The 72,089-nt window shown below is 39.3% G+C and overlaps 3 protein-coding genes across 3 annotated transcripts; 2 read left to right on the top strand and 1 right to left on the bottom strand.

The window, feature by feature from the left end:
- Positions 1-482: 482 nt before the first annotated feature.
- Positions 483-2,207, bottom strand: ana2 (anastral spindle 2). Its single transcript, XM_073988354.1, has one exon. The coding sequence runs from the start codon at positions 2,205-2,207 to the stop codon at positions 549-551; it is 1,659 nt and encodes a 552-aa protein (XP_073844455.1). The 3' UTR covers positions 483-548.
- A 12,872-nt stretch (positions 2,208-15,079) lies between these two features.
- On the top strand, positions 15,080-18,972 carry Opbp (Optix-binding protein). The gene is made up of 6 exons (XM_073989896.1): positions 15,080-15,295; positions 15,379-16,340; positions 17,221-17,402; positions 17,554-17,673; positions 17,730-18,702; positions 18,771-18,972. The coding sequence occupies exons 1-6, from the start codon at positions 15,289-15,291 to the stop codon at positions 18,816-18,818; spliced, it is 2,292 nt and encodes a 763-aa protein (XP_073845997.1). The 5' UTR covers positions 15,080-15,288; the 3' UTR covers positions 18,819-18,972.
- A 5,719-nt stretch (positions 18,973-24,691) lies between these two features.
- Positions 24,692-35,683, top strand: LOC141405504 (uncharacterized). The gene is made up of 6 exons (XM_073989897.1): positions 24,692-24,734; positions 25,098-25,357; positions 31,740-31,811; positions 31,879-31,946; positions 34,687-35,294; positions 35,376-35,683. The coding sequence occupies exons 2-5, from the start codon at positions 25,114-25,116 to the stop codon at positions 35,125-35,127; spliced, it is 825 nt and encodes a 274-aa protein (XP_073845998.1). The 5' UTR covers positions 24,692-24,734; positions 25,098-25,113; the 3' UTR covers positions 35,128-35,294; positions 35,376-35,683.
- The last annotated feature ends 36,406 nt before the right edge of the window (positions 35,684-72,089 follow it).

Raw genomic sequence — 72,089 nt, forward strand, 5'->3', positions numbered from 1 at the left:
TTGCCCTGTTTTGTTTTTCTCAACAGCTACTTGGAGAATCTCAACTACATGTGGGCCGATGTCCTCTCGAATTAATTTGGATTGTCTACCTATGTCACCTGAAACTAAACTGCACACTAATTTGTCTGCAATCTAATCCTTAATGCGTGTTTGGAATCATCACACTTGGTAATCGTGTACTCAACCAGGTTTTCGTGAGTCGTTTTAATGTTTCTTGTCATTCAATTTATATTCAGAAGAATTATCAGTTAATATGATTTCGTTACTAAAGTACTGTTGTACTTCTCTTTTTGTTCTACTTTTGCTATTCGCAATAGCAGTCGAATTCATGCTGCGCAGCTTTGGACCTCAATGATCTAATGTTGGAATACAACCTGTTTTTGGAATATACCCTGGCCACTGAATCCTAGGATCGCCAACCTTTATGAGCTGTCTCTTCGTATAATTGGAGGAGGCTTTCGAGAACCCAAAAAAAAAAAAAAAATCGTCACTTTTATATTTCCGAATTTATTCTTTGTCTTACATTACTTTATATTCTTTACATTTTTTTACAAAAATTTAGGTTGATGTTTAATATTTTCTAAATCAAGCATATTATTTCTCATAACCGGTGTTCCATCATTCCGAGCCAAGGGTGATTGTGGCAAGCGATTTCCACCAATTTGTTGATGCTGATACGGTGAACATGCTTTCGGTGTCGCATATACTGCATTCTGTCTTTGTTGAACAGGTGATCTAATTGGAGTGCCATATTGTGGTTGTTGATTCATTGCTGCAGGACAATTAACTTCGCGGGGTTTCTCATTTTCAACATCTTCAATGTGATCCTCGGGTAGTAGTCGATATTTTTTAAGGTATTTATAAGAAGCATTAGAAATATCTGACGGACTACGTTCATAATTGTCTATGCCACGCAAAGGTATTGTATTAGCAGGAGGCTCTGGAAGAGGTTTTGGTGCATTCATATTAAGTTCTTTTAAAAGTTCAGCGAGTTTTTCATTGGGCAGATATCTTAAAGCCAATTCATTCATCATTAAACTTTTGTCGGTTGACGGCTTGGGTAATAGTGCAGCAACCAATTGTTGATTATTGTTAAACTCTGGATAATTTGTTGCAGTTTGGGCATTGGAAATTGGGACAGAGGAAGGAGTTGGCTCTGGCTGTTGATATTCTTGTAGGCGATTGGACTGTGGTGAGTTGGGCCGGTATGTGGTTGATTGAGCCATTGGTTTGCCCTTTGGAGTTTGTAATATATTTGGACTTTGTTTTAGTTGTTGTATAACACGATTTGTTGCTACTGGTGGAAGTGGCGTGTGACCATTGGTTGTGACTGGAGAACCTTCTTTTATTTCTGCATTCACCTGTATTCCAACATCTTTAGATTCTGTATTTTCAGTTTTATTAAATTGTGAACATAGCAACTTTTCCATTAGCTGTACTAGACAATGTTGTTCGCATCTAAGTTCCTGTATCATTTGTTTAAGATCTTCAACATCTTGTTTACTAGCCACACTGGTCGGTACCTCACGCGTAGGAGAAAATGATATGGCATCTGTTTGTGTTCCAGCACAAATTGTTAAAACATCTCGTGGACTGTTATAAGATGGAGTAACCTGTGGTACCATTTCCATTGATTTTCTGTACATTGGTTGTTGCTGCTGTTGAGGAGCGGCTTGATATATTCCACAGTTATCAATACTTTTACGATACGAGATAGGATTGCTGCCAGTCATAGCATTACTAACCATGTAAACATTTGGATTATCATTTGCCGTTGATGTTACAGAGTAAGGAACTGGAGTATTGGCCATATAACCATTGGATGATGTTGGTTGATTTGTCACTGATGATCTTAAAGGATATACTGAGTTAATGGAAGGAGCACTAGAGCCTAATTGGATTTGATTGTTATTGTTCATGGTTTCTCCACGGCTTGTTGCTACTTCTTGACCGCCACCTGGTGAGGGAGGAAACGTCACTTTTGGCAACATTTGTTTTTTCCATGCTGCGTACGAAGTAGTTTGCTGGGTCTGTTGCATTACTGATGCATGTGATTGTTGCTGTTGCGGCATATTGTTGGCCTGTTGTCCAAATAGTATTGAAACTTCTGGCACTTGCGGACGAACTATTGGTTCCATAGAAGAAGAAGAACCACTTGGTTTTGGGGCCATTCTTGGTAACATGTCCTCCGTCTCTGGTTGGAACATTGTTTAATTTCTTGCTTTTTAACCTATTGCACTACGAAGAGGGAAATTTATTAATTATGTAGCTATAAACGAACAAATTCCAAAATTTAAATCAAAATTGCGGGGCGAAGGAATATGTTAGGTTTGACATTTGCTTTGTTTGTTTTTCTTTGTTGCTGTATTCGTTCAGCACCGAGTTAGTGAGACGTAAAATGGTCATGATTACTGAACGTACTTATCTCCAATAAGACTATGTTTACATTTACGAAATACACTCGATTTCATCTGTCAATTCCTTTGTGTATACGTCAAATAGAAACTCATCTGAAATCGATTGGATTTCATTTGGCGTTTGAGCAATGGAATTGACAGTTGAAATCGAGTGGATTTCGTAAGTCCCAATTTACATTAGGCCATTTTACTTGCGGCAATTGTCAGTTTGTGGGTGAGAGAGGGTGTTGAGAGGCAAAGGGTTACCATATACCTCACCTCTCTCTCCATCAAACTGACAATTGCCGCAAGTAAACTCGCCTAATGTAAATTGGGACTAAATGTAAACATAGTATAAGAATGTCATTTCTGAATCATATTTTCTAACAAGATCAATTTTACAGCAGAAAAGTAGAATTTTACGACGTTTGCGATACTTCTTTGTAAAAAATGTAGCGCAATAATTTCCCAGCAAGAAGTTTGCATCCGCGGATGCAGTTAAATCACTAGAACAATTGCCGCTGGAGTACATCTTTTCCTATGAATTTTACAAGAGAGCGCGCAGCTAGGATGCACTCCATTTTGCTTCCACGGCACACAGCTAGGATGCACTCCATTTTCGATCCAGATCACAGCCTTTGATGTAGTGTTTTCGATTGAATTTAAATGCAGTATAAAGATGCTTTAAAATGCAATCCATTGCAAATATCCCAAAATAAATAAAATACATTGCTTATTGGCGTAAAACAAGAATATTAACTTTATTATGCCAAGTTTACACTTGCGCTCCAAAATCCATTGGATTTCACGAAATCCTGAAATACACCCCGGTGTTTACACTTATTTTTTGTTGATTTCAAACATATGACAATGATCAAGGTAGATGCATATGCGCAGCTGATTGAACATGAATTTTCAAGACAAGTTGTTGTAAATTGAATTAAAGATCAAAAATATTCGACAATACAGAACTTTACAACTTTATTTAAAAAATTATCGTAAAATTATCTATATATCATATCAATTGTGTATAGTACCAAAAAATAAAAAAATAAATAATGATTTTATAGTTGAGACATCATAATAATAAATTTTGATAGATAAAAGTTGTGCTCAGACCTACAAAATATTAGTACATGCAGTAGTTGTCCCGTTTAGTACTAAAAATGAGTTCCCGTATTCCGAAATCTAGCAAGACATGCACTTCTCTTTAAACAAAAATAGCGCCGAATAACACCCTCTTCTCCTGTTTTCTGCCATACAATTTTGGCCTATCAGAAACTAGCAGCAAGCATGTTCATATGTTCATTGGTATCTAATATTATAGCTGATACGTTGATTTTGACATTTTTGCTGGAGTTTTTGCAATTTCCGTCATTTCCCGTTTCCGTATTTTTAGGAAATTTGTATAGGGGAGACATTATTTTACAATTAGATCCATTTTCTAAAATTACTATTAAAAAAATAGCATTGTAAGAAAGTTTTTTAATATTTTTGACGTTGTTTACAAATTTTGATACTAAAATTTGTTGTTTCAGCAATTCGCACATCTACCTTGTTTATTGTGATACGTGAAAAGTGTTGCAACTTTTGGTACTTTTTTAGGCAAAAGCAAGGTTGTATATCATGTGTACTGTGATTTCGATGTTGATTTCGCTGAAATCACGAAATAAGATGATTTCATTTTTGTATGCGAAATCATGATAAATTTTGCATGATTCCGCGCGAAATCACGAAACGCCTTCGAAATCACGAAAAGACGCCGAATGTAAACCAAACATTACATTAACAACATTTACAAAAATTCTCCATTAAATATGATCGTAAAGGGCCCGGCACATACGGTCCGTTGTGAGTCGCGTCACGCATTGGAAACAACCACATGAAAAATGTGTAAGCGATGCCAAGTTTGTTCTTGAACTTTTCATGTAGTTGTTGTAACGCGACGCTCAACACGCCGTATGTGCCGAGGCCTTAACTGTGTTTACTTCCTCTGCTCTGCTTTATATTACACCGAAATTGATATTGCTTCATCATCCAAATGGTTTTTCATTTTTCCTCCTACTCCAGTTCAGATTTCAAAAAAAAAAAACTCCAACTCCACTTCAAAAATAATTTGCTTTTCGTGAATTACAGCAATGTTCGTAAATTTAGTTCAGAATAAAAAGGACTGCGACTTTAGGGATCAACAAATTGGCTTTCTTGGCTAGGGATCTTTAAGCGAGTGCTTCCAAAATGTATGGAGGGGAGTGCATTTTCATAACTCCGTGTGGATGGCATCGAAAGATGTATTGAAATCATAGCTCTGCAATGCAGAGTCTGCATTGCACTATGTACTTCCAAACTTTTTTGCTGGGTTACCATAAGACAGAAATAATACGTTTACAATACTTAAGCGGATTTAATAAACCCACTGGGTTTCAAATGTCATTTAAATATTCCAATTCCATAAACGTCAAATAAGTCCTTACAAGCTTTGTTCCTTTACTTTTTTAATGGTAATAGTGGTAAAAGAGAAAAGTGTCACAATTGTTCAAAATTGCTCTCTCATGAACATTTTTACCAGAAAAGTAAAGGAACGGAAAAATGGTAGATCCGGCAGCAATGTCAGAAAAAACATAAAAAAAACAATTTTCGTCTTTTATTTCACAGTTTTTAATTTAGTGTTGTCAGTGTTCGTCTTTTTCTTCGGTTTTTCGTCCATTTTGTGAAATAATCGTCAAACAAAAGTCGAAAAATCAGTTCTGCCATTTTCTACCTGCAGAAATTTTGCTGGTAGCCTGTGGTAGAAGAGAAGCCATTTTCGCTCTCTCTCTCCCTTCTCACTCTCTTAAAAATTGCTTCCAGTTTTGCCACTTTTCGGGGTTAAGGAACGCTTTGCAGGTTAAAAATGGTAACAAATGGTTAAAATGGTAACCTCAGGTAAGTAAAGGAACACAGCTATAATGAAGGTTACAGATAGAAACACAACCAGCTTGTTTCTTAAGGCCTGCGTACATAAGCTGTCTTGCCTGCTTACCTTGCTTACTTCTGATAAAAGAATAAAAAAGAAAAGGGCAACCCAGTTAGAAATTTGCTCGGCCTTCTTTATTCTTTTATTTTTATTATGTAAAAAATGAAGCAGGAAGGCAAGGCAATCAGGCAGAGCAGCTTATGTACGCAGGCCTTTACTTTGCTCTAGTAAGTCCCGGTCCACACTAGCATGAATTTCATTAAAAAATTTCATGAAATTAGGTGTTCTTAAATCGAATTCCCCACTACAGCAATTTTATGATTGTACTCTACTATGGACGTCGATCTAGAGACGCATAATTTCATATCAAAATTTCAGTGAAATTACTGTAGTGTGGCCCGGGACTAAAAGAATAAATGAAAAAGGAAACTAATTCGTATTAATTCATTAAGTTGCATGTTCTTCTGGCTTTAAGTCAAAAGTCAAAGCATACGAAAATAGTAGCTTCGTTCCAGAACTAGAAAGTTTTTACACATTTAACACATTTTGCACTTTTTTCCCCAAAATGCGTTCCCGTACAAAAAAAGTTGCAAAATGTTCACTTCTGTTTGAACATAAATCGCGCTGAAAATGGGAAACATGTTTGCCGGCTTCTGATTGGCTGACATATCGACTTTGACATTTGTTCCAGATTTGTTGACATTTCTGCAATTTTTTCGTTCCCGTACATTTTGGAAAAATGTGTATGTTGGGCTCATATTCGACAGTTCGCAACATGTTTGCCGGCTTCTGATTGGCTGACATGTCGACTTTGACATTTGTTCCAGATTTGTTGACATTTCTGCAATTTCTTCGTTCCCGTACATTTTGGAAAAATGTGTATGTTGGGCTCATATTCGACAGTTCGCTCTTTTGACACTTTTATCATTAAAAAAGTACTGGAACGGAGCTAGTGGTTCAGCAAATATTCAGCCGCGTAGAGTTGATGCATCTCTACGCGGCTGAATGTGTGCTGAAACACGATTTTCGTATGCTTTGAGTGTTGACTTATAGCCAGAAGAAAATGCAACTTATGGGTACTTTACACGATATATTTTTTACATATGAGTTGTCACTTCTCCCGTACAAAATGTATATGCAAAGTGACAACTCATATGTACAAAATATATCGTGTAAAGTACACATTAATGAATTAAACCAAAAATCCTCTTATGTGACGAGGCTTTTAGATGTAAATGCGGCTTATAGGCCATTTAGCCTGATTTAGGCCATTAGCCGGATTTAGCGCATTATCATGTTTTATTTGCTAAATCTGGCCAAAATCTACCAGATTTTCCATACAAAAATAAATCCTCGTATTGAGTAGATTTATTTTAAATCCGGCATAAATCCTCGTATACAACTCTGTTTTTGCAACATGTAGCTAGAAAATACAAAAAATTGCAAGCTGGCACAAGAAAAACAAAAATAATTTAAAATGTCAAAATTTGTAAACAACGCGAAAAAATTTAAATTTGCTTTGATATACAAAGCTGATTTTAATCCACCAAGACTACCCAGCAAAAAGTTTGCATCCGCGGATGCAGTTGAATCACTACTAGAGTACGGTACATTTGCCGTTGGAGTCTATCTTTTCCTATGAATTCACTGTTGCGTGGGCCTTATGGCGTTTAGCCAATTTATTTGTGTTTAATAATAGGCAGCATTTGAAATACGTGGTGAAGGTGAAGACCTGTAAAAGAATACAACACTGTGGGGGCTTAAAGTGTTCTGTAGGTGCGAACATAATGGAAACTGGTAAACGTCGGAAAATGCGCGAAAATACGAGAAAAATGAAAAATCACGCTGATGGCGGCCCTATAAAAGGCATAACGGAGGGAAAATATCCCTTGTATTAACCTTTGGATTGTAACAAAGAAACCAATTGTCTTTGTCCATAAGAATAAAAATAGCATCATTGCAAAAAAGTGGATTTTCTTTTTAAATTAAATATTTTATTGAACAGAAAAAAAAGTTTCTTGTTTTTATTGTGTTTTGGTTGTGTATTAAATTTATACTTTTGTGCGTACAAACAAATGTAAGTTAATATACATAGTGCTTAAACAGTCACTAAAAACATACCTGAAATTAAGAATAAATAAGTATCTGGATACGAGGTAAAGATAATTATTTGGGTCTACATACCTTTTGAAAGTTGATCCATCGGCTCGATACATAACCAGTGTTTGCCAAGGATTGCGCATACGCGCTTTATAATACCTGGAATGAAGAAAAATAAGACATACATGATTAATTTTTAACGAAAAAAGTCAAACCAAGACGAAGAAAAGTTTAAAATATTTGTTTGTTAGAATAAGTTGTGATCGTCAGTAGTTAGTTCATTAGAAACTAAGACAAATTTTTGTGTGCTAATGTGAGGATTTTTAACTCCTAGTAAGTCCCTGTTTATACAGGGAAAGTTGATAAGAAAGAAAATTGAGTTTATGGACGAGGGAGTAGAGAGGAATAAGAGGGGTACACACACCTCTGTACTGGCGAATTCTGTTTTGTTCGTTTTTCTTCGTATACAACCTGAAGTTGGCTGCAGATTTGTTTTTGCATTTTCTTTCATTTTATTTTCTCCGCCGAGGAACAAACAACAGCGGAGGCAATTGAAAAAAACCATTTGGAGGAAAAACTAGTTTTTTAAGCAAAAACAATTCGAAATATGTGGAAATAACAAAATTAAAATGCAATTCAAGAGTTATTGTAATAATTAATTGTTTATCACACACGTCCATTTTTACTTTTCATTACAATTGTTCCTTGGATTTGTTTTTGAACGGCGCAATGAGAAAATTAGTGTGAAGAGGAATAAGAAAAATTATCAAATTGACACAAACATGATTTCCGTGTCTAAACAACAAGGAAATTTTAAAAGAAACTGAGACGAAAAATTTTCTTTCCAGTTTGAATGTCTAAACACGGTCTAAGAAAAGTGGGTATAGGGTTGCCCCAAATATAACAAGGAATTTCCTGGTTTTGTTTAATTGTGTATACTGGACCATATGGTAACGTCCAGCTTTTGCCACTAACCATGGTACAATAATACAGGTAGCATTATCATGCCAGCTGATGGTAACATAATGTGTCAATTGCATTGAATTAATGTCAAATTTTGACATCTTATGTTGCCAACAATTGCCGATGCGGCTACCTGTGTATTTGTACCATGCCACTAACCGAGCTCGATTAGGAGGGAAACAGAGTTGTAGACTCACAGAAAACGATAGGGGTTAGAAGTTCAAGATTCTGACAGTTTTTTTTTGTATGAAATATGTTTTAAGTATAGGATTAATCCATCTAACTATGAAAATAAATGTTTTAATGTTTGATTGTATCGATTAATATGAATTTCTAAGTGTTTATTTGTAAGAGAGGAAAGTTAGGTTGTAGGTTGCAAATGAGGTAGGTGGTCGTGGATATGGGGCCCTTTAATATTGTGTCAAGGATGGGCGGGCTGAGTGTGGGGACAAGAAACACCAAGTCCCCGAGTCATGGTCGTGTGGTGTACTTACTTACTTACTTAGCTGGCCCATTACAGAACATTTGTTCTATAGGCCGAACTAAGAAGAGATCTCCATTCCTCTCTATTTGTTGCTTTGCACTCTGGAATACCGCGCCTTGTCATCTAATCATCCACTTGTTTGCGCCATCTATTCCTTGGCCTGCCAATTCTGCGTGCACCGCCATGTGGCATGTATTCATACGCCTTTTTAGCGGGTTCATCATCGCTCATTCTTATGATATGGCCTAGCCAACGCAATCGCTGCATCTCGATACGTTTAACAATATTGATGTCGTTGTATAGCAGATATAGCTCGTGGTTCATGCGACGTCGATATTCACCGTCAACGCAGATTGGTCCGTAGATCTTTCGAAGAATTTTTCTCTCAAACACACCAAGCACTGCCATGTCTGCTTGCGCAAGTAACCAGGCTTCGGAGCCATACATCAGCACGGGTAGTATCAGTGTTTTGTAGAGCGTTATTTTTGTTTGACGAGATGTGGCTTTGTTTTTAAACTGCTTACTTAATCCAAAGTAGCATCTGTTGTCCAATACAATTCTTCTTTTTATTTCACAACTGATGTCGTTTGTTGTGTTGACGGAGGTGCCGAGGTAGACGAAGTCTTTTACTACCTCAATATTATAGGAACCAACTTCCACAGTCGGTCCGAGCTCAATGGACGCATTGCGCGTCGACACCATCAACTTGGTCTTCTCACCGTTTACCGCCAGACCCACTTTAGCAGATTCTCCTTCGACCTTTATAAAGGTATCAGTTACTTCTTTTACTGATCGACCCATGATGTCTATATCATCAGCATAAGCAAGTAACATGTGACTATTGGTGTAGATTGTGCCACTTCTTTTGACGTTTGCCTCTCGTATAACCTTTTCTAGCAGGATGTTGAAGAGGTCACACGAAAGGCTGTCTCCTTGTCTGAAACCTCTTTTGGTACCAAACTCTTCGGAGAGGTTCTTTCCTATTTTAACTGAGGACCTCGTGTCAGTTAAAGTCATTTTACAAAGCCGGATGAGCTTTGCGGGAATACCAAATTCAGACATGGCTTGGAATACCTTTGAGCGCAGCGGACTGTCGAAGGCTGCTTTATAATCGACAAAAAGGTGGTAGGTGTCGATCTGCATCTCTTGGGTCTTCTCCAGGATTTGCCGCAGGGTAAATATCTGGTCAATGGTGGACTTGCCAGGTCTAAAGCCGCATTGGTATGGTCCAATAATCTCGTTGACCATTGGCTTTAGTCGTTCGCACAATATCCCTGACACGATCTTGTAGGCAATAGGGAGTAGACTTATGCCCCTATAGTTAGAGCATACAGTCTTATCTCCCTTCTTGTGGACGGGGCACAGGATACTCAGGTTCCAATCGTCGGGTACTCGTTCTTCCTGCCAGATGGTGCTAACTAGCTGATGAATACACCTTATCAGCGTGTCGCCTCCGGTTTTGAACAGCTCGGCTGGTAAGCCATCGGCCCCTGCTGCCTTATTATTCTTCAGCCGATTTATTGCTGTCCTTACCTCATCTTGGCTGGGCGGTATACATTCAATACCATCTTCTGGGATTGGGACTGTGGTATCTTCGTCGTCTTCGCTGCTATTGGATACCAACAGATTTGAAAAATGTTCTTTCCATATCCTGAGTACACTATCTGTATCAGTTACCAAATTACCTTGCTGGTCTCTACAGGAGGATGTGCCTGTACCAAAGCCATCAGTTTGATGCTTGACTCTTTGGTAGAATTTTCGGACTTCATTCTGGCTCCTGTACATCTCGATTTTTTCACACTCCCGCTTTTCCATCTCTCTCTTTTTCCTGCGGAAAAGACGTTTCTCCTCTCTCCTTTTCTCCCTGTATCTCTCTCGTGCGCTACGCGTTGCTACGGATTGTAAAGTAGCCTTATATGCCGCATTTTTCTCTTCGGTGGCAGCACGACACTCCTCATCATACCATGGATTCCTTGGTGGAGGTCTCTGGTATCCAAGTATGGATTTTGCGGCTGTTTGCATGGAGTGGGCAATATGTTTGCATGGATATGTTATCGGGATGAGGAGGGCTTTGATTAAGCAATTGGGCTAGTTGAGTGGAATATGCTGTGGCTATCTGTTGTGATTGCAGCTTACCGATGTCTAACTTTCGTGTTGTGTCTGTTCGTACTTTGTTTGCTACGTTTAAGCGGGTGCGTACCTTTGCTGCAACAAGGTAGTGGTCCGAATCAATGTTTGCGCCTCGGAACGATCGTACATCCAACACGCTCGATGAATGTCTTCCATCTATCACAACATGATCAATTTGGTTTCTTGTTTTCTGATCTGGAGATAGCCAGGTGCCCTTATGAATATCGAGATGATTAAATCTGGTACTGCTAACTACCATGTTTTTTACAGCTGCAAAGTCTATCAGTCTCATACCATTGTCAGATGTTTCACTGTGGAGACTGAATTTCCCGACTGTTGGGCCAAAGATATTCTCCTTTCCAATTTTGGCATTAAAATCGCCTAGAATGATTTTAATGTCATGGGCAGGGCAACGGTCATATGTTTCTTCTAAGCGCTCGTAAAATATATCTTTGGTCTGTTCGTCCTTTTCTTCAGTGGGAGCATGAGCGCAAATAAAGCTGATGTTGAAGAATTTAGCTTTTATTCGAATTGCAGCAAGTCTTTCATTCACTGGAGTGAAGCTGGATACAAGATGTTTTAGTCTCCGACTAACTACGAATCCACAACCAAACTCATGCTTTACGTCATGGCAGCTATAATACAGTGCGTCACCTTTAGGTGTTGTTGTGACGCCTTTCCCAATCCATCGTATTTCCTGTATGGCAGTAATATCGGTCTTGTACTTTTCAAGTACGTCTGCCAATGCGAAGACTGCACCTTCTCTACAAAGAGTGCGAACATTCCAGGTGCAGATTCGCAGATCATGGTCCTTAAAACGTTTGCGGGGTTCGTCAACTTTAGAGGGGTTTGTTTTTCTTTTCTTTCGTTTTTTCATAGTAGGCTGTTTTTTCTAGGGAAGGGTTACTAACCCGACGCCCAAACCCAAGTTTTTAACGTTCTTATGGGTGAACGCGCGGCACATGTTAGCTCACTACCTTTAACGGGTGTTAAAGGCAGTTCCCCAGGTGACACCACGGGGAGGTCAGTGTCCACTTGGGATGAAAGAGGGACCAAGATAAATCCTGGGCTTTGCCATGTTAAAGCCGGTCAGGACCGTTCCTTGGTATCTTCCATCCCCTACGTCACCCGGTCGTGTGGTGTATTGTGGTTTTATTTTGTATGTGTGTGTTTCCTCTTCCTGAAATTGATTGTTCGACCCCTAGGGCTGATGGTGGCAGGGTTGAGAACCCCCTGAATAAATATGCCTCGTATGAGCAAGCCGGAACCCCACCATAGCGCCGCATTAGGCGGTTACGTAACATCACTTATGAATTTTACAAGAGAGCGCGCAGCTAGGATGCACTCCATTTTGTTTCCACAGCACACATCTAGGATGCACTCCATTTTCGATCCAAATCACGGCTTAAGATGCAGTGCTTTGGATTGAATTTATGTGCGTTCTTCGGATTGCATTTTTAATCAGTCTAAAGATGCAATTAAAATGCAAGCCATTGCGAAAATATCCCAAAATAAATAAAATATATTTATTATTGTAAAACAAGGACACAAAGAACTTTATTATATAAACACAAATTAAAAAAAGTTTCCATTAAATTCAATCACATTTCAGTTTACTTTCTCCGTTCTCCAATTAATCCAAGCGCAATTAATCCACCGCTGGCGAAATCATTTATTCTAAAAATAAGAGAGAGTGTATACATTTCTAAGAATTTGTTATAAAATAAATAAATAAAAACTTAAGTTGCGAACATTTTTGCGGTAATTCACGAGACAGAATTTTTTAATGGAGTGGAGTCCAGTTGGAAGTCGAAAGCTGAACTAGTGATGGGCAACATAAAAAAAACATTTAAGCTGAAAACACATACAACGTTTGAGTAAAGTTTTGCGTTGGGCGTTGACAAAAAAACAACAACAACAGGGCGACGCCGACATCAAAGTCCGGCGTTGATGTGTTTGCCGGCATATATTTCAAATGAATTTGAATTTTTCGGCATCATGCCCAACAGTGTAAAAACGGCCAAAACGACACAAAACTTTACCCAAACGTTGTATGTGTTTTCAGCTTTAGGATGATGAAGCAAAATAAGATGCGCTTGGATTAAATAGGGAACGGAGGAAGTAAACTCAAATATGATTGAATTTAATGGAAACATATTTTAATTTGTGTTTATATAATAAAGTCCTTTGCATTATTGTTCTATACAAATAATAAATGCATTTTATTTTTTCTGGCTTGCTTTTTAATTGCATCTTTATACTGACTAAAAATGCAATCCGAAGAGTGCCTTTAAATTCAATCCAAAACACTACATCAAAAGCTTTGATTTGGATCGAAAATGGAGTGCATCCTAGCTGTGTGCTGCTTAAGCAAAATGGAGTGCATCCTAGCTGCGCGCTCCCTTGTAAAATTCATAAGTGAATTCATAGAAATAGATGTACTCCAACGGCACATGTACTGTACACTTGTAGTGATTCAATTGCATCCGCGGATTCAAACTTTTTGCTGGGTATACACTCTCGTTTATCTTTTGAAGAAATGTGTAGGGATCAACAAACTGTTTTTTTCTGTAGGGATCTCTACGCAACTGCTTATAAAATGTATCGAAGGGAGTTCATTTTTCATAACTCTGTTGGAGTACATCGAAAGATGTTGTGAAATCATAACTCCAATTGCACAACTACAAAAATATATATATGGGTAGAAATAGATGTACTCCAACGGCACTTGTACTGTACACTTGTAGTGATTCAATTGCATACGCGGATGCAAACTTTTTGCTGGGTATACACTCTCGTTGTCGAAAGATGTTGTGAAATCATAACTCCAATTGCACAACTACAAAATTTTTTTGCTGGGTAATATGTACGATGTCAAACAAACTGTTTTTTTCTGTAGGGATCTCTACAGCAACTGCTTATAAAATGTATCGAAGGGAGTTAATTTTTCATAACTCTGTTGGAGTACATCGAAAGATGTTGTGAAATCATAACTCCAATTGCACAACTACAAATATATATATATATATATATATATATATATATATATATATACATATATATAACGTTTCAAACTCGATCAGATGGGCTGATGCATCTACCTTGGTAATTGTGCTATGAACAAAAATCAGCTGACTGCCATTTAATTCACAAATTTTTGACATTCTTGTAAAAATAAGTGAGATAATTGGTTTGTTCCAGAGCTGCAAGAATCTACTAATTTTTATTATTTTTTCCGACAACATATAGGGAAAAATGTTATCGTAGTAAAAAATAGTAGCTTCTTGCAGGTTCTGGAACAGAGCAAATAATTGAAATGTGTTGAAAACAAAAATCATGAACAAAAACAAAATACATATCGACGCCTCCAAACTATAGTATGCTAAGTCGACTTAGCATGTTTTCAAGTTCTTTACATTTTTGCGTTTTACGTCCTTTAAATTAAATTCTGTCAAATTTTGGTAATGATCGGTCAATCCGAACAGAAGTTATAAACAAATGTTTACTCAGAATAATAGTGAAGGTCAAAGAAAACTGTAAACTTTGAGAGCTTCTCCTGCAAAACTCACTTTTCAGACTTAGCATACTATTATTTGGAGGTGTCGATATGTGAACGGAAAGCAAAAAGAAATCGACGATTTTCATTCATAATTTTACAACTGTTGTTGCAGTTGTCTGGACGCCTACGTCACACAGGCAAATTTTGGGGTTTTGGCAATTAATACATGTACTCAACTGTCCTGTCATGTGTAAACGCAGGGTAAATGCAATGAGATTTGTACTGGATTTATTAAATCCAGTTGAGGATTTATGGCTAGTCTAAATGAGCTATTACGTTTCTTACATTTGGTATACGTTTACGTTACACTATCATTGCGTTATTTACTATTCACCATGGTACAAATACACAGGTAGCCGCATCGGCAATTGTTGGCAACATAAGATGTCAAAATTTGACATCAATTCAATGCAATTGACACATTATGTTACCATCAGCTGGCATGATAATGCTACCTGTATTATTGTACCATGCTATTCACATATTCACACTGCAACACACACAAGCACTACTAACTGTTGTCAAAAACATATGTTCAATAATAAATAAATAAACGAATTTCATTGTGAAGTTAGGTGTGATAAAAGTGTTTTATTTTGGAATTTCGAGTCATTTTGTTTGAATTTGAAATTAAATAGACCGTTTTTATTTATTAAAAATATTCCGAAAAAATCAAAATATTTAATAAACTTAATTTAAGATCATGGCTGGTAGGTATCAACGAAAAGCACATGGGGCCTTCATAACCTCGTGGAAGATGAATAACAAGTTTTTGTTTACGTTTTTATTGTAGAATGCGAAGATGTTGATTTTATAGAAAATGGAGCAGATGATTGGTATACAACATATGAACATTTGGGATATGAAACCACAGTGGTAAAGGATAATGAGTTTCTTGACATGAACGAGGAGCCAAACAATACACAGTTGAATGTCTTCAGTGAAGTGGACTGTGGTGATAGGTTCGTAGCTAAAGAAGTGGCGGGAGTAGATGAAGAACAAACAGACAATTTCATATCTACTTATGGTCACTCAGAAGATGTTACTAATGATCTGTCCAAACATAACTTGGTACTTAAAGAAATCATCACCGATCAGGGTCTTATAAAAGAGAGTTACTTTTGCCAAGAATGCGCAGCGGAATATAGTGATATTAATGATTTTCTGCAAGAACATCCAGGCATTGAGCTGTTAAATGAAAAACCCGATGATGATGATATTGAAGAGATTATACAGGAACAACAACCACTAGAATCGGGTGGTGTTACAATCAATCAAGAGCCCTTAATTATAAAACAAGAAGATGAATCTCTAGATAAATTATGGGATTTAGTTGAAAATACAGAGGAAAATGATGAAGCTGACAATGTTGATGATGTTGTTGAGGACGATGTTGATCCAATTATGTCAGATTTTATACGTTTAAATAAAACCCAGGAAAAGGATCAAGAGTCTATATCGGATGAGCCATCATCTAATACAAATGAACCCTCCTTCTCCTTAGATGCCAAAGGTGATCATTATTTTTGCTACGAATGTCGAAAATTATTTAGCGATTTGAAATCAGCCGAAGAACATGAGTGTGGAAATGCAAACATTAATGAAACAACTACAGTAACAAATGCAGAAAACGATGCGGATGCTGAGGCTTTGCTGCAAGAAAAAGATCAGGATGATCTTGTATGCAATTATTGTCAGAAACTATGTGCGTCATTTGATGACCTAATAAATCATATGACAACATGTGAAGAAAATGTAAGTTTTAAAACTCTACCTTAAAAGCATACGTTTATTGTTTCTTTGGGTCCTTCTATAATCAATGGCAAACACGCGTTCATTGTTTCTTTTTGGGAGCTCCTAAAAATCAATTTAAAATACACGTTTATTGTAACTTTTGGGTCCATATAAAAATCAATAACAAATCCACGAATACTGTACCTTTTGGGTACTCCTATAAATCATTTAACAATCCACGTTAGTTGCATCTTTTGTGTTCTCCAAAAAAACCAATTAAAATCCACGTTTATTGTGCACTTCGGGCCCATCTTAAAATCTGTTAAAAATCCACGTTTATTGTACCGTTTGGGAACTCCTAAAAACCAATTAAAAATTAACGTTTATTGTACCTTTTGGGCCTTCATACAAATCAATTTTTGTACCTTTTCGGGGTCCACCTAAAAATCAATTAAAAATCTACGGTTATTGTACCTTTTTTGTGCACCTAAAAATCAAATAAAATACACGGTTAGGGAACCTTTTGGGTCCAAAATCATTTAAAAACGCCCGTTTAGGTCCTCCTAAAATTACTAAAAAAAGTTCATTTGTTTTACTCCTTCTACCCAGCTAAAAATCAATTGAAAACCAGCTTAATTTATTATTATTTAATAATAAGAAATCTTTAAATACTATCAATCATTAAAAAACACATTTTTTTTTAACTTCTTTAAAAATCGTGTAATTATTTAATCTCTGGGTCCTCCTAAATATCGTTTGAAAACCCACCGAAAATTGAATCTCAAAAATCATTTTACAATCCACGTTCGTTACTCCTTTTGGGTCCCTCATTAAATCATAGAAAATTTTGTGCGAATCAATTTTGATCCTCACAAAAAATAATTTGTTTTGCTTCTTTCAGGGTTTGGTTCCCTTGGACGTGGGTCCGGAAACGTTTGACTGTGATGTATGTGAGAAACGGTTTTCAAATTTACGATCACTTTATAATCACCAAAGGCAACATAGAAAAAAGGATGATCCTCCCATGCCACCAGTTAAATGTGAAATTTGTAATACCTTCTTTCAAACACCAAAAAATTTAAAGTAAGTACCACAATTCAGGGAGCTGTTGTACAATTTTGATTTGAAGTTTCGTTTTCTACATAACGATACTCGATGTTGTAAAGACAGTCCTATATATTTTGATATGGGAATCCAGACGACTGACTTTCATTAAATCATTTTATCCCTGTAGATTACACATGAAAATGCACAATGAACGAACAGTTAAATCAATACAAGAGGCTCTGCCAGCAGGAGCTTTGCCAGAATACAATGAACTGAATCAGTTTTACTGTGAAATATGTAATAAAAGGTAAGTCATACATTCTTTGAGAAATTACTTTTTACACATTTCTTCTCTTCCTCCAGCTTTGATCAACGTCTCCTGGCCATACACAAGAATATGCATCAAAATGTTGAAGAATATAATTGTGGCAAATGTAACAAACAATTTGACAATATACGAGATTATGAAATGCACAAACAAATGCATATAGAAACTAAAGGTCATACCAGCCATAATAATACCATAAATCATGCAACGTCATCAACCTCCTTAGCCTCTTCAGATAATCCCGGTACGGATACTGTACCAAATTCAAATAAAAAACATGCCTGTCAATACTGTGGTAAAGAGTTCCAGCGACCATATGAAAAAGTAAAACATGAACGTGTACATACTGGTGAGAAACCGTACAATTGTGAAGTATGTGGGAAATCTTTTCGGGTCTCATATTCACTTACCTTACATTTACGTACCCACACCGATATACGTCCTTATGTTTGTGCCATATGTAATAAACGTTTCAAACAACAATCTGTCTATGTACATCATCTAAAGACTCATGAATCGGAAAGACAGTATAAATGTGAAGAGTGTGGTAAGAGTTTTCGCACCTCTGTACAATTGTGCGGCCATAGAAATAGCCATAAAAAGCCCTTCAACTGCACCGAATGTAATCGTCCATTTGCTTCAATGTATGCCGTAAAGGTACACATGAAAACTCACAGCAAAAACACCAAGGCCAGTAAGAATCTAAGTAATCGTTGTAATTTATGTGGCGCATCATATGCCAGGATCTTTGCTCTGCGTATTCACATGAAAGAACAGCATGGTATTGAGATGGATACACCGAATGATGCGGAGACATCAGGTTTAAATAAGAAATATTTGGATAATAGAGGGGCGATTATTGCGACTACTGGCAATAACATGGATTATATCAATGAGGACGATGACGACGACATTGATATGGATGAAACTGAGTTAGCCAATAGTAACCATGATGCTGACCTGGATGAAACAGAAGCGGCCACACAAACTATTATGCCAAAAGAAGATGTATGTATGATGTTTAATATTATAACAATACCCTTGTTCAATTATTTCTGTGTTCACTTTTCTTTCAGATTATCGTCGATGATTCCCAACAGATAATACTGGAATGGTTACAATAGTGTGATTAAGTTTCTGTATGAATATATAACAGAATAGTATAATTGTTATATTATGTACTGTACATATTTATTACAAATTAGTATAAGAATTTTACATAAGAATAATGTAAATAGAGAGTATTGAACGATTATTATATTGTTAGTACAAAACAAATTGAATATAAGAGATAAGAAGAAAAAAACTAAAATTGTTTTTTTATTATTATTAATCATTAAAAATTCAACATTTAGTGTCCACATTAGGCCATACTAAAAATAGGACAACCTTATTGACCACTTTCGGTGCTAAGAAACATCGAAGTAATATATATTTTAAAAATCTTTGAAATTCAAGTGTATTTCTCTTGTTGTTTTAACCGCCCTTAAATTCATAGAAAACCAATCTCTTTTAGAAATTCGCGTTAATTTTGACCAAAAGACGAAAATGGGTCCATTATGGGCGCCCGCTTAATGTATGTCAGATTATAGCTCGCACTTTAACCTTTCCAAAATGGCGCTATATGTTGTAATACCTTCTCCAGTTAAAAAAGATTTGATATAATTCAATATTTTATAGCCGCAGACCCAAGATTTTAATAAATCGATGATGACATGAACACCAATAGGGTCAAAAGCCTTTTCAAAATCGATCGCAAGAATTGATGTATGATTTTTTACGGAGAGCGATTTAGCAGCATAGTAATCAATGTGTAGCAGTGCATCGTCACATCCTTGTTTAGCTTTGAAAGCTAAATGATTAGATGTAATTAGTTTCTTAGTGTGCAAAAACCACGCTAGCCGATTGGAAATTATACGTTCAAGTAGTTTTGAAAGGCATGGTAATAGGGAAATAGGCCTATGTCCAGAAAAAGTAGTTTTACTTTTGTTTGGATTCGGAATGGCTACAACAATTGCAGACTTCCAGGAGAAAGGGATTACTCCTGAATCAAAAATAAGATTGTCTAAGGAGAGAAGAAGATTGTCTAAGAAGAAGGGTGACGTAGGGGATGGAAGATACCAAGGAACGGTCCTGACCGGTTTTAACATGGCAAAGCCCAGGATTTATCTTGGTCCCTCTTTCATCCCAAGTGGACACTGACCTCCCCGTGGTGTCACCTGGGGAACTGCCTTTAACACCCGTTAAAGGTAGTGAGCTAACATGTGCCGCGCGTTCACCCATAAGAACGTTAAAAACTTGGGTTTGGGCGTCGGGTTAGTAACCCTCCCCTAGAAAAAACAGCCTACTATGAAAAAACGAAAGAAAAGAAAAACAAACCCCTCTAAAGTTGACGAACCCCGCAAACGTTTTAAGGACCATGATCTGCGAATCTGCACCTGGAATGTTCGCACTCTTTATAGAGAAGGTGCAGTCTTCGCATTGGCAGACGTACTTGAAAAGTACAAGACCGATATTACTGCCATACAGGAAATACGATGGATTGGGAAAGGCGTCACAACAACACCTAAAGGTGACGCACTGTATTATAGCTGCCATGACGTAAAGCATGAGTTTGGTTGTGGATTCGTAGTTAGTCGGAGACTAAAACATCTTGTATCCAGCTTCACTCCAGTGAATGAAAGACTTGCTGCAATTCGAATAAAAGCTAAATTCTTCAACATCAGCTTTATTTGCGCTCATGCTCCCACTGAAGAAAAGGATGAACAGACCAAAGATATATTTTACGAGCGCTTAGAAGAAACATATGACAGTTGCCCTGCCCATGACATTAAAATCATTCTAGGCGATTTTAATGCCAAAATTGGAAAGGAGAATATCTTTGGCCCAACAGTCGGGAAATTCAGTCTCCACAGTGAAACATCTGACAATGGTATGAGACTGATAGACTTTGCAGCTGCAAAAAACATGGTAGTTAGCAGTACCAGATTTAATCATCTCGATATTCATAAGGGCACCTGGCTGTCTCCAGATCAGAAAACAAGAAACCAAATTGATCATGTTGTGATAGATGGAAGACATTCATCGAGCGTGTTGGATGTACGATCGTTCCGAGGCGCAAACATTGATTCGGACCACTACCTTGTTGCAGCAAAGGTACGCACCCGCTTAAACGTAGCAAACAAAGTACGAACAGACACAACACGAAAGTTAGACATCGGTAAGCTGCAATCACAACAGATAGCCACAGCATATTCCACTCAACTAGCCCAATTGCTTAATCAAAGCCCTCCTCATCCCGATAACATATCAGCGCAATGGCAAAGCATTGCCCACTCCATGCAAACAGCCGCAAAATCCATACTTGGATACCAGAGACCTCCACCAAGGAATCCATGGTATGATGAGGAGTGTCGTGCTGCCACCGAAGAGAAAAATGCGGCATATAAGGCTACTTTACAATCCGTAGCAACGCGTAGCGCACGAGAGAGATACAGGGAGAAAAGGAGAGAGGAGAAACGTCTTTTCCGCAGGAAAAAGAGAGAGATGGAAAAGCGGGAGTGTGAAAAAATCGAGATGTACAGGAGCCAGAATGAAGTCCGAAAATTCTACCAAAGAGTCAAGCATCAAACTGATGGCTTTGGTACAGGCACATCCTCCTGTAGAGACCAGCAAGGTAATTTGGTAACTGATACAGATAGTGTACTCAGGATATGGAAAGAACATTTTTCAAATCTGTTGGTATCCAATAGCAGCGAAGACGACGAAGATACCACAGTCCCAATCCCAGAAGATGGTATTGAATGTATACCGCCCAGCCAAGATGAGGTAAAGACAGCAATAAATCGGCTGAAGAATAATAAGGCAGCAGGGGCCGATGGCTTACCAGCCGAGCTGTTCAAAACCGGAGGCGACACGCTGATAAGGTGTATTCATCAGCTAGTTAGCACCATCTGGCAGGAAGAACGAGTACCCGACGATTGGAACCTGAGTATCCTGTGCCCCGTCCACAAGAAGGGAGATAAGACTGTATGCTCTAACTATAGGGGCATAAGTCTACTCCCTATTGCCTACAAGATCGTGTCAGGGATATTGTGCGAACGACTAAAGCCAATGGTCAACGAGATTATTGGACCATACCAATGCGGCTTTAGACCTGGCAAGTCCACCATTGACCAGATATTTACCCTGCGGCAAATCCTGGAGAAGACCCAAGAGATGCAGATCGACACCTACCACCTTTTTGTCGATTATAAAGCAGCCTTCGACAGTCCGCTGCGCTCAAAGGTATTCCAAGCCATGTCTGAATTTGGTATTCCCGCAAAGCTCATCCGGCTTTGTAAAATGACTTTAACTGATACGAGGTCCTCAGTTAAAATAGGAAAGAACCTCTCCGAAGAGTTTGGTACCAAAAGAGGTTTCAGACAAGGAGACAGCCTTTCGTGTGACCTCTTCAACATCCTGCTAGAAAAGGTTATACGAGAGGCAGACGTCAAAAGAAGTGGCACAATCTACACCAATAGTCACATGTTACTTGCTTATGCTGATGATATAGACATCATGGGTCGATCAGTAAAAGAAGTAACTGATACCTTTATAAAAGTCGAAGGAGAATCTGCTAAAGTGGGTCTGGCGGTAAACGGTGAGAAGACCAAGTTGATGGTGTCGACGCGCAATGCGTCCATTGAGCTCGGACCGACTGTGGAAGTTGGTTCCTATAATATTGAGGTAGTAAAAGACTTCGTCTACCTCGGCACCTCCGTCAACACAACAAACGACATCAGTTGTGAAATAAAAAGAAGAATTGTATTGGCCAACAGATGCTACTTTGGATTAAGTAAGCAGTTTAAAAACAAAGCCACATCTCGTCAAACAAAAATAACGCTCTACAAAACACTGATACTACCCGTGCTGATGTATGGCTCCGAAGCCTGGGTACTTGCGCAAGCAGACATGGCAGTGCTTGGTGTGTTTGAGAGAAAAATTCTTCGAAAGATCTATGGACCAATCTGCGTTGACGGTGAATATCGACGTCGCATGAACCACGAGCTGTATCTGCTATACAACGACATGAATATTGTTAAACGTATCGAGATGCAGCGATTGCGTTGGCTAGGCCATATCAAAAGAATGAGCGATGATGAACCCGCTAAAAAGGCGTATGAATACATGCCACATGGCGGTGCACGCAGAATTGGCAGGCCAAGGAATAGATGGCGCAAACAAGTGGATGATGAGATGACAAGGCGCGGTATTCCAGTGTGCAAAGCAACAAATAGAGAGGAATGGAGATCTCTTCTTAGTTCGGCCTATAGAACAAATGTTCTGTAATGGGCCAGCTAAGTAAGTAAGTAAGTAAGTAAGTAAGGAGAGAAGGTTCTGTTTAATATTATTGGAGAAGTTTTGTATCATTCCGTATGAAATGCGATCATGACCAGGCGTGATACCCTTGACCTTTTTTAAGGCTACGCACAATTCCGAATAATTTATAGGATTTTCTATAAACGAGGTATGTTCAATTTTGCTCTGCGAAACTCTTCTGAAAAGTTTAGGTGCGAAGATTCTTATGACCATCGTTGACCAAAGTAATTAGCCATGTCTGTAGGGTCTGTTAACGTATGGGAACGTATGGGATGTGTTTCTGTTGGCCATTCTATTAATTTTGCTCCATATACATGACAATGGAGAATCCCTACTGATTGTGTTTGTAAATTTTATGAAGCAGTTAATTTTTGCTTGTTTGCATTCATATCTAAATTTGGCTTTTGTTTTCTTGTAGATGATATAGTTGGAGTTGGATGGGCTCCTGCGAAATATACGATAAACTTTAACTTTGTTTTGACGGTGAATATGCAAATTTTTGTTCCACCAAGGGACACAATGTTTTTTGTGAACTTTTTTTTAAAGGTATGCTTTTATTTGCTGTCGATCTTATTGGCTTGGTAATTGTGGCGTTAATTTTGTTTGGGTTACTATCAAATGATTTGCTGCTTAACTCCATGTCTACAGCAGAACTATATAGGGACCAATCCGCATTTTTTGAAGTTATATTTAGGAGTCATTTTTGTTGACGACCAATTATGATTTGTTTGGATGGTTGTTAGGATTGGAAAGTGGTCACTGTTGTATAGGTTGTCTATTGTCACACATGTTGAAATCGGTAAAAGGGCTGTAGAGCAGCATGCAATATCTATGTTTGTTAGCGTTTTCAAAGTTGAAAGATGTGTAGGATGACCGTCATTCAAAACACACATACATATCTTTCAAATTCAACGCATTTTCCAAAACAATACCCTTAGGATTGTTTTTAGCGGAACCCCATAAAATATTCCAACAATTTACATCTCCAATTAAAAGCACTGGTGTTGTGATATTTTCAAATAGCGCTAGGATATCATTAACTGTGAACATTTTTATATTTATTTTTATATTTAGCGTTATCTCTACCACGATATTCAGGAGTTTTGAGGAATTATAAATTCTTTTGTGCGGAATGTGGTTTTTGATGAAAACAGCTAAACCATTTTTTGCATTTGTGTTTGATGGGTGGTTGGTTGAGTAAGAATGATACGAGTTAGGCGCTATTGGATGAGATTGGAATGGGATATGAGTTTCTTGCAGTGAAATAAATTGAGGACCATAATCCTGAATTAATAATTGTAGATCGACGTAATTGTTAATTAAGCCTTTTATGTTCCATTGGATTATTTTGAAATCCATCATAGATACGGATAAAAGAAAAATGTTGCTCTGCTCCGCTGCCTGAAAGAATCAACTATTTTTGAACTCCCGACAAATTTATAAATAAATTGTCAAAATTTCAAAAATAGTAGATCCTTGCAGGCTCCGGTCAAAACAAATGTTTATGGTAAAACATTATTCTGACATTTCCGTATCTTCAAGATCGTTTACAGCGTTTCTTCTTGCTGTAACTTTCGCCGGTGCATTTATCTTATTTTCGCTTGTGGTGGGTTTTTTAGATGTACTTGCTGAATTTCATGAATTAAAATATTCGCCGTTAATAGCTATTACATATTTGTGTGAGTTTAAAATCAAATATAGCCAATTGAGTTTAAGTAACCCTGATCACAAATATATATAACATTTAGTACTTCCCGAGATATGCTCCAAAATTCATTTGTATATAACGGATAACACCATTGTAAAGCTCTTGTGGCTTGTGGAATAATAAATTCTTCTTTAAGTAGAAATTTAAGACTTTCTTCTATGGACAGGTGCAAATCCTTTATATTGGGATTTGTTCTCCTAAATGTTATATATATATTTGTGATCAGGGTGACGAGAGCTATTTGTGGAACAATTTGGTCCCTATCCGAGCTTAAGCTTAAACTTAACTTAACCAAAATTAATAACTCTACTGGATTCCTCTTTGCCTTATCCAGATATTAAAACCACACGATGTCCAATAATACGAGGAACAACTTGCTACCACCGACTTCCTTGATGATTCCGCAAACAATACTAACAAATTCTGGAGGTGGTGGAGGATCTGCTACCGGCAATCCGCGCAATAAATGTGCCTTGAAACCCGGGCACTCATTAATGGATTGGATACGTTTGGGAAACTCGGGTGTTGATTTATCGGGAACCAAAGGGCGCATTGTACCTGTTACACCAGAAGAATTGGCAAAACACAATACCAGAAATGATGCTTAGGTTAGGTTAGGTTCAGGATGCGTGACTGCCAATGCTGACAGCCACTCCACTCGGAGACCTTGAGGTCCATTGTGATCATCCAGACTATTGTTGTTATTGTTGATTGATGGTGTTTTGTTGTGATGTACTTAGGTGAATCCGGTTATTGTGTTGAGTATATGGTGATTGTGTGCATAATGGAGATGATGATTGTTGCTGGTTAATGTGTTTGTTATTGGTGATTGCTGGTGTTGTTGTTGTGATGTAAATCAGGGTTATTGTGTTGAATATATTGTGATTGCATGCATAATGGAGATGATGATTTTTTGCTGGTTAGGGTGTTTGTTATGGTGATGCCAAAGATGATACTGTGAGAGTTCCAATGGGATGCAGATTAAGACCGCACTGTACTGCCCCAGAGCCACTTAAGGCTCTTGCAGTACGCTACCAAGATTTTTGGGTCGACAGAGGAAAAGTAGGAAAGAGATTCAATCACGTGTACACCAAAAAGTAAATGCCGTTTGACAATTAGTCTAGGACATTTACATAAAAGGTGCTCAATTGTCTCCGTTTCCTCCTCATCCTCACATAGCCTACAGTACTCAATGCTGTTGCCATCCCACTTGCACGTCATAGATCTAATGCCGCAGTGGCCAGTTATGACTCCTGTGGCGATCCTGATCTCCGACTTGCATAGTGAGAGAAGGGACGCAGTCCTACGCCTCGAGATAGCCGGCCAGATAGACTTTGATACCTTACAACCAGGTACGTCCTGCCATATCCTTTCGGTTTTCTCTGCGTAGAACTGGCTAAGCTTGCCGAGAAAATAGCAAAGCGGGGGTTTGACGTAGTCCTCTACCATAAGGTTAGAGGACTGGGAGCCACGTCTTGCTAATTCGTCAACAATCTCGTTTCCCTCAACATTGCAGTGCCCTGGTACCCAGCATAGCCTAACACGTGAGTTACAAGTTTTTAACAAGGACCTACAGTTTTGAACAATCCTAGATTTAATAGTATAAGACCTTAGCGCCTTAAGGGCGGCCTGGCTATCTACATAGATTGTGACTGCCCTACCTGTTTCGTCCGTCAGTCCTACTATTAATTCTAAGGCCTTCATTACTGCGAAGACCTCCGCTTGAAAGACACTGCAATTCGTATTAAGCTTGTAAGAGCGTTTAATGTTTAGCTCATTGCAGTACACCCCCGCACCAGTACCTTCGACCATCTTAGAGCCATCAGTAAAGATGGAGAGGCTATCGGGTAGTGGCCTGCCATGCTCCCATTCACTTCTGGCAGGGATATAGACCTCCGCTACATCAAAGTCCAGCGAAGGCGAGATGTAGTCTGTTTCAGACCCACCGCCACATAGTCCGATCTGACTGCTAAGATGTAAAATGCTAGCATGTCCAGACCCTGAAGTACGCCATAGATTAAGCTCCTTGAGCCTCAAGGCACTACGGGATGCTAGATACTGAACAGAAGCATCCAGAGGGTGGATGTTCAGTATTGCACTCAGTGCTGCTTGAGGGGTGCTCTTCATTGCCCCCGTAATAAGAACTGAGGCTGATCTTTGCACACTAGCTAGTCTAGACAAATTTGACTTACTATTCAGGGCCTGCCACCAAACAAGACACCCATAGGTCAGAATGGGGCATACCACTGTCGAGAACAACCAATGTACGACATTTGGTCTCAGACCCCAACTCTTACCTATCGAGTTCTTACAAGAATAGAGTGCAATTAGACCCCTTTTGGTGCGCTCCTCTGTGTTCCTTTTCCATCTAAGTTGATGGTCAAGAATCACACCCAGGTATTTCGCCTCCGTAGAGAGATTCAACTGCACTCCATCTAGTGTTGGTGGTACGAACTCGCTGATCTTTCTTTTCCTAGTAAAGAGCACCAGCTCTGTCTTAGCCGGATTCACACCCAGTCCATTGTTGTGAGTCCAGCGTGAGAGTTTAGCAAGTGCCCTTTGCATTAAATCAGATAATGTGGTTAAGAATTTCCCACTAATCAGGATTACCACATCATCCGCATAAGCAACTACCCTTGTTCCTAAATTGTCGAATTCCAAGAGTATCCCATTTATCACCAGTAGCCAGAGCAAGGGGGATAAGACACCCCCTTGAGGTGTGCCCCTGGTGACAGATCTCCTAATAGAGCTCTCCCCAATATTAGAATTGATCAGTCTGCTTCTAAGCATACTGTCAATCCAATCTATTAAGATAGAGGGGACACCCAGTGATTCTAGAGCGAGATGAATGGATTCGAGCTTCACGTTATTAAAGGCACCCTCTATGTCCAGAAAGGCAGCCAAAGTGAAATTCGAATCCCCCATATTCTTCTCTATACAACCTACGACACAGTGTAGCGCTGTTTCTGTTGATTTACCTTTAATATAAGCATGTTGAGAATTGCTTATGAGGTCACTGCTGAAGAAAGTTCTAATTTCTAAGTCTAACAACCTTTCCAAAGTCTTTAAGAGAAAAGAGGAAAGACTAATCGGCCTATAGTCTTTAGGCAACGAGTGACTTGGTTTCCCAGCTTTGGGAATATAGGTCACTGTCACCTCTTTCCATAGTGCCGGAATGTGCGATAGTAGTAAACATGCCTTAAAAATCTTCTGAAGGATGGTTATCAGCACAGCCGGTGCATTCTGAAGCATCGCTGGAATGACACCATCAGGTCCAGGAGACTTATATGGCTGAAAAGTACTTATCGCCCATGAGATCTTGGGATAGCTTATTAATCTGTTGACAAGAGCCACCTCCTCGGGCGTGCGGTTCCTGCTTTCATACACACTCGGTGCACTCGAGCTGGCATCCTCACTCCCAGGGAAGTGTGTTCCTGTCAGCAGATCTAGAGTCTCCAGAGCGGAGTTAGTCCAGGTACCATCATCCCGTTTGATACTCCCGAAGGGTTTTGGATCCTTCGAGATCACCTTACGGAATCTCGCCGCTGCATTAACCCCTTCTATCGACTCACTAAAGCTTTTCCACGAGTCCCTTTTAGCTTTCCTGATTTCACTCTTATACCGATTGAAACTCTCTTTATAGAGATTCCAGTCGGTATCAGACTTTGTTCTGTTAGCTTTATTATATGCTTTCCTACAACTTTTCCTAAGCTTAGCCAGCTCCTTATTCCACCAAACTGGTTGTGTTCTCCTACCAGGATAAGTTAACGGGCAGGACTTCTCATAGCAACACAGGAGGACACGCGTGAGATCTTCAACTTGGCCATCTATTTCCTCCGTTGTACGTGGTTCGGAGAACTCGCACAACCTCGAGGAAGCAAGGGAGTTGTAGATTTCCCAGCTTGTTCTCCTTGGATTCCTATGAGGTAGTTGCCTTTTACCTCCAAAATGCACTCGAAAGTGTATCGCCCTGTGATCTGAAAAAGAACACTCATTCGATACTCTCCAGTCCATTATGGAAGTATCTTCCATATTCGTAAGAGTGATGTCTAAGACCTCCTCCCTTACCCTATTATGAAAGGTGGCGGTGTCACCCCTGTTGCATACTCTAAGATTATTAACTAAAATAAAATCGAATATGGACTCACCCCTCGTATTGGTGTCTCTGCTTCCCCAGTGAAAGTGGTGAGCATTTGCGTCACAGCCCATCACCAATCTGCAGCTGCCCGCCGTCTCCTCCACAAGTTTGCGCACCAATTCGCTAGGTGGGTCGGGTGCCTCATACGGCATATAGACTGAGGCCAAGACTAGAGCCCTACCGGTAACCCCATCCAGTCTCACCACAGTCGTATCACCATCACTGTAATTGTAGAGTTGAATAAGATTTAAACTTTTTCTAGCTACAATACAAGTTCTTACTTTATCTCCATTATTCGCATGGAATAGTGAGAAGTGCTTATTGTTTAGCCCAGAAACCCTATTTTTATACAAATAGGGTTCCTGGACCAAAGCAATATCCACAGCAGAGTCTGTGAGGGAGAGAAGGAGTTCAGCAGCTGCGGCCTTACAGTGGTGCAGATTAATCTGCAACACCTTGAGACCGTGCTGCTGAACAACCTTACTGTGACCCCGAGAACCTGAACCGAAGTCCACCGGACCCGAAGTACAGCACTCCCCCACAGTCTCTGATGTATTCAGCACTCTCACTGTCAATGGTGAAACGCATCACCATGCCGTCTCTCTCTCTGAAGCGCTTCAAAAGCCTCCAGCCGTCTACCGACAGACCCCTATTTTGCTTCCGCAGCATCTTAACAACTCCCCCTGCGTCAGAGTCAGGAGGCGGCACCCACGTAGTGGCCACAATCCTCCTGGGAATCTCCTCCACAGGGACAGCAGCTAGTTTACAGCCTTCCCAGAGGTTACCAGAATCCCCTACTAGCTGGACAAGGAAGTCTCTCGACTCCTCGTCCTGGCAGTAGAGAATTCTGATTCCCCTTTGGATGACTGCTCTGCCGAAGCCGGTCTTGCTGGCGTCAACCTCATCAGAGGTGATGGCCTCTCTCAACAGGCCTTCCACTGCAATCCAGTGGGAATCGCTGATCCTCCCATCCAGATCAGCCTTGTCAATTATCGCCACCCGGAGATTCTCCGGGGCGATCACGCCTTCCCGGTTAACTGGCAACGGGGTCCTGCCCTTGGAAGTCCGTGGGTATGACATTCCTGGGTCGGCTTTACTAGCCTTCCCAGGTTGAGTCCCTTCAGACTTCCCCTGACCGGTCGTCCCTTGTGAGAGCGGTGCCATGTGGTTGCCCGGTCGACGATCCACCACCCTCTTAGCTACAGGATGCGGATCCTCAGAAGATCTGACCCTCTTGACGCATTCCTGCGCAGATGTCTTCGAGTATCCGCTCTGTTTTGAGGTCGATGGTCCGTCATCCGCTGCAACCCCATGGCCACTCACACTGCCAGCACCTCTCTTTACATCAGAAGAATAAGCTCCAGTAGGTGTCGACGACCTTACAGTTGTCTGTTGTCCAGTCAACTGTAAGTTCGTCGCCCCTACTGGATCTACACCCTTCTTTACCCCGGCGGGTTCAGTGGCAGACACTGGCAAGACAGTCGGCATAGGCGGTACCTTTGACGGCTGTCTAACTGGTGGCTGCACTTTACCCTGCACCAACTTCGAAACGGAAGGGACCACTCCAGTGCTTCCCTTACGCTCCGTAGTCTTCGGGGCCAGTGGAGTCGACCTGTCTAATCCTGCCGCGGTCGTCGCAGACGCTCGCAAGGGATTAGAGCAGGTTGACAGCACTGGTTTTGTGGTTCTCCCCATAGAGGTTGCCCTTTTCTCAGCCGCTGAGCTGGAAACTGCAGCCTCCACAGGGGTCGGGATCTGGTCAATTGGCAGGGAGATCCTTTCAAAGTGAGGGTATTTCTTTTCAAAACGCCTCACAAATCTGATCTTCAGGCCAATTTCCCTAAATTCCGACGGGGTCACCTCGGATGGGTTCTTGCCAATAAATCTACGACAGTAGTAGATGGCTCTCCGGTAGTTATACCTGTCCTTCTTCTGCCGAGATTTATTGGCTTTGGTAGAGGGAGACATGGGGGAGGCCGTCGACGTATCCTCCTCCACAGCATCCTCAACCAAGGCGTCTTGCCTGTTCAGGGTTGGTTTGTCGGAACCGACCGACAGTTTAGCCCCTGAAGGAGAGGGAGCCTCAACCGTTAGGTTAGAGCTCTCCAAACCACGAGAGAGAGTAGCGGTGGATGATTGAGATGGGATAATTGTGATATCCATCTCATCATCCTCCCAACTCTCCCAGTCCCATGGAGGGGGGCTCTCCTGACTGAGTCGGAGACTCTCACTGTCCCTCAGGAGCTCGAGCAATTCCCTGCTCTGCTTATTAATTGCGTCACTGACATTGTCCAGAGTCGGTTCGTTGACGTCCCCGCCCAGGGGTTGAGTGTTCGCACGAGGTGCGGCATTGTCCGGGTTCGATGCAAGGGTCGATAATGAAGATGGTTTGGGATTGTTGTTGTGGTTTTGTTTAAAGTTTGAATTATCCATAAGAAATTGACGGTAATGGGGGAGCTGAGTACAGCCATGGCATAGCCCTCCACTACCATGACTGGGGCACTGACTACTCGCTGAGGTGCCCAGGTATCAAGCGAGGCTCCGTGCGAATACAGTTGGTACCCTAACTGCAAACCTTGGAACACCGATAGGCACGAGGTCGCATAACACCCCGGTGTTAGGGGATCTCTCAATTACTTTGGTAGGAGATCGCTACCAAATATATGTCACTCAATCCAAGGATACACTTTGACTTTCAGTGCACTAAGTTGGTATCTGACAATGAGTGGATAACCTTTGGTCGATCACAGCCTCCCAGTTCAACACTACAGGAAGTTGAATGAGAGATCTGCGACGTCTAGCCCTCGCATCGCGCCAAGATTGTTATCCCCGGCGAGGGAAATGATGCTTGGATGGCCATACGAGGGGTGGTGTACAATGTAACACGTTATATGGATTTTCATCCAGGGGGTCAGTGTACAAAGTAACTTAAACATTCCTTGTTTAAAGTATATTTTTCTTGCTGTATTGTTTTAAGGTGTTGACGAACTTAAGCGTGGTGTGGGTAAGGATGCTACAAAACTTTTCAATGAGGTCCTTGCTTGGGTAAATTATCAACAGTTACTTAATAAATGCGTTGTTGGTCCACTGAAACATGCCAAAAAAGTAGACAAAGTGCTAGAAGAAACAGCAAATTCAATAACAAAGAAACCTTCACCTCAATTTTCAAAACCTCCATTGCCCCCGTAGCCCAAGATATTATACCACGGTTAGATTGGATACAAAACCGTCAAACTTTAACGCTATACTTCTATACCAAACAATTTTACAATCCCGGTTCCTTAATACGTAAAGTGCCTGATTCCTCACTTGGGTATGAGGCCAGGTATTGACGTGCTTAAGAAGGCTGGAGGACTACATCGGTTTATGAGTTGGCCCAGAGCAATTTAAACTAGCTTAAACACTCTTGCAAGTAAAGAAAGTGGGCTATTGTTACTGGAGCAATGGAACAAACTTAAAAATAAGTGAGTGAGAAGGTAGATATTGAAATGTTTGGTCAACATTTACGAAATCCACTTGAAATTCATTCGATTTCATTTGACATTTGAACAATGAAATTGACAGTTGAAATTTAGTGGATTTCGCAAATGTAAACCAAGCATTACTTACCGTTCTATACTTACCTTTCTATACTTACCTTAATCTTGCTTTGTTTTCATTTCTTTCATTTACTTTTCTTTCATTCATTACCTTTTCTTTAAGTAATTGAGTAGCTCCGCTTGTCATTTTCCAAAAATATCTGTGAAAATAAAAACTTATAGGCTTTTTATATTATAGCTTTTTTCAGAGTTAACCTTCTTTATAAGAAATTTTTTGAAATGTAAGCAAAGGAATCGACAGTTGAAACCAAGTGTGTTTGTTAAATCCTGTTATATATGAACGTACTATTATGCAAAATTAATTGTCTGAAAACCTGTCAGAAGGCAAGTTGCTGTCAAATATATGATTCCACAGTGCTAATCTATCTAAAGTACGTTTGTATTTTATGACAGCATCTGATCTATACTTGAAACATATGGTCTGTTCCAGAACTGCAAGAATCTACTAATTTTTACTATTTTTTCCGATAACATAAAGGAAAAAATGCTATCGTAGTAAAAAATAGTAGCTTCTTGAAGGTTCTGGAACAGAGCAAATATGTTTGTGTATCAGTTGGCGTGAAATTGTATTTGTGTCGGATGTTATAAATTAACGCTTCCACATTGTGATGTGTAGTTAATTTGTTTAGAGGAATATCACCATATGTTTCCCATATATGAATAATATTCTGCATTGTTTTTACCCAAGGCATAGCTGTCTTTGGCTCAATATTACTTAAAAATGAAATGAGTCTTTGTAATTTTAATATTTTCTCTTCTAAGGAATAAGATAACTCACATTGTATTAATTCTACAAAGTTTATCATTCCAATTACAAAGTTTTTTGTTTCAAGATAACTAGGTTGTGTTGAGTGCACAATTGAATTTACAATTTCCTGATAATACAACGAGGAATAAGTTTGAATTTTGAAGTGATTAAAGCGATAATCAGCTGTTACCAATGGAATTCTTTTTTTAATTACTAAAAAATCCGTAGATACCTCAATATTATTGAAAATTATCGTGCCGCTAGCGAAGTTTCTAGTGATTGTGCATAGGATATGCATCAAATCAATTGCAATGGGTATTGTATACCCTTGCACAATTTCATTAAACGATTGGTTTAATGTCGTACGCAACATTTTAGTATGTGGTGACGCGTAATCTAAAGTGATCATCGCAATTTTAGCGTTTATGCTATTGGCGATATTTAATACTTCACGCGTAGTATTTGCGACACTTATCGCATCGACTCCGTTTTAAAAAACTCGAATGCCTAATATAAGTTCCCAATCAGAATGAAGGCCGTGTATTTGGAAGACGTATGCTACACGCTTCATATCTCCAAAAAATAGTACCTCCATTCCATCGAGTGTTAGTACACATAGCCTTTCATTTTCAGGCATTTCATTGAACAAATGCCTTAAAATATTGGTTGTTTCTTCATCAAAACCTACATCTATTCTAGACCACTGCGCTTCTAGATCTGATGCTGGGGGAATGGGAGCATTTTCATCTACCCTCAAAGATTCATACATTTTTCTAGACTTTAGTAAGAAAGCATTAAGTACTCGTACTTGTCGTTCAGAGTAAGGTTCTGCGAACCGACCCTCTAGAAAATTAGTGAACATTTTTAAATCGGGACTGTTTTCCAACATAGGTTCCGCATTATCTTGGGGAACATTCTCGTTATCAACATGTTCTTCGAGAATGTCTTCCAACATAGCTTCCGCATTATCTTGGGGAACATTCACGTTATCAACATGTTCTTCGAGAATGTCTTCCAACATAGCTTCCGCATTATCTTGGGGAACATTCTCGTTATCAACATGTTCTTCGAGAATGTCTTCCAACACAGCTTCCGCATTATAATATTGAGGGGGTTTGATTGTACATTATTAGGTACAAGTAAGTCCTCATTTACATTTTGCAAAATTTGCACCGAAACAATTGCAGGCCTCTCTGGCAATGGGGGTAAGGGTAGGTTCCGGCTTGGTTGCGAGGAACTGAAGATCCTATTGCCCCCGCAACTATCACTGAACAGAAAGCAAAATCTTTCATGACCGGTCGTTTTTTAATCCAAATTGTTTTCTTTCGTCTTTATACTTGTTTTCTTTCTTATTTATTGTTTTAAAATATGTCGCGTAGAACCGTAAGTATTTATGATAGTGACAATGATATAAACAATAACTTTTCTTTTCTTGCAGGGAGTAATTATTCAAATTGTGACAACAATTAAAACATGTAAGAGAGGGCACGAGAAGAAAAACTCCAGAACAACCAAATCCTACGAGGACTTCTATTGTCCAAAGTGCCAAGAACTAAAGATGGAGGGACGGCGCCGCCAGCCAAAGGAGGAGGAACCGAAGAAGTCGGAGAAGGTTATAAAGTCCGAGGAGGTTATATTAATTGTGGACTCGTCGGATGATGCGGATGATGAGAAGCCCTGTTTTAGCGGAGCAGCTGCACTGCAACAGCAGCAACAACACCTACGTGAGGTGTCCCGCCAGCCGCAGGTGCTGCAACAACAACAGCAGCACAACAACAACAACAAGACCAACAACAACAATTGGTCAATCAATTGCTGCAGGCTAACGAGTTGCTCCGGCAGCAACTGTTGCTTCTGCAAGCCGAGCGGCAGCAATTGATGGGGCACCAACAACAGCAACAAGAAGAAGATCAACGCCAGCAACTGTTGATGCAAGTCGAGAGGCCATTGGACGCCGAACAAATGGGTGAACAAATGGCTGCCCTCGAAATACAGATGTCGGAAGAGGAGGAGCAACGACTCCTCAATGAAGTTTAGGATGGAACGGTATGTGTGTTCATTATTTATGTATTATTTATTAATTTGAATAATGTGTCATCATTTATGTATTATTAATTTTTTTTGCAGTCTAAAGTCCGTCCTGAAGTCCTACGGGTCCTACGAATTGCCTGAATTACAATTACAGATTTTTTTTGAAGAACACCAAAGACATCAAAGACATAAATACAACAAGATACGAAAGATACGACATTTTTATGCTATGGCTTTTGAATTGAACATAAATTTTTTTTTTGCATGCATTTTTTTGTTACTTGCATTACATATCTTTACAATTGTATGTCTTTGAGAACACTTCTACTTCCTCTTATGTATCTTATAAATTAAATTAATTAATTAAATAAAAAGTAAAACACACTTTACTCCTCACACTGTAATTTTGATGGCGAGAGTTGAATTATTTTTAAAGAAACTAATTGCAAAGGACTAAAATTTAATTTTTTCTATTAGCATTTAAAATAAGATATTAAATTTTCTTAACAAAATAGGATTTAAAAGTGTAGTTTTCTTAAAGTATTGTTTTGTTGTCAAAAGACAAACGTACATACACACACACGCAAGTGTATCACTTTTCCAGTCAGAATTTTTTTGAAATGAAATGAATTTTTTGTCGGGAAGAAAACGTAACCTTAACAAATCTTCCTCTAGTGTCATCTATTTGTCCATGTTTATACCCTAAATATACAAATATAAATATACAAATTTTGATGTCATACAAAGCCTATTTTTATACCCTACACCACACTGTGGTCAGGGGGTATTATGTCTTTGTGCATTAGTATGTAACATGCAAAGGAAACGAGATAGACCCATAGATCCTTCTAGGGATATGCTTAGAATCACTTTCTAAGTCGATTTACGCATGTCCGAACGCTATTTATTTTGGTGTATATAGCTCCCATTTACACCAATATTGAATATTGATACAGTGTCCCACAAATGTCTTCGTACCCCAAGTATGTTCAGATATATTTAATAAAAATCGCGAAAATAAAGACAAAATTAAAAAAAAATTGAGTGTAGGTTTTTTTATTAAACGCATCATTTATATAAAGAGAAAAAAGAAAAGCATTTCAGTTATGTGCATGAAAGATATTAACGAAAAACTAAAAAAAGTTTGAAATTCAATAGCACAAAAGACTTCGTACTTTTTGAGAGTTTTCAATAAAATTAATAAAAAGTTCGCGAAAATAGAAATTTTAATATTTAGTTGGATAGCCTTTATTTTGTATAACAGCCTTGAGACGATCTGGCATTGATTCCACAAGTTTTTTTGTGTAATCTCTGTCAATTTTCTCCCATTCCTCCAGGAGAACTGCTTTCAGTTGTTCTTTGGAGCTAATGTGGTGAGTTCTTATTCTTTTTTCCAGCATATTCCACAAATTCTCAATCTGATTCAAATCCGGACTTTGCGGCGGTGTTTTTAAAAGATGTGGTGTATTGTAGGCTAAATACATCCTAGTATTATGAGCCATATGTTTGGGATCGTTGTCTTGTTGAAAATAAAAATTGTCTGATAAACCTATTTTTTCAACGCTTGGCTTTAAATTCTTCTTCAAAATGTCAATATATGCTTTATGGTCCATTACTCCTTCTATTATTTCCAATTTTCCGACCCCATTTGCCGCCATACAACCCCAAACCATTATACCTCCTCCTCCATGTTTAACTGTTTTTATTGTGTTTTTGGGGTTGTATGCTTCCCCTGTCTTTCTCCACACCCTCATTCGCCCATCAGAACCAAATATGTTGTATTTTGATTCATCAGAGAATACTACGGTCCTCCAGAATTCGAGAGACGCATGTTGATATTGACGGGCAAACTCAAGACGTTTTTTACGATTTACCTCATTTATATAAGGTTTCTTTCGGGCTGCTCGAGAATTGAAACCAGCTTCTACGACTGCTCTTCGCACAGTTTCTGGGTGGACATCTTTATTCTTCGATTTGAGGAGTTCCGCGCTAATTTTTGGTGCACTTATAAATGGATCAGTTGCTATCATCCGCTTTATTAATAGCTTATCTCCATTGTTTAAAATTTTGGGCCGTCCGGATTTTGGTTTATTTGCAACACGGACCTCATATTTAAAGCGACCGACCACTGATTGGATAGTGGATTTGCTTCTGGACATTGTCTGCGCTATTTCCTGGTACGATTTCTTATCCTTTACGTGTAATTTTAGGATTAATTCACCTTCCTTCTCAGATAAATATTTTCCAGGCATTTTGACGTTTATTTTCACAAATTTGATTACAAATAAAAGAAAAACTACTATGGAAGTTCGTAAAACCCGAAAAGCCCACATCACCATTTATTCATTATCGTATTCTGAGTAAATTGGAGGAAAACTTAAAACGTACGAAGACTTTTGTGGTATTGAATTTTGATCTTATTTTAGTTTTTCGTTGATATCTTACATACAAGTAACTTAAACACATTTATTCATCATCTATATATAAATTAAGTGTTTAATAAACAAATCTACACTCAAATATGTTGAACATTTTCGTTTATTTTTCGCGTTTTTCATGAATATTTCTAAATATATTTGGGGTACGAAGACATTTGTGGGACACTGTATATCCTTTGAAATCATTTGAATGGAACAAAAACAAAATACATGTGTTTATGTGTTTGGAATTTGAAATACTGTATTGTATTTTGTTTTGTTTTTTATACGCACACGCAACACGCATAGTTAGGTTTCGACAAACAAGCGACTTTATATTGTACTAGGTCGTTCAAACGGACATTTTTACAGCTCTAACATCCTTGCGAGTGCATGCATGTGTTGCTGTGAATTGTTGTTTACATTTTGTATGAGATTTTATTCACAACTAATCTGAAAATCAGCTGTTTTTGCTTTCGCCGCGGCAAAATCTTTTTTAGTTTTCTTTCGCCGCGGCAAAATCTTTTTTAGTTTTCTTTCGCCGCGGCAAAATCTTTTTTAGTTTTCTTTCGCCGCGGCAAAATCTTTTTTAGTTTGCTTTCGCCGCGGCAAAATCATTATATTGTATCGACAGTCAAAAAGCTTCTTATCTGCTGTTTTGCTGAGAGAGCGTCTGTCTGTTGTTTTCAAATGGTGTCTCTTCTACAACTTGTCTCTTCTTGAGGAAGGTGTTAATTTCCGTTCGCCATTGATAACAGCGAATGTATGTAGACGCCTGAACATTCCATTGAGATACAAAATGCTATAGGGGGATGATGTAGTGAAGACAACAACAACTGGCCCTAGAGTGGAGGAGGTGGAGGAGGCAATGCACCGTACTATAAGATGGGTGGATAGATGTATTAAAGCTGATGACCAAAGACCAAAGCTTATTTCCCATAGTACAAGGTAAAGTAGAATGAAATGATTGATGTGAATTAATGTTTTAATCCTAATGTTCTCCTTTAGGCGGTTTGGATTCAGAACTACGCAAGAAATGCGTAAGTGGTTTAATGGAAAGAAAGGTAAGAGGTTATGCTGTTGGTGGTTTGAGCAAAGACGAGTTCTGGCGTACCGTTCACACTAGAGTTGTACAATCTAGTTCATTTAAAAGATCTAGTTCAATAGCTCAGCTCTTTAAACTGAACTAGGTCAGTAATCTAGTTCATAGTTCACTGTCCAGTTCAATCATTCGGATCAAAATCGTTCACCGGCTCTTAATCGGTCGTTTGATGAAAACGCATACGTACACCAAATACAAACAAACAAAAGACTAATATAATTTAACTAATCTATAACAAAAATACTACATTTGCATAATTTTATTGCATTCTTAAAGAAAGATTAATTAATTTTAGAAAAAACATCCTTCATTTAGGTGGCTGGCAAAAAGTCGTATGTTGTGTGGGAGTGTGTGTAGAAATTGTCATTGCAAAAAAGTTTTGTGTGTGTGTTTCTTTTTATTTTTTCCCTTTTTTTCTATCCAAAAAGGCAGATTGAATCTGGATTCGGCATATTTTAATATGTTATGTCTCCTATGTTTTTGGACAGCTATTCCATGTACCTTGATCCAAAACATAAACAAACTGATCACATTACAAAGGCATCCCTTAACATAGACGATGCCGTTACTTTATATATTTGTGAACGACATGTTGAACTAGATTGTGAATCGTTCGTTGATCGTACGGTCACCGACAGATTACAGTTCAGTGAACTATTGAACTATATCGACTGATCTAGTTCATACGCTCTTTTCAATGAATCGTTCAATTGAACTAGTTCGTTCATGAACTATACTACTCTAGTTCACACAGGTACTGACCTCCTGCCCAAGGATAAACCGCGCTATTTAATGGGTGTTGGTTTTGGATACGGGAAGCTTTGGCCGCAGTTAATATACAGTTGTCTGATGACATCGAAGTGGAGAATGATGAAAAGAAACCCAAGCGTGTTTCGGAGTCCCAATAGCTATAAAGAAACGATTATTTTATACTGGCAGTAATGCCATGTTTACACTTGCGCTCTAAAATCCACTGGATTTCACGAAATCCTGAAATACATCCCGGTGTTTACACTTATTTTTTTGTTGATTTCAAAATATCACAATGATCAAGGTAGATGCATATGCGCAGCTGATCGAACATGAATTTTCAGAACAAGTTGTTGTAAATTGAATTAGTCATCAAAAATACACGGCAATATAGAACTTTACAACTTTATTTCGAAAATTATCGTAAAATTATCTATATATCGTATTAATTGTGTATAGTACTAACAAATGAAAAAATAAAAAATGATTTTATCGTTAAGACATCACAATAATAAATTTTGATAGATAAAATTTGTGTTCAGAACTTGCAGCAGTTTTCCCGTTTAGTGCTAAAAATGCGTTCCCGTACTCTGAAGTCTAGCAAGACTTGCAATTCTCCTTAAACAAAAATAGCGCCGAATAACACCCTATTCTCCTGTTTTCTGCCATACAATTTTGGCCTAGTAGAAACTAGCAGCATGTTCATTGGCATCTAAATACGATAGCTGATACGTTGATTTGCTGCAGTTTTTGCAATTTCCGTAATTTTTTCGTTCCCATATTTTTTTAGAAATTTGTATGGGGAAGCCATTTTTGGCAATTCGTTCTTTTTTCTAACAGTACGAGAACACAATGAAAAATAGCATTGCAACAAAGTAATTTAATACTTTTTTCACATTGTTTACAAATTTTGATACTAAAATTTTTTGTTGCAGCAATTAACCATCTACCTTGTTTATTGTGATACGTGAAAAGTGTTGCAACTTTTGGTACTTTTTCAGACAAAAGCAGGGTTGTATATCATGTGTACTGTGATTTCGATGTTGATTTCGCTGAAATCACGAAATGAGATGATTTCATTTTTGTATGCGGAATCATGATAATTTTTGCTTGATTCCGCGCGAAATCACGAAACGCCTTCGAAATCACGAAAAGACGCCGAATGTAAACCAAACATTAGTCTTATCTTAACCAACTAGAGCTGGCAAACCATCGATGGAAATATCGATAGTATCGATACTTAATTTTTTACGCCAATATCGATGAATAGTTTTTTATATCGATACTATCGAAAACCTTGGCATCACTAAAGAACACCCGTAAAACAATAGCCAGCAAATTGTTAACAGACCATGGCACAATTATACAGGTACAGCGGCAAAAACAGCTGATCTTCATACCAGTTGTCAAAATGCATTATTGTGAATAAAATCACATACAAAATGAAAACAAACAATTCACAGTAATGCATTATTGTGAGCAAATTTGACATTTGGTATGATTTCATGTAACACCTTCTTATTCCACCATGTAACAGACGCGATTGATTCTACCTGTAACCTTTTTCTGTAAGCGAATAAAAAGATTTCATAAAGCTTTTTAAAAGATTAAAGTATATGTCATGGATGGGATCGGTTAAGATGCGGCCAACATTTGCCCAAACACCTAGGAGGTTGATGAGGAAGTTAGTTTGATGGGGTAGCTGCTGTATTGACCGCAAATACGGTCAGATTTGATGAGTAAACCAACACGGAAACCCTGGAAGTAGATGACGAAGACAAAGTTGGGCAAGTTTTGATGGTAGAATGCATCACGCAAAACACGAACCTTTTCGTTACGTGTGGCCAAGGCAGTAACGGCACCTTTGTTTTGTGGAAGGCCCTCTTACCAAAAGGTTTCGCAAATGTTGCAACAATTTGTCCAAAGACAGCACAATCAATCTGGCGGCAAATGATTGGATGATGATCAACAAACAACAACACCTATTTCAGATGGATCACCATATATGCCAGTCATGACATAAACAATTGCTTGACCGATGGTAATAATCATACCAAAGAGTTTTTGGGCACTTCAATGATTTTAGCACCAGCCAATTGCATCTTGGATCTTGCGTTTGGGTTTTGCAATTACTGGCATACTGCAGAAAGGCTTTATGACCTAGAGAATTTTAATTCAAATGATTATTTTGTTTCGTATTAAAACACTTTTTATACCCTCCACCATAATATGGTGGGTATAATTGCTAAACTCATCTCGACACTCCACCGACCAGTCAGTAACAAAATGATTTCGTCAAATTGGACTGGAACAATTCTCTTCAAACTCCACCTCGAGAGCACGCAAACTTAAAGTACCGACGTTTAAAATTGAGTTTTAGAAGATACAAAGACATAAATACAACAAGATAAGACATTTCTTTTGCTATCATTCTTCAGTGAATGGCTTTTGAATTTAACATAATGTTATGTTACGATATGGTGATATAACATTTTTTTCTTTTATACATTTTTACGTATTTAACCGAATTTACCGATTCAATTGACATGGAATTATTCTTGAATAGATCCTTGAATTCATAAATTTCGTTTCTGATACCATTACATGAAATGTTCCTCCTTGGTTGCGATTTTGAATTAACTGCAACCTGTTAAGGGTAATGTTTCTATAAAAAGTTTCGTAAACATTTTTTTGTTGCATGCATTTTGTCAGGTCTTTATTACTTTATGTCTTTGGAAGATACTTCAATGACATACGAAATGTTAACAAAACATGTTTGTTGGCCATTTTGGGTTGTAAATAAATAGGGGTGGCAATTCCACGATAGTATCGATTTTATCGATATTTTGAACCGGAAATATCGAAAAAATCGAATGGGGCCGATATCGATAGTTTGCCAGCTCTATAACCAACCCACCATCTTATGTCACATACTGTGACATTGATAAAGAAAAAATAAAAACTTTATTCTTTAGAGAGATATTCTTAAACGTTTTAATGTACACATATGTATTTCAATCAAAAATAATCACAAAATGCAACAAAAATTTAAACATGCAGTTGTAAAATAAATAACCTATTTCTTTGATTTAGCTGGGGCCTTTGTCTTTGCACTAGCCGTCTTCTTGGATGTTGAAGCCTTTGTTGTAGACGCTTTTGTAGAGGCTGCAGTTTTCTTCTTTGCCTACAATCGTTAAATGGATTAAATAATTACCATTAAATATGACATTGAAGAATTCTCACCTTTATTAAGCCGTCATTTTCCAAGTTATCATCATTTTCGTCCTCAGATTCGACAGGGGCCACCGTACCTTCTTCGCCCTCTTCCATGCCGCCTCCCATGAAATTTTTATCACAGGTATATCTCGTCACCCTGATCACAAATATATAAAACATTTGTTGCGGAAATCCATACTTCCCGAGATATGGGCCTTTGAATTTCCAAAAGTTCCCTTGTAAAAAATGCCACCTAATAAGACAAAAATTTAAAAATAAAAAAATGTTGCTCCCTTGCTCTAGGTTTGCACCTGTCCAAAGGATAAAGTCTTAAAATGTCGGCCGAAGGCCGGCTAATTAAAGAATTACAATTAAACCAATTTTTTTAGCATAGTGAGTATATTCAACTTGCTCCGTATTCTGAATGACCAATCTTCTGTAGACCTTGGTGGAGGGTATAAAAAAGTTGTTAATGTATTAAAACTTCATATCATTCTGTTCTATATAAGAACCCGAGTTGGAACTGATCACCACAAGTGATATAAGATTTTTTTTTAAAAAGTGGCAGTCTATGTGCATAAAACATACCGTGTAGAAACCGCTTTACCACTTTTGGGAATTATACAACTTTTACCACTTTATAATTTACAGGAACAGGCCAATATTATAGCTTCTTGCCGGGTGAACCTTTTTTACCGCGATTTTTTGACATATGGAAATGATATTTGAAACGCAATGTGTTTAATAAATCCGGTTATATGTAAGCGTACTGGATTCATTGCATTTTTTGCAAGATTATTTTTCGTAGCCAACAAAAAATTAGTCGACATGATATCCAAAACTTCAAAAACTGAAGGCATTACAATTCATGAAGGAAACCCCCCTTCGATTGTATATGTGTATGTATTGAGAAAATGATTCCTAGACAAGACACTAGGGTGACTTGATAAAGAAAAAGACTTCAATAAATACTTCATAATTACAAATTTGTAAAAATGTTTGTATAAATAAAAGTTATCAAAATCAGCCTTTGTCTTCTAGCCATTAGCATTCAAACAATAATAAATAAAAAAAATTAATTAATTCACTAAAAAATTTCGGCGCGCGCCATCCTCGCTCGAATTGACAGCGGCGCATTTTTAGCCGATTTGAGCCGATGTAGTCGGCGGCGGCTAAACCCTGCTGAACTGCCGACTGAAAATCGACTCGCTTCCACCTCTGAGTAATTTTTCTTTATTCAGTGTTTCTCTTTTTGTTTTTTGTTTTTCTACGATAGTAGTGTTTGTTGTTGTGATGGGCGTGTGTCGAGTTTTATTTGAGTTCGTTTCTGTGAATGCTTTTTGAGTTGTTGTGTTGATACGGTAGGTGTTGTGAGAACATCATTATTGTTGGCACAGTTGCCACAGTTGGTAGAATGTTACTAAAATTGGTAACTATTTATGGGGTTGGTAACTTCGTTTTTGGTTTGGTAACTTTTTAAGGGCCCGAAATGATTTTCGTTCCCATAGGATATTAGCTTATGGTACACATTTTTTTAACTTTTTAATCAAATTTTAAAATGTTTTAAATTTTTGAAGAAATATGTAAAGTATTTGGAGGAAGTATTACAGAGAATTATTTAACTACATTGATATACTTATTGGCCAACATATTTGAAAGTATAAAGACTAATGAACACGTTAGGCTTTTTGAGCAATTTTCCGCATAGTTGTTGTTAAGTTTAAAGGTGTTGTTTAAGCGTTTATTCGTAATTTTAGGCTGACTGCAAGTGTTACTGAGTTCCGAACAAAATGTTTATTTGTATTTGTTATGGCATATAAACAACATCTGGAAAAAACATTTTTGCGATCCTTCGATTTTGAAATTTTTGATAAGAGCAATTCAACAATAAAAGATACAATCGTTGCTTAATTTTGTGGTTTTAAATGTTTGTATATAGTTTCTAAAACGTTTTTGTAATGCACTATTTTGAACATCATAACAATTACAAATTCTTTATTATTTTTGAAATTTGCAAAAATAAACCATATCAACCATTTTTTATGATATAGTTCTGTTTCATCGCAGTGTCACCCGTTGAGATTATTTGAAACTGGTCTCTTGCTACAAATTAGTAAATACCTATTGAATAAAAAATCGATTTTTCTGTCGCATTTTTATGTTTTGTTCAACTTTTCGAATGATAATAAAATCAAGATTATTGAGGTTAAAGTTTATATTTTATTTATTGCATATTATTTCCAATATTTCGAAATTACATTAAATTTCATCTTCAGGGACGTTGTGACGACAAACGAAATAAAAAAATTGGTGGGAAACAGATTCTTCTTCGTCAAAATCTCAATAAGGAATATATCCTGAGCCTGTGTGAACTGAAACTTTCATCTATGGGCAGATCGAACAACGGCTACACAACCAAAATCCCTTAACCCAAAGCTATGTATTAGGAGATTTTCAGAATTGTGTAGCCATTTGCGAACGTATGAACTTGCCAACAAAATATTGATTTTATCATTGATCACAAGTGTTGCAGAGAAGGTACCTGAAGAAATGGACCGGACCAACATAGTTTATTTTAGAAGTAGATATTATTTTGGGGGTCATTCCTTTTAAAAGATATTACTAAATCCAAAGTTTGGTCCAAATCTGTGGCTCCATTCAAGAAAAATCGCACATACCGTTTTAGCTAAAATTCTTGATATTTGAGGGAAAATTCCAGAAGGAGTAGACCAAAAATCACCATCTTCGAACTTTATATAAGGCTCGCAGAAATATCGTGATAAAGTTGTCGGGCGCACCAACCACTACACATGATTGCCGTAGGTTTCTTTACAGCTTTCGCGACATTTTCTCTGGAAGTATGGACTTGCCCCTGAAAAAACCTGTACTGTAGTAATAGGGGACCCGAGAACGCTTGTTGCAAAATAGCAAAGCGTTTCCCGAGAGGTATTTTTGTTTATAAATTTATTTATTTTAAATGACTAAAAATTGGTATTTAGTCTTCGTTGGGGGTATAAAACATTCCACCTGAAATTTATCGGCACAGGTCCACGTCTTCACACAGCCCCCATAGAACGGTACCTCCGGATTTCTGGTATTTTGAAGGTTGTGCCCTCAATATCCCACCGAAATGACTGAAAATTGGTAGTTAGTCTTCGTTGGGGGTATAAAATAATCCACCTGAAATTTTTCGGCACAGGTCCACGTCTTCATGTAGCCCCCATAGAATGGTACCTCCGGATTTCTGGTATTTGAAGGTTGTGGTCTCAATATCCCTCCGAGATGGCTGAAATTTGGTATTAAGCCTTCCTTGGGGGTATAAAACCTTTCACCTGAAATTTCTCGATATTGGTCCACGTCTTCATATAGCCCCCATAGAATGGTACCTCCGGATTGCTGGTATTTTGAAGGTTGTGCCCTCACTATCCCTCCGAAATGGCTGAAATTTAGTATTAAGTCTTCGTTGGGGGTATAAAACTTTCCACCTGAAATTTATCGGTATAGGTCCACGTCTTCATATAGACCCCACAAAATGGTACCTCCCGATTTTCGGTATTTTGAAGGTTGTGCCCTCAATATCCCACTGAAATGACTGAAATTTGGCATTTTGTCTTCGTTTTGGGTATAAGACTTTCCACCTGAAATTTATCGGTATAGGTCCACGTCTTCATATAGACCCCACAGAATGGTACCTCCCGATTTTCGGTATTTTGAATTCATTAAACCAGTTTTTCATGGTACTATAGGATGGTTTAAGATTTAATTTGATTTATGCACTCTTGCCGTGATAAATTCCATTTTTTTGCGTATGTCAAACATTCGACTTTCGGAAGACGGAGTCAACTATTAAGTCTGTCTGGTTACTTTTCCAGCAAGAATTGTCCAGCAAGAACTTTCTCAGAGAGTAAGGAGTTTTTATTCTCTTTTGCTAGAAAATTATAAAAAGTAAACAGACACCTTCCCAGCAAAAACCAGCAAGCAATCAGCTGACTTGCCAAAACAGAACAATTTGTCGGCCAATGAAGGAACCAATGTAAGCAAAAATGTGTATTTTATTAAAAATAAAAAAAGAAAATGACCCAAAAATGGATTTTTCCACCTTCCAACTTTGTTCTACACAAAAATAATACAATTGGACTTGCTATTTCCGCAATAAAATTGTTTTTTATTTTCACAAACATAAATCAACGAAAAATTAAAAACAGATGATTGATTGTTTTCAGGAAGAAGAAGACTTGCAAATGTTTGCTAGAAGAAATTTGTCCAGCAAGAATTGGCAAACTCTCAGTTAAAGAACTGTCAAAATGTCTCTCTCGAATTGCTCTCTTTTGCTGGTTTTTTGTGTTAACAGACGACTTCCAGCAACAATTGGTACAAATTGTTACAAATTTTAGGGTAACTAGACAGACCTATTATTCGTAGTCAACCATTAGTCGTAGTCTATTATTTTCGTAGTCGGTGCGAGAGGGTGTTGAGAGACATAGGGTTACCATATGCCTCACCTCTCTCTCCATCAAACTCACAATTGACGCAAGGAAAATTGCGTAATGTAAATATGGACTTAGAATTAAAATAAATATACAAATTTATGCATTCATTAGCCAAAATTGACTGTTTGCAGTCTTTCAAAACAATTTAAAAAAAGTAAGCATTTTCTCAAAAAAAAAAACAAAAAAAAAAAAAAAAAAAAATAAATAAATAAAAATAGGTAAAAAACTTTTTAAGTTAAACGGTTTTATGTTAAACATACATTGCAGTGTTTAAGATAAATGTACTAAAAACCAAAAAATAATAAAATAGATACAGTCGTGGGAATTATAAACATATGCATAGACTAGACTAAAATAAAACCGTGGGGCACGTCAATTGTCTACAATCGTTGAGTAAAATGTTTGTTTTGTAATGTTACACTATAATTAGGCAGTTGTTCAACCGACAACGATGGACGTGTGATAAGTAGGGCTAGAATGTGGAAACAAGCTAGCAAGCTCGATTATAAGCGAGTTTTAAGGTTTCATAGTGGTGAGCGAGTAGTACTTTGTCGATTAAAGACAAACTACGAGCAGTGAAACGCTTCCTCTCCAGGCAGCAGTGTGAATGTCCAACGATAAACTAGTTGAAACATCTCTTTTATTTACATGGAGTGTATAACTATTGGAATTTCCATGAGCAAGAAAATAGTAACTGCCTAACGACGAATTAAACGATTCTTCTATCGCACATTAAGTCGATAATTTGTAGACAATTGACGTGCCCCACGGTTTTATTTTAGTCTAGTCTATGCATATGTTTATAATTCCCACGACTGTATCTATTTTATTATTTTTTGGTTTTTAGTACATTTATCTTAAACATTGCAATGTATGTTTAACATAAAACCGTTTAACTTAAAAAGTTTTTTTTACCTATTTTTATTTTCTAGTTTTTATTGCAGTCCAACTCCTCTATACGCAGTCCCTGCAAAGATCTTACTCTACTAAGAGCCACGTAGGCTGGACCTTCTTCAAACAGTTTCGCACCTAAGTATACGACTGCGTGATCCACAGTGCTGCCCTGCATTTTATGTATTGTAGAAGCCCATGATAGTATTAAAGGCAACATTCTTCTTTCAGCCGTCCCGTAATTGTACTTAGCTAGAAACTGTATGGCTTTCGGGTGTATAAAATGTACTGTATAGTGCACTGTATTCTTCTTGTCAAGCCCTTTTATTTGGAGGGATTGATAAAAAATTGTTGTCAGCCATTTGGTAGCGGCGGCCATCTTAGATTTCAATTTTGAATAGTAAATTGTATTCTACTTGTTGAGACCTTTCATTTGATACCCATGTTGATGGGATTGATAAAACCTAAGTTATCCGCCATTTGTAGAGGCCGCCATTTTGGATTTTAATTTTATATAGTACATTGTATTCTACTGGTTGAGCACTTTCATTTGATACCCATATTGATGGGATTGATAAAATCTACGTTATCCGCCATTTTGTAGCGGCCGCCATCTTGGATTTCAATTTTTTATAGTATGTTGTATTCTGCTTGTTGAGCCCTTTCATTTGATACCCATATTGATGGGATTGATAAAACCTACGTTATCCGCCATTTTATAGCGGCCGCCATCTTGGATTTCAATTTGTTATAGTATTTTGTATTCTGCTTGTTGAGCACTTTCATTTGATACCCATATTGATGGGATTGATAAAACCTACGTTATCCGCCATTTTGTAGCGGCCGCCATCTTGGATTTAAATTTTTTATAGTATTGTTACGAATGTAACTGATAGGTTTAAGTTAGTTTAGTTTAATTTCCGTTAATTTAAAAATTTGAATTGTAACGTAAAGTTTTTATTACGCAGTTACTTTATTTAAGCAACAACAACTACCATGTAGAACTCTCTTCATTATTCTAGATGTTACTTTACCTTTCATTAATGTGCTTTTATTTTGTTTTGCCATAATCATGTAAGTCCCAATTTACATTGGGCGAGTTTACTTGCGGCAATTGTCAGTTTGTAGGTGAGAGAGGGTGCTGAGAGGCAAAGGGTTACCATATGCCTCACCTCTCTCTCCTACAAAATGACAATTGCCGCAAGTAAACTCGCCCAATGTAAATTGGGACTAATTATTGTTTAGTTTGTTACTTCTTTGCACTTGTTTGTTGTTGTTACGTCATTACTGTGCTTGTCGTCCAATTGTATTCCCCCATGTATGTATGTGAGTATGGTTGTTCGCTTAGTGCGAATGTGCGTCTGTGTGTTCGCTGCACAGATTCGAGATGTTGCCATATGTGTTCTTGACGACTCTAGAACAGGGAGACTTTGGGGTATAAATACCGGGGAAATGGCAATGACGGAGTAGTTGTGTTTTAAGCGTTGAACTGAACAGATCGGTTAAATAAGAGCTGCGTGCTAACTAGAGACTTGCTGTGTGCTTTGTAATTAAAGTCGGTTCTGAATAAGTGTAATAAAGTAAATAAAGCATTTTAGAAACGTAATCTAAAACGAACCCTGTTTTATTTGGTACAAATCGTACTGGGGAATAAAACAACGTCTACACGGACATTAGTTAAATCTAATTCCGTAACAATTGGTGTCAGAAGTGGGATTACGATCATCCTACAATGAAGTTTAAGGATTTACGTGTGGAAGACTTGAAGAAGGAGCTAAGTAAGTTGGAGTTGTGTTCTACTGGCAACAAGGCCGAACTACAAAAACGCTTGTTGGAAGAGTTCGAGCGCAGTGGAATGAACATCGATGAATATGAGTTCGACGGTAAGGAGGAAGTCGAGTTATCGGCAAAGGGCGAATCCTGCGTTGAGGAAGTTTCGTCGGTAGCTGCCAGTGGAGACGATTTGAAAACAATGCTGGCTATGATTATGCAGGAAATGAATAAGAAAAGTGAAGAAAATTCCAAAATGATGGAGAAATTAGATGCTAAAATGGACGAAATGAAAGCGGAAAATTGTAGAATGGTTGAAGAAAATTCCAGTAAAATGTTAGAAGAGATGTCTAGAAAGAATGAAGAAACTTCTAGACTTATGATGGAAATGAAAGCAGAAAATTGCAGAATGGTTGAAGAAAATTCCAGTAAAATGATGGAGAAATTAGAGGTAAATTCTAGAACAATTAACGAGAAACTCGAGAACATCACGATGGTGATTGAAAAGAGAGTAGAAAACGTGGAGGTACAAATTAAAGAGTTGGATAAAAAGATTTTGTCTGTTGACGAGAAATTTCTGGCCCATGATGAGAAATTTGTGAACCTTGAGAAGAAAATGTCGGAACTGGAAATCAAAGGCGGCCCAGTGAGAGCTATTCATAACACGTTAAAAATCAAGCCTCCTGTGTTCGACGGCTCAACCTCTTTCAATGTGTTCAAATTACAGTTCGAGACCGTGGCTACTAGAGATTCTTGGAACGACAATGACAAGGCTGTATCACTACTTATGGCATTGCAGGGCGGTGCTGCTGAGGTAATACAGACTATTCCCGCCGCTTCTAGAAACAGTTATGGAGATATAATGGCTGCTCTTGAACGCAAGTACGGTGGCGAACATAAGCAAAACATCTACCTAATGGAATTAAGGGGAAGAGTACAGAAGCCAAATGAGACCTTACAGGACTTCGCAACGGAAGTAGAACGTTTGGTGCTAATGACGTATCCAGGAGAAAACCAGCCATTGTTGGACCGTATGAAAATCGAAACATTTGTGAATGGTATACGTGACACCGAGATCAAACGTGCAACGTATGCGTCACCAAAATCGTCATTTGCTGAAACCGTGTCGTACGCCCTTACACAAAAGACGGCAAGAATAATCACCAATCCCCAGACTCACAAGGTCCGCAAACTGGATACCGAGTTCGATGAACCCAAATATCGTGTTAACGAGATCGAGGCAGCAATGAAGCGGGTATTACAAGGCCAACTAAGGCCAAGGGTAGGTGTCACAATTGCGACAAAATGGGTCATTTTGCGCGTGAATGTAGAGCGAAGCGCAAGCGATCGAGGTCATCGTCACCACGCCCGTCAAGAGAAAATAAAAGAGTGGCTCAACGTTCCACCAATGAGTCACCGTTAAACTAAATCGAGCCAGTCCAGCGGGGCATGAACTGGCTCCCATCGACGACGGCCCCACAATCTCCATAGCGATTGTACAACAGAAAAACCACAACCTCACAACAACTGGTTATATCAATGGCGACAAGCGAATTCTGACCTTGGATACAGGCGCATCGAAGTCCATCATCAGATCAGATCTGGCCAAAGGAAAGATAACGCCACTAAATGGAGTCAGACTGCGCACAGCAACAGGGGAGCCTGCGGCAGTACATGGAAAGATAACCGTGAGACTAACTATTGTCAATAAATCGGTCGATTACGAGTTTATAGTGGCTGATATCGTAGACGAAGTTATAATAGGCGCAGATTTTATGATTGCCTTTGGTCTTAATCTGGATATGAAAGAACGCGTGATGACTTGGTCCAATGTGGAAATTCCATTAAATATGGGTTACGAGGAAAACACACCTATTAGACGTCTGACTACGGAACATCCAGAGATTATACCGCCTTGTGCCGAAACATTGATATGGGTACCAATGGATGGAGATTGTGGAGTCGGTAAATTGTGGGTGGTGGAACCAGCAGAAAACAAAAATAGTAACATCTTAATAGCGAATGTCCTGGTGAAAAGCAACGATGATGGATTGATTCCAGTTAGAGTTTTGAACCTGTCAGACAAACAAGAACAAATTTGTCAATTTTCCGATGTTGGACAATGTACACCAGCTGAAGCTGTAATCAATTTGGAAAATAACACCGAAAAATCGGCAGCCATGGAAAAGAAGCACCTCGATTGTTACATCAAAGAGTGGACACACAACTTATCACCTTCTGAGAAGAACAAGGCCAAGCAGCAGTTATGGAAACATGCCTCTACCTTTGCGTCTACAAAAGGGCATCAAGGAAGAACATCGGTGGTGAAACATGAAATATACACGGCAGACGCAAGACCAATAAAACAAGCCCCAAGAAGCGTCCCACTGGCAAAAAGGGACGAAGTTCAGAAGTTGATAAGCGAAATGGAGGAGAGTGGTGTGATCGAACCATCGTCGAGTCCCTGGTGTTCCCCAGTAGTTCTGGTCAAGAAGAAAGATGGAAGTACCAGATTTTGTGTGGATTACAGAAAACTAAATGATGTCACCAAGAAAGATAGCTACCCGCTCCCAAGAATCGATGACACACTAGACACCTTAGCCGGGACGTCATGGTTCTCTACCCTCGATCTGCAGAGTGGTTACTGGCAGGTAGAGATAGCCGAAAAAGATAAGGAAAAGACAGCGTTTGGCGTTAACGGCGGTCTCTGGCAATTTAATGTCATGCCATTCGGGCTCTGCAACGCCCCGGCCACCTTTGAAAGGCTGATGGAGCGGGTGCTGAAAGGGTTGCAGTGGAAGTCGTGCCTTATATACTTGGATGACATCATAGTCATGGGACAGACCTTCGACGAACACCTCACGAATTTAAGGAGTGTACTCCAGCAGCTATCGTCTTCGGTCTAAAACTTAACCCGAAGAAGTGTAACCTCTTCCAGCGAGAGGTGAAGTTCCTGGGGCACCATGTGACGACGGAGGGCATATCGACGGATAGCGAGAAGATTAAAGCCGTCAGAGACTGGCCGCAGCCTCGAAATCTCCATGAGCTGCGAAGTTTTCTGGGTCTCTGCACCTATTACCGTCGGTTTGTCCCCAATTTTGCCAGCATTGCCGCATGCTTACACCGATTGACTCAAAAAGGGCAGAAATTTCTGTGGAGCAACGATCAGGAAGAGGCATTCCAAAAACTCAAAGACATGCTCTGCACAGCCCCTCTTTTGGCGTACCCTGTACCCGGCGGTAAGTTTGTGTTGGACACTGACGCCAGTGCATACGGGATCGGTGGTGTCCTTTCCCAGGAAATAGACGGCCAAGAAAAAGTCATCGGGTACTACAGCCGAACATTGTCAAAGCCTGAGAGGAATTACTGCGTGACGAGGAGAGAGCTGCTGGCAGTTGTGGAGAGCATCAAACACTATCACAAATACCTGTATGGACAGCCCTTCCTGCTAAGAACCGATCATTCCGCTCTGCGATGGCTGCAGTTTAAGAACCCGGAAGGTCAATTGGCCCGCTGGATCGAAAGGCTTCAGAGTTATGACCTAAGTATCGAGCACAGAAAAGGCGGAAAACACGGTAATGCTGATGCCCTGTCTCGTCGGCCATGCAAAATTGAATGTAGACATTGCTCGAAGGCTGAAATCAAAGCAAGTATCGTCGATGTCCGGCTACTGCAGGTTGTGTCCGGCGAGGATTGGTCGGCGGAACAAAGGAAAGATCGCACCCTAGGCAAAATAATTTCTGCTATGGAAATGGGCGAACGCCCTAGTCGCAAAGAAATAGCTCCCGAAAGCCCCCTTTTGAAATCTTATTGGGCCCAGTGGAACAGTCTACTTCTAATAGATGGGTGCCTACATCGTAAGTGGGAGAGCGACGATGGAAAAACTCACCGTAACTTGATTGTCGTACCAGACTCCAAAATAAAAGATGTCTTGTCAGAGTTTCACGATGGTCCAAGTGGAGGACACCTTGGTGTAACAAAGACTGCTGAAAAAATAAAGCAGAGGTTCTACTGGGTCGGCTGTCAGAAATCCATTGCAGACTGGATTGCCAATTGTGAGAGATGTATAAGAGCTAAAGGTCCAACCCGGAAGAGTCGAGGCCACATGCAACAGTATAATTCAGGAGCACCATTTGAAAGAATCGCAATGGATGTGGCTGGACCGTTTCCCATAAGCGACTCTGGGAACCGGTATGTCTTAGTGGTCATGGATTACTTCAGCAAATGGCCAGAGGTTTATGCCATTCCCAACCAGGAAGCCAAGACAATAGTGGATGTGTTCAGCAAGAATTGGATTTGCCGCTATGGTGTCCCATCCGAGGTTCATTCCGATCAAGGAAGAAATTTTGAGTCAGCGATCTTCAAAGAAATGTGTGATACCTACGGAATCAAGAAAACGAGGACAACGCCCCTGCATCCAAAGTCAGATGGCATGGTGGAAAGATTTAATCGCACCCTGGAAGAGCATCTACGAAAGATGGTAGATAGCGGCCAAAGAGACTGGGATGAGCATATTCCAAAATTCCTACTAGCCTATAGGTCGGCCATTCATGACTCCACATCTCGAACCCCAGCCAGGATTTTGTTCGGGAATGAATTAAAGCTGCCTGGTGACTTTCTTTCAGTGAAGTCCACGATGCAGTACGCCATCGGATAAAAATGGTCAGCAACCGCATGAAGGCGAGGTACGATCGAGCGGCAAATACTGATGGGTTCCAAGAAGGGCAACTGGTACTATTGTTTAACCCACAACGGAAAAAAGGACTATGCCCCAAATTACAAACGCACTGGGAAGGCCCCTACAAGGTAGTCACGAAAATAAATGACGTCGTGTATCGCATACAGAAGAGCGACAGCCCTAGATCAAAGATGAAGGTGGTACATCTAGAACGGTTGGCCCGCTATGGAACGAGAACTGTGCCAGGTCATGAGGAACAGGCTTAAGCGGGAGGCAGTGTTACCAATGCCCATACCACAGAGAGGGAACTGTGCCTATTCGGGACGAACAGGCTTAAGCGGGAGGCAATGTTACGAATGTAACTGATAGGTTTAAGTTAGTTTAGTTTAATTTCCGTTAATTTAAAAATTTGAATTGTAACGTAAAGTTTTTATTACGCAGTTACTTTATTTAAGCAACAACAACTACCATGTAGAACTCTCTTCATTATTCTAGATGTTACTTTACCTTTCATTAATGTGCTTTTATTTTGTTTTGCCATAATCATGTAATTATTGTTTAGTTTGTTACTTCTTTGCACTTGTTTGTTGTTGTTACGTCATTACTGTGCTTGTCGTCCAATTGTATTCCCCCATGTATGTATGTGAGTATGGTTGTTCGCTTAGTGCGAATGTGCGTCTGTGTGTTCGCTGCACAGATTCGAGATGTTGCCATATGTGTTCTTGAGGACTCTTGAACAGGGAGACTTTGGGGTATAAATACCGGGGAAATGGCAATGACGGAGTAGTTGTGTTTTAAGCGTTGAACTGAACAGATCGGTTAAATAAGAGCTGCGTGCTAACTAGAGACTTGCTGTGTGCTTTGTAATTAAAGTCGGTTCTGAATAAGTGTAATAAAGTAAATAAAGCATTGTAGAAACGTAATCTAAAACGAACACTGTTTTATTTGGTACAAATCGTACTGGGGAATAAAACAACGTCTACACGGACATTAGTTAAATCTAATTCCGTAACAGTATATTGTATTCTGCTTGTTGAGCCCTTTCATTTGATACCCATATTGACGGGATTGATAAAACCTACGTTATCCGCCATTTTATAGCGGCCGCCATCTTGGATTTCAATTTGTTATAGTATTTTGTATTATGCTTGTTGAGCCCTTTCATTTGATACCCATATTGATGGGGTTGATACAACCTACGTTATCCGCCATTTTGTAGCGGCCGCCATCTTGGATTTCAATTTTTATAGTATATTGTATTCTGCTTTTGAGCCCTTTCATTTGATACCCATATTGATGGGATTGATAAAACCTACGTTATCCGCCATTTTATAGCGGCCCCATCTTGGAGAAATGTGTGTGTCTAAACACGGACTTAACCCCAAAAAGTGGTAAAACTGGCAGCCATTTTTAAGAGAGGAGAGAGAGCACATATGCCTTTCTCTTCTACCACAGGCTACCAGACAAATTTCTGCAGGTAAAAAATGGTAGAACAGATTTTTCGACTTTTGTTTGACGATTATTTCACAATGAAGAAAAAATGGACGAAACACAGAAGAAAAAGTCGAACGCTGACAAAACTAAATTAAAAACTATGAAATAAAAGACGAAAATTGATTTTTTAGGATTCTTTTTGACATTAGGTGTGTACGATAACTTTCCCAGCAATAATTACTCAGTCAGTTACAGCAACCTCCCTCAGTGAATTTTACTCTCTCAAGCAAGAAAAATTGCAGAAAGTTATCCAACAGCATTTTGCAAAAACTTGCAAGAAAGTCAGCTGTTTCCGAAAATGTATGAAATTTATTTTTGTTTCTTTTGATATTTTAAACCAAACGGAACAAAAACCTAAATTTTAAAATTTCAGTTTACTTATTCAATGCTTTAATCCTATCCACAACGCAACAAATCTAAAAAAATGTGAAATTGTGAAATTTTCTTGGTCAAAAATGTTAACATTACGAGTTGTTTACATTGAACAGGTGATTAAAAGTCAGCTAATCTGGCTTGCAAATTTTTGCGGGACAAATTTAAATTTTCCCAGCAAAAATTTGCAAGTTCTCAGTAACAAAACTCTCCAAATATCTCTCCAAACTCGCTCTCTTTTGCTGGATAATTTTGTTATCGAACAGCATTCAGTAAAAATTTGTACGAATTTGTACAAATTTTTGGGTTATCGTACAGACATATCGCTACCAGATCTACCATTTTTCCGTTCCTTTACTTTTCTGGTAAAAATGTTCATGAGAGAACAATTTTGAGCAATTTTGACACTTTTCTCTTTTACAACTTTTACCATTAAAAAAGTAAAGGAACAAAGCTAGAATATATGCGCCGTTGTTTACCAAAGGAAAGTTTCTCTCATAGAGCCTAAGTCCCGGTCCACACTAGCGTGAATTTCATTAAAAATTTCATGAAATTAGGTGTTCTTTAATCAATTCCCCACTACAGCAATTTTATGATTTTACTCTAATATGGAGGTCGATCTAGAGACGCATAATTTCATGCAATTTTTTTCAATGAAATCACTCTAGTGTGGACCGGGACTAAGCAAAAAACTCTCCAAATTCTCTCTCATATATTTTGAGAGAGAACTATTAAGGTAGATGTATGACAGCCATGCACGCGCCTTTACGAAAACGTAAAACACAACTCTCTTTCCCATACAATTGCCAACAATAGCATGCTCTTCATGTGCATCTCTGATGTATGAGCAATCTGTTACAACAATGTCAAAAAGGAGCTGTGTTCCTTTACTTACCTGAGGTTACCATTTTTAACCTGCAAAGCGTTCCTCAACCCCAAAAAGTGGCAAAACTGGCAGCAAGGAAAAGTCATCTCCGGTGAACTTTTGTATTGGGAAAGTCATCTCCGGTGAACTTTTGTATGGGAAAAGTCATCTCCGGTGAACTTTTGTATTGGGAAAGTCATGCCCGGTGAACTTTTGTATTGGGAAAGTCATCTCCGCTGAACTTTTGTATTGGGAAAGTCATCTCCGCTGAACTTTTGTATTGGTCATCTCCGATGAACTTTTGTATTGGGAAAGTCATGCCCGGTGAACTTTTGTATTGGGAAAGTCACCTCCGCTGAACTTTTGTATTGGAAAAGTCATCTCCTGTGAACTTTTGTATTGGAAAAGTCATCTCCGGTGAACTGTTGTATTGGGAAAGTCATCTCCGGTGAACTTTTGTATTGGGAAAGTCATGCCCGGTGAACTTTTGTATTGGGAAAGTCATGCCCGGTGAACATTTATATTGGGAAAGTCATGCCCGGTGAACTTTTGTATGGGAAAAGTCATCTCCGGTGAACTTTTGTATTGGGAAAGTCATGCCCGGTGAACTTTTGTATTGGAAAAGTCATCTCCGGTGAACTTTTGTATTGGGAAAGTCATCTCCGGTGAACTTTTGTATTGGGAAAGTCATGCCCGGTGAACTTTTGTATTGGGAAAGTCATGCCCGGTGAAGTTTTGTATGGGAAAAGTCATCTCCGGTGAACTTTTGTATTGGGAAAGTCATGCCCGGTGAGCTTTTGTATTGGAAAAGTCATCTTCGGTGAACTTTTGTATTGGGAAAGTCATCTCCGGTGAACTTTTGTATTGGGAAAGTCATGCCCGTTGAACTTTTGTATTGGGAAAGTCATGCCAGGTGAACTTTTGTATTGGGAAAGTCATCTCCGGTGAACTTTTGTATTGGAAAAGTCATCTCCGGTGAACTTTTGTATTGGGAAAGTCATCTCCGGTGAACTTTTGTATTGGGAAAGTCATGCCCGGTGAACTTTTGTATTGGGAAAGTCATCTCCGGTGAACTTTTGTATTGGGAAAGTCATGCCCGATGAACTTTTGTATTGGGAAAGTCATGCCCGGTGAACTTTTGTATTGGGAAAGTCATCTCCGGTGAACTTTTGTATTGGGAAAGTCATGCCCGGTGAACTTTTGTATTGGGAAAGTCATGCCCGGTGAAGTTTTGTATGGGAAAAGTCATCTCCGGTGAACTTTTGTATTGGGAAAGTCATGCCCGGTGAGCTTTTGTATTGGAAAAGTCATCTTCGGTGAACTTTTGTATTGGGAAAGTCATGCCCGTTGAACTTTTGTATTGGGAAAGTCATGCCAGGTGAACTTTTGTATTGGGAAAGTCATCTCCGGTGAACTTTTGTATTGGAAAAGTCATCTCCGGTGAACTTTTGTATTGGGAAAGTCATCTCCGGTGAACTTTTGTATTGGAAAAGTCATGCCCGGTGAACTTTTGTATTGGGAAAGTCATCTCCGGTGAACTTTTGTATTGGGAAAGTCATGCCCGTTGAACTTTTGTATTGGGAAAGTCATGCCAGGTGAACTTTTGTATTGGGAAAGTCATCTCCGGTGAACTTTTGTATTGGAAAAGTCATCTCCGGTGAACTTTTGTATTGGGAAAGTCATCTCCGGTGAACTTTTGTATTGGGAAAGTCATGCCCGGTGAACTTTTGTATTGGGAAAGTCATCTCCGGTGAACTTTTGTATTGGGAAAGTCATGCCCGATGAACTTTTGTATTGGAAAAGTCATCTCCGGTGAACTTTTGTATTGGGAAAGTCATCTCCGGTGAACTTTTGTATTGGGAAAGTCATCTCCGGTGAACTTTTGTATTGGGAAAGTCATGCCCGTTGAACTTTTGTATTGGGAAAGTCATGCCAGGTGAACTTTTGTATTGGGAAAGTCATCTCCGGTGAACTTTTGTATTGGAAAAGTCATCTCCGGTGAACTTTTGTATTGGGAAAGTCATGCCCGATGAACTTTTGTATTGGAAAAGTCATCTCCGGTGAACTTTTGTATTGGGAAAGTCATCTCCGGTGAACTTTTGTATTGGGAAAGTCATCTCCGGTGAACTTTTGTATTGGGAAAGTCATGCCCGTTGAACTTTTGTATTGGGAAAGTCATGCCAGGTGAACTTTTATATTGGGAAAGTCATCTCCGGTGAACTTTTGTATTGGAAAAGTCATCTCCGGTGAACTTTTGTATTGGGAAAGTCATCTCCGGTGAACTTTTGTATGGGAAAAGTCATCTCCGGCGAACTTTTGTATTGGGAAAGTCATGCCCGGTTAACTTTAGCATTGGAAAAGTCATCTCCGGTGAACTTTTGTATGGGAAAAGTCATCTCCGGTGAACTTTTGTATTTGGAAAGTCATGCCCGGTGAACTTTTGTATTGGAAAAGTCATCTCCGGTGAACTTTTGTATGGGAAAAGTCATCTCCGGTGAACTTTTGTATTGGGAAAGTCATCTCCGGTGAACTTTTGTATTGGGAAAGTCATCTCCGGTGAACTTTTGTATTTGGAAAGTCATGCCCGGTGAACTTTTGTATTGGAAAAGTCATCTCCGGTGAACTTTTGTATGGGAAAAGTCATCTCCGGTGAACTTTTGTATTGGGAAAGTCATGCCCGGTGAACTTTTGTATTGGAAAAGTCATCTGCGGTGGACTTTTGTATTGGGAAAGTCATCTCCGGTGAACTTTTGTATTGGGAAAGTCATGCCCGGTGAAGTTTTGTATGGGAAAAGTCATCTCCGGTGAACTTTTGTATTGGGAAAGTCATGCCCGGTGAGCTTTTGTATTGGAAAAGTCATCTTCGGTGAACTTTTGTATTGGGAAAGTCATCTCCGGTGAACTTTTGTATTGGGAAAGTCATGCCCGTTGAACTTTTGTATTGGGAAAGTCATGCCAGGTGAACTTTTGTATTGGGAAAGTCATCTCCGGTGAACTTTTGTATTGGAAAAGTCATCTCCGGTGAACTTTTGTATTGGGAAAGTCATTTCCGGTGAACTTTTGTATTGGGAAAGTCATGCCCGGTGAACTTTTGTATTGGGAAAGTCATCTCCGGTGAACTTTTGTATTGGGAAAGTCATGCCCGATGAACTTTTGTATTGGGAAAGTCATGCCCGGTGAACTTTTGTATGGGAAAAGTCATCTCCGGCGAACTTTTGTATTGGGAAAGTCATGCCCGGTTAACTTTAGCATTGGAAAAGTCATCTCCGGTGAACTTTTGTATGGGAAAAGTCATCTCCGGTGAACTTTTGTATTTGGAAAGTCATGCCCGGTGAACTTTTGTATTGGAAAAGTCATCTCCGGTGAACTTTTGTATGGGAAAAGTCATCTCCGGTGAACTTTTGTATTGGGAAAGTCATGCCCGGTGAACTTTTGTATTGGGAAAGTCATCTCCGGTGAACTTTTGTATTGGGAAAGTCATGCCCGGTGAACTTTTGTATTGGGAAAGTCATGCCCGGTGAACTTTTGTATGGGAAAAGTCATCTCCGGCGAACTTTTGTATTGGGAAAGTCATGCCCGGTTAACTTTAGCATTGGAAAATTCATCTCCGGTGAACTTTTGTATGGGAAAAGTCATCTCCGGTGAACTTTTGTATTTGGAAAGTCATGCCCGGTGAACTTTTGTATTGGAAAAGTCATCTCCGGTGAACTTTTGTATGGGAAAAGTCATCTCCGGTGAACTTTTGTATTGGGAAGTCATGCCCGGTGAACTTTTGTATTGGGAAAGTCATCTCCGGTGAACTTTTGTATTGGGAAAGTCATGCCCGGTGAACTTTTGTATTGGGAAAGTCATGCCCGGTGAACTTTTGTATGGGAAAAGTCATCTCCGGCGAACTTTTGTATTGGGAAAGTCATGCCCGGTTAACTTTAGCATTGGAAAATTCATCTCCGGTGAACTTTTGTATGGGAAAAGTCATCTCCGATGAACTTTTGTATTTGGAAAGTCATGCCCGGTGAACTTTTGTATTGGAAAAGTCATCTCCGGTGAACTTTTGTATGGGAAAAGTCATCTCCGGTGAACTTTTGTATTGGGAAAGTCATCTCCGGTGAACTTTTGAATTGGGAAAGTCATCTCCGGTGAACTTTTGTATTTGGAAAGTCATGCCCGGTGAACTTTTGTATTGGAAAAGTCATCTCCGGTGAACTTTTGTATGGGAAAAGTCATCTCCGGCGAACTTTTGTATTGGGAAAGTCATGCCCGGTTAACTTTAGCATTGGAAAGTCATCTCCGGTGAACTTTTGTATTGGAAAAGTCATCTCCGGTGAACTTTTGTATTGGGAAAGTCATCTCCGGTGAACTTTTGTATTGGGAAAGTCATGCCCGGTGAACTTTTGTATTGGGAAAGTCATCTCCGGTGAACTTTTGTATTGGGAAAGTCATGCCCGATGAACTTTTGTATTGGAAAAGTCATCTCCGGTGAACTTTTGTATTGGGAAAGTCATCTCCGGTGAACTTTTGTATTGGGAAAGTCATCTCCGGTGAACTTTTGTATTGGGAAAGTCATGCCCGTTGAACTTTTGTATTGGGAAAGTCATGCCAGGTGAACTTTTGTATTGGGAAAGTCATCTCTGGTGAACTTTTGTATTGGAAAAGTCATCTCCGGTGAACTTTTGTATTGGGAAAGTCATCTCCGGTGAACTTTTGTATGGGAAAAGTCATCTCCGGCGAACTTTTGTATTGGGAAAGTCATGCCCGGTTAACTTTAGCATTGGAAAAGTCATCTCCGGTGAACTTTTGTATGGGAAAAGTCATCTCCGGTGAACTTTTGTATTTGGAAAGTCATGCCCGGTGAACTTTTGTATTGGAAAAGTCATCTCCGGTGAACTTTTGTATGGGAAAAGTCATCTCCGGTGAACTTTTGTATTGGGAAAGTCATGCCCGGTGAACTTTTGTATTGGGAAAGTCATCTCCGGTGAACTTTTGTATTGGGAAAGTCATGCCCGGTGAACTTTTGTATTGGGAAAGTCATGCCCGGTGAACTTTTGTATGGGAAAAGTCATCTCCGGCGAACTTTTGTATTGGGAAAGTCATGCCCGGTTAACTTTAGCATTGGAAAATTCATCTCCGGTGAACTTTTGTATGGGAAAAGTCATCTCCGGTGAACTTTTGTATTTGGAAAGTCATGCCCGGTGAACTTTTGTATTGGAAAAGTCATCTCCGGTGAACTTTTGTATGGGAAAAGTCATCTCCGGTGAACTTTTGTATTGGGAAAGTCATCTCCGGTGAACTTTTGTATTGGGAAAATCATCTCCGGTGAACTTTTGTATTTGGAAAGTCATGCCCGGTGAACTTTTGTATTGGAAAAGTCATCACCGGTGAACTTATGTATGGAAAAAGTCATCTCCGGTGAACTTTTGTATTGGGAAAGTCATGCCCGGTGAACTTTTGTATTGGAAAAGTCATCTGCGGTGGACTTTTGTATTGGGAAAGTCATCTCCGGTGAACTTTTGTATTGGGAAAGTCATGCCCGGTGAACTTTTGTATTGGGAAAGTCATGCCCGGTGAAGTTTTGTATGGGAAAAGTCATCTCCGGTGAACTTTTGTATTGGGAAAGTCATGCCCGGTGAGCTTTTGTATTGGAAAAGTCATCTTCGGTGAACTTTTGTATTGGGAAAGTCATCTCCGGTGAACTTTTGTATTGGGAAAGTCATGCCCGTTGAACTTTTGTATTGGGAAAGTCATGCCAGGTGAACTTTTGTATTGGGAAAGTAATCTCCGGTGAACTTTTGTATTGGAAAAGTCATCTCCGGTAAACTTTTGTATTGGGAAAGTCATGCCCGGTGAACTTTTGTATTGGGAAAGTCATCTCCGCTGAGCTTTTGTATTGGAAAAGTCATCTCCTGTGAACTTTTGTATTGGAAAAGTCATCTCCGGTGAACTGTTGTATTGGGAAAGTCATCTCCGGTGAACTTTTGTATTGGGAAAGTCATGTCCGGTGAACTTTTATATTGGGAAAGTCATGCCCGGTGAACTTTTGTATTGGGAAAGTCATGCCCTGTGAAATTTGTATGGGAAAAGTCATCTCCGGTGAACTTTTGTATTGGGAAAGTCATGCCCGGTGAACTTTTTATTGGAAAAGTCATCTCCGGTGAACTTTTGTATGGGAAAAGTCATCTCCGGTGAACTTTTGTATTGGGAAAGTAATGCCCGGTGAACTTTGGTATTGGAAAAGTCATCTGCGGTGAACTTTTGTATGGGAAAAGTCATCTCCGGCGAACTTTTGTATTGGGAAAGTCATGCCCGTTGAACTTTTGTATTGGGAAAGTAATCTCCGGTGAACTTTTGTATTGGGAAAGTAATCTCCGGTGAACTTTTGTATTGGAAAAGTCATCTCCGGTAAACTTTTGTATTGGGAAAGTCATGCCCGGTGAACTTTTGTATTGGGAAAGTCATCTCCGCTGAACTTTTGTATTGGAAAAGTCATCTCCTGTGAACTTTTGCATTGGAAAAGTCATCTCCGGTGAACTTTTGTATTGGGAAAGTCATGCCCGTTGAACTTTTGTATTGGGAAAGTCATGCCAGGTGAACTTTTGTATTGGAAAAGTCATCTCCTGTGAACTTTTGTATTGGAAAAGTCATCTCCGGTGAACTGTTGTATTGGGAAAGTCATGCCCGGTGAAGTTTTGTATGGGAAAAGTCATCTCCGGTGAACTTTTGTATTGGGAAAGTCATGCCCGGTGAGCTTTTATATTGGAAAAGTCATCTTCGGTGAACTTTTGTATTGGGAAAGTCATCTCCGGTGAACTTTTGTATTGGGAAAGTCATGCCCGTTGAACTTTTGTATTGGGAAAGTCATGCCAGGTGAACTTTTGTATTGGGAAAGTAATCTCCGGTGAACTTTTGTATTGGAAAAGTCATCTCCGGTAAACTTTTGTATTGGGAAAGTCATGCCCGGTGAACTTTTGTATTGGGAAAGTCATCTCCGCTGAACTTTTGTATTGGAAAAGTCATCTCCTGTGAACTTTTGTATTGGAAAAGTCATCTCCGGTGAATTGTTGTATTGGGAAAGTCATCTCCGGTGAACTTTTGTATTGGGAAAGTCATGCCCGGTGAACTTTTGTATTGGGAAAGTCATGCCCGGTGAACTTTTGTATTGGGAAAGTCATGCCCTGTGAAATTTGTATGGGAAAAGTCATCTCCGGTGAACTTTTGTATTGGGAAAGTCATGCCCGGTGAACTTTTGTATTGGAAAAGTCATCTCCGGTGAACTTTTGTATGGGAAAAGTCATCTCCGGTGAACTTTTGTATTGGGAAAGTAATGCCCGGTGAACTTTTGTATTGGAAAAGTCATCTGCGGTGAACTTTTGTATGGGAAAAGTCATCTCCGGCGAACTTTTGTATTGGGAAAGTCATGCCCGGTTAACTTTAGCATTGGAAAAGTCATCTCCGGTGAACTTTTGTATGGGAAAAGTCATCTCCGGTGAACTTTTGTATTTGGAAAGTCATGCCCGGTGAACTTTTGTATTGGAAAAGTCATCTCCGGTGAACTTTTGTATTGGAAAAGTCATCTCCGGTGAACTTTTGTATTGGGAAAGTCATCTCCGGCGAACTTTTGTATTTGGAAAGTCATGCCCGGTGAACTTTTGTATTGTAAAAGTCATCTCCGGTGAAATTTTGTATGGGAAAAGTCATCTCCGGTGAACTTTTGTATTGGGAAAGTCATGCCCGGTGAACTTTTGTATTGGAAAAGTCATGCCCGGTGAGCTTTTGTATTGGAAAAGTCATCTTCGGTGAACTTTTGTATTGGGAAAGTCATCTCCGGTGAACTTTTGTATTGGGAAAGTCATGCCCGTTGAACTTTTGTATTGGGAAAGTCATGCCATGTGAACTTTTGTATTGGGAAAGTCATCTCCGGTGAACTTTTGTATTGGAAAAGTCATCTCCGGTGAACTTTTGTATTGGGAAAGTCATTTCCGGTGAACTTTTGTATTGGGAAAGTCATGCCCGGTGAACTTTTGTATTGGGAAAGTCATCTCCGGTGAACTTTTGTATTGGGAAAGTCATGCCCGATGAACTTTTGTATTGGGAAAGTCATGCCCGTTGAACTTTTGTATGGGAAAAGTCATCTCCGGCGAACTTTTGTATTGGGAAAGTCATGCCCGGTTAACTTTAGCATTGGAAAAGTCATCTCCGGTGAACTTTTGTATGGGAAAAGTCATCTCCGGTGAACTTTTGTATTTGGAAAGTCATGCCCGGTGAACTTTTGTATTGGAAAAGTCATCTCCGGTGAACTTTTGTATGGGAAAAGTCATCTCCGGTGAACTTTTGTATTGGGAAAGTCATGCCCGGTGAACTTTTGTATTGGGAAAGTCATCTCCGGTGAACTTTTGTATTGGGAAAGTCATGCCCGGTGAACTTTTGTATTGGGAAAGTCATGCCCGGTGAACTTTTGTATGGGAAAAGTCATCTCCGGCGAACTTTTGTATTGGGAAAGTCATGCCCGGTTAACTTTAGCATTGGAAAATTCATCTCCGGTGAACTTTTGTATGGGAAAAGTCATCTCCGGTGAACTTTTGTATTTGGAAAGTCATGCCCGGTGAACTTTTGTATTGGAAAAGTCATCTCCGGTGAACTTTTGTATGGAAAAGTCATCTCCGGTGAACTTTTGTATTGGGAAAGTCATCTCCGGTGAACTTTTGTATTGGGAAAGTCATCTCCGGTGAACTTTTGTATTTGGAAAGTCATGCCCGGTGAACTTTTGTATTGGAAAAGTCATCTCCGGTGAACTTTTGTATGGAAAAAGTCATCTCCGGTGAACTTTTGTATTGGGAAAGTCATGCCCGGTGAACTTTTGTATTGGAAAAGTCATCTGCGGTGGACTTTTGTATTGGGAAAGTCATCTCCGGTGAACTTTTGTATTGGGAAAGTCATGCCCGGTGAACTTTTGTATTGGGAAAGTCATGCCCGGTGAAGTTTTGTATGGGAAAAGTCATCTCCGGTGAACTTTTGTATTGGGAAAGTCATGCCCGGTGAGCTTTTGTATTGGAAAAGTCATCTTCGGTGAACTTTTGTATTGGGAAAGTCATCTCCGGTGAACTTTTGTATTGGGAAAGTCATGCCCGTTGAACTTTTGTATTGGGAAAGTCATGCCAGGTGAACTTTTGTATTAGGAAAGTAATCTCCGGTGAACTTTTGTATTGGAAAAGTCATCTCCGGTAAACTTTTGTATTGGGAAAGTCATGCCCGGTGAACTTTTGTATTGGGAAAGTCATCTCCGCTGAACTTTTGTATTGGAAAAGTCATCTCCTGTGAACTTTTGTATTGGAAAAGTCATCTCCGGTGAACTGTTGTATTGGGAAAGTCATCTCCGGTGAACTTTTGTATTGGGAAAGTCATGTCCGGTGAACTTTTGTATTGGGAAAGTCATGCCCGGTGAACTTTTGTATTGGAAAAGTCATGCCCTGTGAAATTTGTATGGGAAAAGTCATCTCCGGTGAACTTTTGTATTGGGAAAGTCATGCCCGGTGAACTTTTGTATTGGAAAAGTCATCTCCGGTGAACTTTTGTATGGGAAAAGTCATCTCCGGTGAACTTTTGTATTGGGAAAGTAATGCCCGGTGAACTTTTGTATTGGAAAAGTCATCTGCGGTGAACTTTTGTATGGGAAAAGTCATCTCCGGCGAACTTTTGTATTGGGAAAGTCATGCCCGTTGAACTTTTGTATTGGGAAAGTCATGCCAGGTGAACTTTTGTATTGGGAAAGTAATCTCCGGTGAACTTTTGTATTGGAAAAGTCATCTCCGGTAAACTTTTGTATTGGGAAAGTCATGCCCGGTGAACTTTTGTATTGGGAAAGTCATCTCCGCTGAACTTTTGTATTGGAAAAGTCATCTCCTGTGAACTTTTGTATTGGAAAAGTCATCTCCGGTGAATTTTTGTATTGGGAAAGTCATGCCCGTTGAACATTTGTATTGGGAAAGTCATGCCAGGTGAACTTTTGTATTGGAAAAGTCATCTCCTGTGAACTTTTGTATTGGAAAAGTCATCTCCGGTGAACTGTTGTATTGGGAAAGTCATGCCCGGTGAAGTTTTGTATGGGAAAAGTCATCTCCGGTGAACTTTTGTATTGGGAAAGTCATGCCCGGTGAGCTTTTGCATTGGAAAAGTCATCTTCGGTGTACTTTTGTATTGGGAAAGTCATCTCCGGTGAACTTTTGTATTGGGAAAGTCATGCCCGTTGAACTTTTGTATTGGGAAAGTCATGCCAGGTGAACTTTTGTATTGGGAAAGTAATCTCCGGTGAACTTTTGTATTGGAAAAGTCATCTCCGGTAAACTTTTGTATTGGGAAAGTCATGCCCGGTGAACTTTTGTATTGGGAAAGTCATCTCCGCTGAACTTTTGTATTGGAAAAGTCATCTCCTGTGAACTTTTGTATTGGAAAAGTCATCTCCGGTGAACTGTTGTATTGGGAAAGTCATCTCCGGTGAACTTTTGTATTGGGAAAGTCATGCCCGGTGAACTTTTGTATTGGGAAAGTCATGCCCGGTGAACTTTTGTATTGGGAAAGTCATGCCCTGTGAAATTTGTATGGGAAAAGTCATCTCCGGTGAACTTTTGTATTGGGAAAGTCATGCCCGGTGAACTTTTGTATTGGAAAAGTCATCTCCGGTGAACTTTTGTATGGGAAAAGTCATCTCCGGTGAACTTTTGTATTGGGAAAGTAATGCCCGGTGAACTTTTGTATTGGAAAAGTCATCTGCGGTGAACTTTTGTATGGGAAAATTCATCTCCGGCGAACTTTTGTATTGGGAAAGTCATGCCCGGTTAACTTTAGCATTGGAAAAGTCATCTCCGGTGAACTTTTGTATGGGAAAAGTCATCTCCGGTGAACTTTTGTATTTGGAAAGTCATGCCCGGTGAACTTTTGTATTGGAAAAGTCATCTCCGGTGAACTTTTGTATGGGAAAAGTCATCTCCGGTGAACTTTTGTATTGGAAAAGTAATCTCCTGTGAACTTTTGTATTGGGAAAGTCATCTCCGGTGAACTTTTGTATTTGGAAAGTCATGCCCGGTGAACTTTTGTATTGGAAAAGTCATCTCCGGTGAAATTTTGTATGGGAAAAGTCATCTCCGGTGAACTTTTGTATTGGGAAAGTCATGCCCGGTGAACTTTTGTATTGGAAAAGTCATCTGCGGTGGACTTTTGTATTGGGAAAGTCATCTCCGGTGAACTTTTGTATTGGGAAAGTCATGACCGGTGAAGTTTTGTATGGGAAAAGTCATCTCCGGTGAACTTTTGTATTGGGAAAGTCATGCCCGGTGAGCTTTTGTATTGGAAAAGTCATCTTCGGTGAACTTTTGTATTGGGAAAGTCATCTCCGGTGAACTTTTGTATTGGGAAAGTCATGCCCGTTGAACTTTTGTATTGGGAAAGTCATGCCAGGTGAACTTTTGTATTGGGAAAGTCATCTCCGGTGAACTTTTTGTATTGGAAAAGTCATCTCCGGTGAACTTTTGTATTGGGAAAGTCATTTCCGGTGAACTTTTGTATTGGGAAAGTCATGCCCGGTGAACTTTTGTATTGGGAAAGTCATCTCCGGTGAACTTTTGTATTGGGAAAGTCATGCCCGATGAACTTTTGTATTGGGAAAGTCATGCCCGGTGAACTTTTGTATGGGAAAAGTCATCTCCGGCGAACTTTTGTATTGGGAAAGTCATGCCCGGTTAACTTTAGCATTGGAAAAGTCATCTCCGGTGAACTTTTGTATGGGAAAAGTCATCTCCGGTGAACTTTTGTATTTGGAAAGTCATGCCCGGTGAACTTTTGTATTGGAAAAGTCATCTCCGGTGAACTTTTGTATGGGAAAAGTCATCTCCGGTGAACTTTTGTATTGGGAAAGTCATCTCCGGTGAACTTTTGTATGGGAAAAGTCATCTCCGGTGAACTTTTGTATTGGGAAAGTCATGCCCGGTGAACTTTTGTATTGGAAAAGTCATCTGCGGTGGACTTTTGTATTGGGAAAGTCATCTCCGGTGAACTTTTGTATTGGGAAAGTCATGCCCGGTGAACTTTTGTATTGGGAAAGTCATGCCCGGTGAACTTTTGTATTGGGAAAGTCATCTCCGGTGAACTTTTGTATTGGGAAAGTCATGCCCGGTGAGCTTTTGTATTGGAAAAGTCATCTTCGGTGAACTTTTGTATTGGGAAAGTCATCTCCGGTGAACTTTTGTATTGGGAAAGTCATGCCCGTTGAACTTTTGTATTGGGAAAGTCATGCCAGGTGAACTTTTGTATTGGGAAAGTAATCTCCGGTGAACTTTTGTATTGGAAAAGTCATCTCCGGTGAACTTTTGTATTGGGAAAGTCATGCCCGGTGAACTTTTGTATTGGGAAAGCCATCTCCGCTGAACTTTTGTATTGGAAAAGTCATCTCCTGTGAACTTTTGTATTGGAAAAGTCATCTCCGGTGAACTGTTGTATTGGGAAAGTCATCTCCGGTGAACTTTTGTATTGGGAAAGTCATGCCCGGTGAACTTTTGTATTGGGAAAGTCATGCCCGGTGAACTTTTGTATTGGGAAAGTCATGCCCTGTGAAATTTGTATGGGAAAAGTCATCTCCGGTGAACTTTTGTATTGGGAAAGTCATTCCCGGTGAACTTTTGTATTGGAAAAGTCATCTCCGGTGAACTTTTGTATGGGAAAAGTCATCTCCGGTGAACTTTTGTATTGGGAAAGTCATGCCCGGTGAACTTTTGTATTGGAAAAGTCATCTGCGGTGAACTTTTGTATTGGGAAAGTCATCTCCGGTGAACTTTTGTATTGGGAAAGTCATGCCCGTTGAACTTTTGTATTGGGAAAGTCATGCCAGGTGAACTTTTGTATTGGGAAAGTAATCTCCGGTGAACTTTTGTATTGGAAAAGTCATCTCCGGTGAACTTTTGTATTGGGAAAGTCATGCCCGGTGAACTTTTGTATTGGGAAAGCCATCTCCGCTGAACTTTTGTATTGGAAAAGTCATCTCCTGTGAACTTTTGTATTGGAAAAGTCATCTCCGGTGAACTGTTGTATTGGGAAAGTCATCTCCGGTGAACTTTTGTATTGGGAAAGTCATGCCCGGTGAACTTTTGTATTGGGAAAGTCATGCCCGGTGAACTTTTGTATTGGGAAAGTCATGCCCTGTGAAATTTGTATTGGAAAAGTCATCTCCGGTGAACTTTTGTATTGGGAAAGTCATGCCCGGTGAACTTTTGTATTGGAAAAGTCATCTCCGGTGAACTTTTGTATGGGAAAAGTCATCTCCGGTGAACTTTTGTATTGGGAAAGTCATGCCCGGTGAACTTTTGTATTGGAAAAGTCATCTGCGGTGAACTTTTGTATTTGGAAAGTCATCTCCGGTGAACTTTTGTATTGGGAAAGTCATGCCCGGTGAACTTTTGTATTGGGAAAGTCATGCCCGGTGAAGTTTTGTATGGGAAAAGTCATCTCCGGTGAACTTTTGTATTGGGAAAGTCATGCCCGGTGAGCTTTTGTATTGGAAAAGTCATCTTCGGTGAACTTTTGTATTGGGAAAGTCATCTCTGGTGAACTTTTGTATTGGGAAAGTCATGCCCGTTGAACTTTTGTATTGGGAAAGTCATGCCAGGTGAACTTTTGTATTGGGAAAGTCATCTCCGGTGAACTTTTGTATTGGAAAAGTCATCTCGGGTGAACTTTTGTATTGGGAAAGTCATCTCCGGTGAACTTTTGTATTGGGAAAGTCATGCCCGGTGAACTTTTGTATTGGGAAAGTCATCTCCGGTGAACTTTTGTATTGGGAAAGTCATGCCCGATGAACTTTTGTATTGGGAAAGTCATGCCCGGTGAAGTTTTGTATGGGAAAAGTCATCTCCGGCGAACTTTTGTATTGGGAAAGTCATGCCCGGTTAACTTTAGCATTGGAAAAGTCATCTCCGGTGAACTTTTGTATGGGAAAAGTCATCTCCGGTGAACTTTTGTATTTGGAAAGTCATGCCCGGTGAACTTTTGTATTGGAAAAGTCATCTCCGGTGAACTTTTGTATGGGAAAAGTCATCTCCGGTGAACTTTTGTATTGGGAAAGTCATCTCCGGTGAACTTTTGTATTGGGAAAGTCATCTCCGGTGAACTTTTGTATTTGGAAAGTCATGCCCGGTGAACTTTTGTACTGGAAAAGTCATCTCCGGTGAACTTTTGTATGGGAAAAGTCATCTCCGGTGAACTTTTGTATTGGGAAGTCATGCCCGGTGAACTTTTGTATTAGAAAAGTCATCTGCGGTGGACTTTTGTATTGGGAAAGTCATCTCCGGTGAACTTTTGTATTGGGAAAGTCATGCCCGGTGAAGTTTTGTATGGGAAAAGTCATCTCCGGTGAACTTTTGTATTGGGAAAGTCATGTCCGTTGAGCTTTTGTATTGGAAAAGTCATATTCGGTGAACTTTTGTATTGGGAAAGTCATGCCCGTTGAACTTTTGTATTGGAAAAGTCATGCCAGGTGAACTTTTGTATTGGGAAAGTCATCTCCGGGGAACTTTTGTATTGGAAAAGTCATCTCCGGTGAACTTTTGTATTGGGAAAGTCATTTCCGGTGAACTTTTGTATTGGGAAAGTCATGCCCGGTGAACTTTTGTATTGGGAAAGTCATCTCCGGTGAACTTTTGTATTGGGAAAGTCATGCCCGATGAACTTTTGTATTGGGAAAGTCATGCCCGGTGAACTTTTGTATGGGAAAAGTCATCTCCGGCGAA

This window comes from Musca autumnalis, unplaced genomic scaffold (assembly GCF_047663935.1).
Source record: "Musca autumnalis isolate F117 unplaced genomic scaffold, ASM4766393v1 scaffold_5, whole genome shotgun sequence".
NCBI lineage: Eukaryota > Metazoa > Arthropoda > Insecta > Diptera > Muscidae > Musca > Musca autumnalis.

What these genes read in the sequence shown, in the direction of transcription:
- ana2 (XM_073988354.1), bottom strand. Translation starts at nt 2,207, where the DNA reads ATGTTCCAACCAGAGACGGAGGACATGTTACCAAGAATGGCCCCAAAA.
- Opbp (XM_073989896.1), top strand. An exon ending in CAAACACCAAAAAATTTAAA is followed by an intron (nt 17,403 to 17,553) that starts GTAAGTACCACA and finishes TTATCCCTGTAG; the next exon opens with ATTACACATGAAAATGCACA. An exon ending in TGTGAAATATGTAATAAAAG is followed by an intron (nt 17,674 to 17,729) that starts GTAAGTCATACA and finishes CTCTTCCTCCAG; the next exon opens with CTTTGATCAACGTCTCCTGG.
- LOC141405504 (XM_073989897.1), top strand. Translation starts at nt 25,114, where the DNA reads ATGTCCAATAATACGAGGAACAACTTGCTACCACCGACTTCCTTGATG. An exon ending in TATGGATTTTCATCCAGGGG is followed by an intron (nt 31,812 to 31,878) that starts GTCAGTGTACAA and finishes TATTGTTTTAAG; the next exon opens with GTGTTGACGAACTTAAGCGT. An exon ending in TCAATGAGGTCCTTGCTTGG is followed by an intron (nt 31,947 to 34,686) that starts GTAAATTATCAA and finishes CTTTTCTTGCAG; the next exon opens with GGAGTAATTATTCAAATTGT.